Source organism: Podarcis bocagei (genome assembly GCF_964188305.1).
Source record: "Podarcis bocagei genome assembly, chromosome: 9".
Classification (NCBI taxonomy): Eukaryota; Metazoa; Chordata; class Lepidosauria; order Squamata; family Lacertidae; genus Podarcis; species Podarcis bocagei.
The window spans coordinates 55,072,500-55,144,067 of NC_138134.1; the positions used below are offsets into that span (position 1 = coordinate 55,072,500).

Sequence of the window (71,568 nt, forward strand, 5' to 3'; positions counted from 1 at the left end):
ACTAGGACCCTCTGTGCAATGAGGGTCCCCATCCATGCAGAGGATCCATCTTGTGTTCCATGTGTTTGTGACTAGGAACCTAATACAAGCCTTCCCCATGCAATAGGGAGAGAAGGTCAGGGACTGAGTTGGGTGTGAGTTGGGTCTGTAGGCAACACACACAAGGATATTGGTGATGGGGCTTCCTGGTTTTTCTGTGTGTCTCCCAGTCTGAGTCCTATTTCCTGGCTCCTGGCTCACCTCTGACAGCTGCCTATGGCTAAACCTTGACACCTAGAGAATTCATGGCAGAAATGAGATCAAATTAGAGCTTCAGCTAAGTTATTAAATAATCATGTGCCAAGTTATTAATTATTATTCAAAATGTTTTAGCTTGAACCCTACAGAGGCATTTTCTTTGTCTTTAACTCTGCTGGGCAAAGATTTCAACACACTAGCTGTTCTTGGGTCTCACAATAATCAAGCCACCTTTGATGGGAGTTTTCTGCACATAAGGACAGACATATTCAACCTGTTTTTTATTGAAGGGATTAGAGCAATTAATTAAATTAAAAAATCAAAAATATATCCCAAACAGTTTGTATTTATTGCAGTAAAATTTCAGAGTGAAGACAAATTTATCCTTTGCAAACACTGAAAGATTTCCTAGTAGTGATAAAGTAATTTCATTACAAAATATGACTGTAATCACAAGCCATGAAATCACTGTTGGCTAAAAGACTGGCTGATTAAATGTAGCAAGCAAATTAATTACGGATGTACTTGAGTTGTAGAACTTGAAAGCAGAACCTTCACTGCCTTTTGGTGCAAAACACTTGTTTCAGGGGGCATTAGCTGCAGAACTGTACTAGACGTTCCATGTTTGTCCTTCATACAGTGGTACCTTGGTTCTCAAACAGCCTAGTTCACGAACAACTTAGAACCCAAACGTCGCAAACCTGCCCAGCTGCTTTGGAGAGGGAGAGAGAGAGAGAGACAGAGAGAGAGAGACAGAGAGATCGCGCTGATTGGGGAGGTTGGGAGAAGTATTTTAGGGGTAGTTTTTCAACAGCCTGGAACGGATTAATCCATTTTGCATTACTTTCTATGGGAAAGTGCACCTTGGTTTTGGAATGTTTTGGAAAGGACTTCCGGAACAGATTAAATTCGAGAACCAAGGTACCACTGTATATCCTCTTGACACTTTAATCCCACATAAAGATCATTCATATCCATCCAAGTGTCTGATTATTAAAGTTGTGGAGGTTCCTTCAGTGAAAGAGATTATGTGAGTCCCTATATAGGTGGCCTCATATGCAAAGTCACCTGCAAGCAATCAGTTCATTCCTGTACCAAGAGCCATCAGTACCTCCACTGGTGGCCCACAGGACAGGGCAGGTGGCTAGAGAGAAAGAGAAAAGTGGGGTTAGCAAGATAAAGAGGAAAAAATGAGTGGAAAACACGGAGGGAGCATTTCATGGTTAGGAGCAAAAGTCCCATTTCAAACATTCAAAGTGAATCCATTAGCATTGTAATCCTATGCATATCTACACAATGTAAGTCCCACTGAGCTCAACAGGAATTTGTAAGCATGTATAGGATTGTATGGAGCTTAGAATGAACAAGTTCAGTTTAACAAAGTTCATTGAATTAGTTCAACAATCTCTTAACTACACCCAAAAGTAGTTCTCGTCATTTCTGGGAATAATGAATGTGAATTAAATTGTGGGGGTATAAAACTCAGCCCCACCCTGCCCCCACCATTTACATCTTAACTTTATTTTTTGTTTCTAAAAATACATATGACAAACAATTCCCATGTACTCCCACTCCCCAAGAAACAGTCCGTGCATATACAATGTAAATAATACAATTAAACATTACATTTGTAAATAGTTTAGCATTGATTATATTTGGTGGTATAACACTGACCAATTTCTAGTTCATCTTCAGCTTAATTATTTTACATGTGCTCTTTAACTCTTGAAACTCTTCAGCCCTTTAGGCTGAAAGATCATAATTGTTGGGGGAAATAAATTAAACAATTCACACTCCACTGTTTTGACATTTTATTAGTGTTTTCTTAAGTATATTTTGTGCTGCAGCTTGTAACAATCTGAATTTTGGAAAAATATGGAGCACTTGGATGAACTTGAATTGAACTGGGAACTGAACATGAACTGGTTTCGTAAAGGGATGAAGATGAACTAGAATTAGTTCATTTTTTGACATCTTAAGCTTGAACTAGTTCCATTTTTTAAATAAAAATAATAATAAGCTTCCCAAGTTCTGAAATTTCAGCTTTCATAGCTATGAGCAAGCCTATTTCTTTCAGGTGCACTTCTGTAATATGGGCATAAGAATATTGACATGCCTTACAAGGTTATCACAAGGGTAACTGTGATAAAGAATGCAAAGTGCCACATTAATATTCCGTATACAATGCACCTGACTTAGATTTTATGTGCTTACTATGAACAGCTGCTTATGCCGAACAAAAACCTGGTAACCATTCTCCTTTGAAAACAATGCTTAAGGGATTTTGATCTTGTGAGCCACAGTGCAAGCATGTAAGCCCATAGGATTTGACAACTGAGTACCAGTACTGATGCAAGGCTACAGGTGCTGGCCCTCCACTGGCTTTAAGGCCAGACTCTAAGGCCAGTACTAAAGTATTCATCCTCTAAACACCAAAAGGTATCCATCCCTACTATGGTAGTACAAACTTGTGTGACTTGGGACAAGGGAACTGGATGAGACACTTAGCATGGGAATTCCTGGGTCTCTCAGAGTAGCAATGGATGGTGGTTTCTTGAGTCTTAAGGAGGCAATGGCTGTTGCATACATTATAACAGATCTAGATTTTCCACTCTTTTAAATCAGGAGCTACAGCCAATCAATACTGGTTTTCTACTCTGTACAGTGGTACCTCGGGTTAAGTACTTAATTCATTCCGGAGATCTGTTCTTAACCTGAAATTGTTCTTAACCTGAAGCACCACTTTAGCTAATGGGGCCTCCTGCTGCTGCCGCGCCGCCAGAGCACAATTTCTGTTCTCATCCTGAAGCAAAGTTCTTAACCTGAGGTAATATTTCTGGGTTAGCGGAGTCTGTAACCTGAAGTGTATGTAACCTGAAGCGTATGTAACCTGAGGTACCACTGTACCAGGTACCAGCATAGTACATGCATTTTCATTGATCAGTTTATCACATTCATACTTTACTTTTTTGTTTTTTGTTTTACACCTAAAATATAATGTGCAAAAATGTCCTTGGGATTGGCAAAATATTTCCCAGAAGAGAATCTTTTCTTGAAAAAAATGAAAATCAATATGTTTGGGGGGGAAAGACAGAGAAGATAAAAAAATAAATAGAAAATGAAGATTAATGTTCTTCTTTTTCAGTCCTGATAATCTTATGCTAATTGTATATTGTGAGGCTGTGTGGTGTGTTTGTGTAGTAAGGATAAAAGCTTAGAAAAACATAAACCTGGCTTTTATAGCTCATTTTGTTGGTGTCTTATGGTAGCCAAAACAGGTTCCAAAGCATTTTGACCAGTATAAAAGGAGACCCCCTGCATTGTTGTTTTCTAAGCCACTATTATGCATCACGTGAAGTAGTGGTAAATGTGCTAGTAGGACATGATACTTATTCTGTGTCTATCTGTTTAACAGGGAGGGAAGGGAGAGGAATCAACATTACCTGAAAGGTATGTAAATAGAAGTTCGCTGTGGTTAACAGTTACTATGGATGATGTATTTACAGAGCAGCTATTTAGAAAGGCACAAATCACATTCCCTCCAAAGGACAAAAGATCAGTAGCTGGAGAATCTTTCACAGCATTATCCCACTACAGTTGCGGCCAAGTTCATAGATGCTGGCAAGCACCAACCCACAGCCTAGAGCAAAGAACCAATTGTTCAATAAGATAGTCATATACTTGGGTGTGACCGTGTGTTCAGCTGTTGAATGGGATACACAGTTTTATTTTTTGCTGGGCAATGTCCAGATTTATATTTGAAACAGGAGGGCTCTAAATAAGAACACACACACAAAAATACCATCAACAGATACTACACAGTTTCTCTTCTGGACCGTTAATTTTTTTCAGTCAGATCCAACTATCAGCTAATTGGATCCTGATGTTAAAACCTGAATTCCACTTTAGAAGCTTGAAACTAAAACATACTGAATAATTTGTTCTGCTGAGCCATTCATCCCAAATGTCACAGGAAAAAATTAATCTCAGGCTAAAACTGGCCTACCTTCTGTGAGAGGAGAAAGCTACTAATGCAAAAAAGCCAATGTTTTGTGTTTGCCAAGAAACAAAAGACTACTTCATATATACATCATTCATAACTTGACTTCTTATCATTTAATGACTCGCAGTTGAAGGTGAAAATTAACTCCATGCAAAGTGCTTGCCTGAGGCCGATATGAAAGTAGTGGATGTGAGGGCACATTCACACATGCAAGATAGCGTTAAGTGATGATGAAACCTGCATTTGTGAACCAGCAAAAACCATTTGCACCTCAGGGGTAATTTATGAATAGCAAGCAAACTCAGTTATCCAAATACTGTTCTGTCTGTAGCCAAAACTCCACCACCAGTACTCAAAAGGGAAGTATCAACAGGCTTGAGAGAACCCAAGGTTTGAAGAAGTACAAAAACTCTTGGGGGCAAGGGAAACACCCCCAAAACAGCCCAATGGAGGCCAAATATCCTCCATGGTCATGGAATATTGATTGATTGAGGGGTGGGAATTCCAGGGAAAGGCATCATGAGGCAACTCCACCTAAGGGGTTTTTTCATATCCGGAAGGGCATGCAGCCAGAGAGGTTACATAGTGCTGGAGAAATGTTTACTAGAAGGGGGGGAAACACACCCCTGAGCCATCTTGCAAACTCAAAAGCCCACACTGACTGAAACTCTAAAGGAATGTTTAAGTTCCTTGAGAATGAGGCAGAAAAATCGAAGCCTTGTTCACAAAGAATGGAAAACTTCCAAGAAACAGGACAGACTTCAGCATCCCACTAGTTAAAATGCTTTTGAATTATGGTGCTGGAGGAGACTCTTGAGAGTCCCATGGACTGCAAGAAGAACAAACCTATCCATTCTTAAGGAAATCAGCCCTGAGTGCTCACTGGAAGGACACATCGTGAAGCTGAGGCTCCAATACTTTGGCCACCTCATGAGAAGAGAAGACTCCCTGGAAAAGACCCTGATGCTGGGAAAGATGGAGGGCACAAGGAGAAGGGGACGACAGAGGACGAGATGGTTGGATAGTGTTCTTGAAGCTACCAGCATGAGTCTGACCAAACTGCGGGAGGCAGTGGAAGACAGAAGTGCCTGGCATGCTCTGGTTCATGGGGTCACAAAGAGTCGGACACGACTAAACAACTAAACAACAACAACAAGTTCAAATGCTGTGTGAAGACCCTGTTAATTCAGGAGATCTTTGACCTAACTAGCATCCCCACTGACATACCGAACAATCCTAAAATGGTATGGGGAAGAGATCACCTGGTGGAGTAACTGCTATTTCCTAAGCCCAACTAGCTTGTTCTGGCCATAGTGAAAAGTGGGGCCAATTTTTTCAGAAGGCTCTTTTCCATTTTGCTCAATTCCTTCCCAATGGATATCAGTCAGGCCAGCTCCAGATCTGATGTAGCTTTATGCCATTTTGTGAACATGTCTGGGGAATGGCAGGACTTTGGATCCAAGGCCTTCTACAGTCTGCCCCTGAGACATGTCCCCTTTCACATCCTGTCACCGGTGCACTTTATAAATAAAGTGGAAAGGTAAAATAACAATTAAATAAATAAATAACTTTGAGGTAAAATGTGGATATTTATCCTCTTTGAGAGGGCATGCAGCCATCTTGTAAGCAATGTAAAAAATGGGGGTGGGGGCGGCGAGAGGGGAAAAATGTTCACATCTTTATCTCTGGTGATTTAAACAAATCTCTATCCAAGCCATGGCATCCTACAAGCAAAGCATTGATATTCTAACCCACACCTCCTCCAAAAGGATTTTTCAAACAGTATGTGACGAATTAGCACAATCCTTTTCTTTTATTCCAGCAAGGATATGCAGACATGCTTTAGTCTCAAAAAAACATTTGTCAAATACTTAAAATTGATTCAACTATATAATACCTCTAATAAATACAACAGATCAATGATTTAAAACTCTAAGCTTAAGGGAAGATCTTTCTTCAAATCTGAATGCTATTTGAGTCTTATGTTACCTTAAAACTCAATGATAGACTAAAATTGAGATTTACATTGAACAGAAGCAGTATTTCCTCACATTACTGCACAAAGTGACAATGGTTTAGCCTTGATGATAGAAGCATTAAAGAGAAACAAAGGAGGATGAGACGTTTGAGATATCAATCCATCGCAAGAATGCAAAGGATGAGGTTAGAGTTACCAGAGGTCTCCAGCTGCAAAGCAGCTGACCCATTTGGTGCAGTCTACCCAGCACTGCTGTGGAGCAAACTCTGTTCTTCATAATGAGACATGTGTGGGATTTGTGCTGTGGAAGAGGGGAATAAACAGCAGTGCTGATTGGGAGATTATTCCCATTGAGTTTCACAGGAAAATAAATAATCATCACCCAAACCACCATGGCATGTTCAGACCCCACCCCACCCCCAATACCACATTTGTGTCAGTTTCTATTTTTGGTAGAGTTTGCTTACAATTCTGGGTGATTTTGGCTTGCTTGGTGTCTTATAATTGTACAGGCCTAGACTGACCATAAGAATAAGCATCTTAAACTGCAGCATCCTCACCGAATTAGAACTTTTAATATACCTAGAGCATGAAACAAAATGAAAAGGGCCAGCCCTATTGTTAAGCAGAGTGAGGCACCTGCCTCAGGCAGCAGGTGCTGAGACAGCGTGGAGGTAGCAGTGGTAGTTCCCTGGCTGTAGCTCTGTAGGCACTCAGACTTGATCTCTGCTGAAGAAGAGAGCTGTATAAGCTGCACAGCTTGGCCAGGTGCTCTAACTTGCCTGATGCTTCAGGTGTAGAGGAGAGCACTATCCTGTCATCAGTATCGAAGTAAGAGCCATCTGCCAATTCAGAGGGCTTCTCAACATGGAACTGGGAGAGGCGCCATTTTGTCTTTTGCCTCAGGTGCCAAAATATCATGGACCAGTCCTGGAAGTGACGTAAGCAAAACTTCAGAAAGACTTATTAAGAAAGGAAGCAGAGCAAATGGATTTTTTCAATGAGGCAGGCTGGAGATATTTCTCCAACAGATAGAAAGTTGAGATTTGCAATGCATATAGTGCAAAGTGATTACTAAAAGCACTGAAAATGGAACAGTTTTCTACATCTCACTCAAAATGTGAAGCCTGTTGTAACAGCAGCCAGAAGCCCAGAGCCCAGAGCTAGACTGTCACTCCTGAGAGTTGTATGGGTGAAGCAATGGAGCATTTCAGCTAACCTCAAAGTGAGAGAGAAGAGACATGTACTGACAGCCAAGAACAGGAGTTGGAAAAAACAGTGTAAGCCAAGTGTGACAAATATGAATGCAATAGATGAGTTCCCCAGCAAACATATTAGCAATGCCTGTTTTGAGAGGAGAGGTTCCAGGGGAAACAGGGAAGATATTTAAGATTTCAAAATTTACTAGTAACTAGAGATGGAACAGAAATTTGATTTGGTTGCATATTAATGGAAAACTGCCCAAATTCACACTTTTTAAACCAATACGCAAACCAAAACACAGCTATCCTTCAAAATGCACACTTCTTGAAAATTTCTGACACAGTTTTTCCAACCAAACAATATGCACAAAATGTATATATTACGGGAATGAGTTTTAAATGCACATCTTAAAGAAAATAATACAAAAATGCATTCTATTACAGTGTTTCCCCACCTTTTTTGGGCAACGGCACACCTGTTTAATCAAAAAAATCTCGCGGCACACCACCATTACTGCCCCGTGATGTCAGCGCGCAGCGTCACGCCGGGAGGGACGCACGAAAGTGAAAGTTTTCACTTTTTTTCCCCTCCCCCTTGCCGGGGAACCTCCAAGCTTTGGGGGTGGGGGTGGGGAGGCAGCAGAGCGAGGGACTGAGGGACGGCGGCAGCTGAGGCGGCAGCTGTTGTGGTGGTGGCGGCGATAGCGGGCGGAGGAGGGGGCGGCGGCGGGAGTTGCTGCTGCTGTTGTTGCTGCTGCTGCCCGGACATGCCGGCCTCCTCCTCCTCCGCTGTCTCGCGCTCCTCCATTTGCACGCGCTGCCCCGCCGCTCGGCACCACCACCGCGGAGCCGCCTCCGGCTCGACGCGGATCCTCGCCGCCGCCGCCTCTCACCGCCCAACTCGCCCGCCTCCCTCCCACGGCACACCAGCCGATGTCTCACGGCACACTAGTGTGCCGCGGAACACCGGTTGGGAAACACTGTTCTATTAGAGGAAGCCGCTTTCAAAAAGACATGCTTTTGTCAAAACTGACTACAAAAAAAGTTTTTATTATGAGACATTTGCAGGAAAATGCTTGCAATATTTTTTCCTTTATAAAAATGACAAATTGCTGCAGAAATGTAGAGATTTTAATTTAAGACTGGAAAAATGAGAAACTTTAGAGAACCAAGCTGACAGATTAGTCCAATCCTATGAAGTAGCTGTGCCAAGGCAAAAGTAACCTTATTCTTGATTTAAAGGCTTCATCCCATGACCCTCTCTGCTACAAAACAGCTTAAGACATGGTTACCTATGTAAGGGATAGTTGGTTGGTTGTTCCCACCACGATATGATAATGGACAGTCCTATCCTGGAAAAAAAAGCTTCTGTAAGACTTAGTTAAAATAACTGTAGTTGCTGCAAGTAGATGTTTGCAAAATCAAGACCTAAATCTACCTTTCCTGGGGGATTGAAAACTATTTTAGAATGAGTTTCTCTCAAGTATCTTTCAGTTGGGTGATCTTTCAATTGGATTCTATGCATTATTTCACCACAATCCATTTTCAGATATGCGCCCCAGTGGATTCCAAGCAAGCACAAAAACACACACTTTTATCAGATAACTACCATGTCATTGAGAGCTATTTTATCTATATTATCACATTAAGTCTACCATAAATACAAAGACATCACATAATAAATTTAATCAGAAAAATATTTTCTAAAAGCATTTAAGTGTATTGTTTTGACAGATGGTGCCAGAACGGATTCATATAAAAGTAAAAGATTTGAAAGCCATATTCAGCCAGCAAAGTAAATTTACTATTTTGCTGCCAAATGAAACCTAGTGCAATTTGCAAAGGAGTATTCCACGGGAGAAGCAAATGTACCATTTTGCTTCCAGATGAAACACATTTTCAAAAAAAAGAAAAAGAGAAAAGAATACTGTATAATAAAGAGCCAACTTTTTGACATGGTATATTATAGGGAGTAAAAGAACTTGGCAAAGCTCCCAGACAAAAAGCAATCTACTGCATGCCACTGAATTTGCCCTTAAAAGAGTGCTTTTCCCAATTGGCGCTTAATGTTTTATCCCTTTCAATGTACAGAGAAAGGGAGAATTACAGTTCTCTTCCACAACTGTCTCCATGGAATAGTGTCAGCTTTTAAAACAGCACATAGACTTTGGTTCACGTCCTGCTCACCTCCAACAAGTAAGTAGTTTCATTAAAGTCATCAGTTGACAAGCTGCAATCCAGAACCCACTTACCTCAGCGTAAGTCCCATGGAACCTATTGGCACCAGGTTCTTTGCACCCATTTGAACCTGCCCAGGCCTTGAGATTGACCTCAGAGATCTTGTTTGCAAGCCCACCATCAAGACACCTTTGACTGATGTGCATGAGAGACAAGGCCTTCTTGGTACTGGCCCCAGATTGTTAGAACTTCTTCCCTGAATATATATGCATGGTTCTGACTATACAGTATTTTGAACAGATCCTGAAAACATTTTTTTTTTATTTCAAACAGTTTTTTTAGGATGTATTTATTTTAACTGGTTAATGTCACAATATTGTAACTTTTAAAAATATTTACATTTTCTTTTTAAATTTGCTGTATTGCGCTTTTGATCTAAGCAAGCTGCTTTGAGAGGGTTTTGCCAGCATTTTCATTCTCCCGTTGCTAGATACTGTATGGGATTGTTACATCACATGTCTGTGTCTGTTTTCCAAGGCTTGGAAAGTGTGAGAATGGAAGTCAGTCTTATCTCTTCCGCTGTGTTGTACTTTTGTACTTTTTACTTTGTCTCTCTCTTTTGGAGAAGATGTGAGAGGACGCCATGATTGCTTTGTCCTGTATATATTGCTTCATAAATTACTTAGAATGCCACACATAAGCTCCACATCATTTCTGCTATACTCTGATGAGTGAGTGTGCACATATCTTTGGATATAATAATAATAATAAATTTTATTTATATCCCGCCCTCCCCAGCCGAAGCCAGGCTCAGGGCGGCTAACAACAATAAAATAATTTGTTGTTGTTTAGTCGTTTAGTCGTGTCCGACTCTTCGTGACCCCAAGGACCAGAGCACGCCAGGCACTCCTGTCTCCCACTGCCTCCCACAGTTTAGTCAGACTCATGTTTGTAGCTTCGAGAACACTGTCCAACTATCTCGTCCTCTGTTGTCCCCTTCTCCTTGTGCCCTCAATCTTTCCCAACATCAGGGTCTTTTCCAGGGAGTCTTCTCTTCTCATGAGGTGGCCAAAGTATTGGAGCCTCAGCTTCACGATCTGTCCTTCCAGTGAGCACTCAAGGCTAATTTCCTTAAGAATGGATGCATTTGATCATCTTGCAGTCCATGGGACTCTCAAGAGTCTCCTCCAGCACCATAATTCAAAAGCATCAATTCTTTGGCGATCAGCCTTCTTTATGGTCCAGCTCTCACTTCCATACATCACTACTGGGAAAACCATGGCTTTAACTATACGGACCTTTGTTGGCAAGGTGATGTCTCTGCTTTTTAAGATGCTGTCTACGTTTGCCATCGCCTTTCTCCCAAGGAGCAGGCGTCTTTTAATTTTAATGTCTTTGCCTGTGGACAAAGGCAACAGGCATATAAAATAAAATAATACAACATTCTAAAATCATTTCATTATAAAATTAATTCAAATCAAATTGATGGCAACCATTGGGCTAGAGTTCTGTGAAGATTGCCAAAGGAGGAAGTCAGGCTGTGCCCTGACCAAAGGCCTGGTGGAACAGCTCTGTCTTGCAGGCCCTGCGGAAAGATGTCAAGTCCCGCAGGGCCCTACCTAGTCTCTTGTGACAGAGCGTTCCACCAGATTGGAGCCACAGCCGAAAAAGCCCTGGCTCTAGTTGAGGCCAGCCTAACTTCTCTGTGGCCTGGGACCTTCAAGATGTTTTTGTCTGAAGACTGTAAGTTCCTCTGTGGGACATACCAGGAGAGGCGGTCCCGTAGGTATATGTGTCGCTGGTGCACACCAGGACCGAAGATTTATGAACGTCCCAGGCTGCGCTTCACAAGGAAGATGCCCGGAGAGGTTTGTCTCAATCCAGGGTCTGTGTGTGCCTCCCAAGCATGTTCTGACAGGTTTTACCGTGAAAGCTGCCATATAAATATTTGAAATACCGGTAAGTAAGCAAACACATTTAGAGAGACTTACCTCTAACCAAACTTGCATAGGATTCGGCTGTGTTTATGATCTCATTCATCAGAGCAGGATGTGACCCTGTATCATTATATATGGAGTTATTGCTTCTCTGGGTTAATTTTCATTTCATTTAAGCAGTCTCTTTCTCTTTACTTGCTAATACAATTCTACTAACAACTCAATCCTATGCAGATATATACATGTTTACTCAGAAGTCTGTCCCATTGTATTCCGTGCCACTTGCTCTCTTGGAAGTGTCTTTTGGATTGCAGCCCTGGTATTACCACGATTAATGTTAAATCATTTCTGCTGTGAAACAAGTAAATTTATTTGAAATGGCATAACGGCACTATGATTGCTTTTCAAAGAGTTTCCTAAACTTTAACCCACAATGGATATTAAAGCTAGCCATATTCTCTCATTAAGTTCAAGCCATTGTTACATCATTGGTCACACTAAAGCTTATCTTTTCATGCTGTTCTTCTCCTAGTGGGGAAAATCAGAGCTCACTGGCAAAGGACATGGTTTGCATGCAGAAAATCCCACGTTCAATCCATGAACTTTCTCATTAATCCCAGGTAACCTGGGCTGAGAGGCCATTCAGAGTAGACAATGCTGAGTTAGATGGATCAGTTGTCTCACTCAGTGTAACACTTAATCATATGTACAAACTGTCAAATTGCATCGTGTACACAAGACCATATATGGAACATATTGTTCAATTAATTAAACTGGAACAGTTATCCCTACCTGCTTCCACATTCAAAGCTGCTGACAGATTAGGATCTCCATTCAATCCCTATCTGCTGGAAGAATGAAAAAAAATTGACTTTTTACCACTTTTTAACTACTCTTGTAGAAGATAGAGGTGTAATTATGGCAGGTTAAGGCATAACTATTAAGAAATCCTAAGAGCCACTACTTAAGCTACTTGTTGACCATTAATCATCATCTGAGAACTAGACCCATCCAAGTTGTAAGTTTGAGCCCCGTGTTGGGCAAAAGATTCCTTTATTGCAGGAGTTTGGGCTAGAGTTCCTTGCAACTCTACAGTTCGATGGTTCTATGATTCTATGATCCAATGAACTGAAATAGTGGGAGATTCAGTATGGATAAAAACAGGGACGCGGACTTAGAAAAAATATTGGGGGGGCCCGGGAAAGCTCATGAATAATAAATAAGCTCATGAATATGCAAATAAAGTGGCTCCGGCCCTAAATAGGGCAAGCCACGCCCCCCCAGCCAGCCGATTGGCTGGCTGGGAGGTGTGGCCAGTCGGGATTCCCCTGTTCTCGCGGGATTTCCGGCCGGGGCTCTCCGATTAGGGCGCGCGGCTGGCTGGCTGGCGAAGGAGCAGGTGGGGAGGAGGCGGGGGACGGCGGCGGCGCTCTGCTGGAAGGGCGCCCGCCCGAGATTATTGGGGGGGCTGAGCCCCCCAAAAAAAATTTTTAAGGGGGCTCGAGCCCCCTCAAGCCCCATGGAGTCGGCGCCTATGGATAAAAATAAGTACTTCTGCACACCCCACATCATGAAACTGTGGTGTTTGTTACCACGAGATGTGCTTGTGACCATTGACTTGGTTGACTTTGAAAGGGGATTAGTCACATTCATGTAGGATAAGGTTATCAATGATTGCGACTCATGGTAGTTATATGCAACCTCCAGTGCTGTCTCAAAGGCAGCATGCCTCTGAGGACCAGTTGCTGAGGAACAGCAGGAGGCCATTGCCTCGTGCTGGACTCAATCAACCTTCGGTTTGATCCAGTAGGGTCTTTTTACACTATTAATACCAGTGCCAGGACTCAGCACTGGATCAAGTCACCAGCATGGAATGTTGAAACTCATGTACCACACAGATAAAAGGAGTTCTCGGGAATCACTGAAACTGGCATCCATTTCCTTGACAAAGATGTCAAGGTGGAATAAAACTAAAATTCACTGATGTAAATTTCATTATTTTTGATATCTTTTGATTGATCTCAAAATAAGAAAGGTAGACCTCATTTATAAACAAATAAAACGAAAACTTTGGCTATCATAAGGGGAAGAAAATCTGGTCAAAATGTTAATGCCTTTGTTTGTTTGTTTGTTTTGTCACTTTGTCTTGCACAGGACAACCCAAAGTGACTTGCAACCACCTTCAGGAGGTAGAAATCTGCTGTTGAGCATATGCTTCCCAATCCATTATTTGGCATTTCTTTAGCATGCTCTGCCCAAAAGAGAGAATGCCATGAGGAGATACTTCTTTTTGTTGCACCTCTCCTCCAACCAGGCATGGAAGATGCATTGACAGAGTTCAATGATGTATTCCAGCCAGGGGGGGAGGGGGGCAGCTATTCTCCTAGATCAAGTAAAACAATAGAAACACTTAACTAACTGACTAATCGCATCTGTTCTGCCCCACCTGACAAAATTCCTCCCCCCCCCATAACAAAAATCCTGGTTATGCCCATGATTCCAGCCAGGCAAAAACAGCAAAGTACAAAGCATAGCATGTGGGGGGGGGGGTCATATGGCATGAAGAGAGTCTCAGAAACTAGATAAAGAAAGCCAGATAAAGAGAGATTTGCCCCCCAAGTCTGAGTTTCTCTTCTCCTGGTTTACAGTACCCATAATCACCACTCATGCTAATGTCTAGCAGTCAAACCCAGAGCTAAGCAGTCCAGAAACCATTCAGACTGGCCAATCAGCCTAAAGTCAACTCCTTTATCTGACCAGGTGGAACCCCATTGGCCTCTTATATCACCTGACTTCTGATGAGCTAGTACCTACCATATTCTTCTGGCCACCTGAACCAAAGCAAGGTGGAGGCCAGCAGCTTCTTCATTGGCCAAGATGTGTTAATAAAGTCACCTGGGTCCTGCCATGCTAGAACATGGCTCCCGCCTAGTTTGGTCTGGCCCCAAAGTTATGCAAGTCACGTCATCAGCCAAGGGACCTAGCTGGGCTAATATAAAGGAAGGCACTGCTCTCCAAGGGAGAATAACCTGACCAAACATGTCACAAATGCAATCATTGCCATACCATGAAAACAATGGCAAGTCACCCCACTCACTCAGGCAGTCAAGTTTCTGAGAGACGTTCCTGGAAAACTCGTCAGGGCTGCCTAGCCCTTGGTAAACACCAACTCACACGCACCAACTTCCCTCTGAAATCAAAGGGAAATGTTAACAGCTTTGCTTGCTCTCCAGATAGTTCCACTGTTGAAGTACTGCGAAGAGCACCAGTGGGTTCTTTTTCAGTCTCTCATTGCTCAGTTTGGGGCTTTGTCGGAGACAGAACGCACTTCGCTGATAGCGGTGGGGCTTGTTTTCAAGTACAAATGTGAAATCCGGGCATCTAGTATTTAAATCCAAGCGCTTTGTTGAACTGGGTGTGGATTAAGAAGAGAGGGAGTGGGGAGATGCATGGATAGCCATCAACGTAAAACAATCAGAAGGATGGATGGGACTTCATGCTGGACCTTTCCCCTCGCCCTCCCAGTCTCAAATATATATTCGAGTTCAAGATACTTAACTCATATGTCATTGTGGTGGATTCGATCTTGAGTTGTGTCTGTTTGTTTCCTAGACAGATTTCCCTTCTCGTAGGGCCAGACCATTGGTCTATCGATCGCAGTATTGTCTACACTGACTGGCAGTGACTCTGCCGAGTTTCGAGCCGGAGACACTCCCAGACCTACCTGAAGATGTTGGGAGATCGAAAGCAGATGCTCGACCACTGAAACACGGACCTCAGTGACTGATGTACCCAGCTGGCTAAGGGTGTAGAGTTCATCCACATCTCCCACGAAGTTCAAACCCTTTCTGGTTCCTTTCAAGTTCGATCGGACTCCCTTTCTCGGCAGCATCTTGTCATGCATTTTCACAAAGCATCGGTTCTTTCCGTCCTCCATCCATGTTGCCTCTTTCCTTCCTCGCTTCCAAGGGAAGCTTGGGCAAAGAGGGCAAAATCCGGGCAAAATCACCCGGATTTGCATTGCGCTGGTGGTGAGTTGGGAGGAAGAGAAGAAGCGGGGAAAAACAGACACTTTCTCTTATCTGTCCAAAACTTCGAAAGAGTGGGCTGGCTTGAAAAGCGCTCCCCTGTCTTCCCTTTGTAGAAACTGGAGAGTTTCGAAGTGCATGAGAAAAAGAACAAGGGATTAAGGGAACAAACGGGGGGGGGGGGGTTGAGTAGGTAGGTACAGAAACACTGAGTCAGATGATGATCGCGAATCCATTTAGCAGGGGTATTGACTGCGTTGGCTCTCCAGGGTTGCAGTATCTCCTAGGGTTGCAGTCCTACCTGATGCCCGGGATTGAATTTGGGGTTTGGGACCTTCTGCACACAAGCCAGATGCAGAGCCACAGGCCGGAAAAGTAAACCGCAGGACACAAAGCTAACTGAACTGCAGACCTTCCGGCGTCAACAACGTCTTAGTCCAAGATATGGGCTGAGCCAGCTGCCGTCATTCAGTGGCCACAGACCTGAACACACTACATATGCCCAGAGATACATTCTCTCTGCTTTCATAGACCATGCATTTGGAACAAGCTCCGATTCTAGAGGGGGGGGGTGCGTCTATCCGTATCAATCCTTCTCGCACCTCTGTTTTCTCTCCATCCTCATCCAACTGGACTTTTCGGGAGGCCTGTTGAAAAACCTCCCTAAATTCTTTTACCTAAGGTAATGGAAAGAAAGAAAAAAGGGGGGGGTGTTTCTGAATAATTAGGAGAAGTTGCGAATAAGGCAACTCTGTTGCTATCAAGGGTCTCTCCCCCCCCCCTTCTCTCCCCGCCCTCTTCTCTCTCCCCTCTCCCAAGCAGTTGATGTGGTAATTAAGAATTTGGTGAGAGCCCCGGTCAGGTCACCTCGTTTCTCAGATCAGAAATTCTTTCAAGTGTCCTTCTGCGTCGCCAAAGATGACAACAGCAAATCAATAAGTGCTTGAAATGAAAGGGGGATGTTGCTTGGCCCCCAGGCTACAGATTTTCACACCGCCATCCTCCCCTCTCCACCCGTCCGTCTCTCTCCCTCTCTTTCCCCCTCCCCTCCCTTTCTTCTCCTGAACTTGTAGCATTCCTTTGCTCTGTCTCGCCTCCTCTAGGAAGAGCTGGCCTTTTATGCCTCTGCTCAAGAAGGAGGTAACTGCCCCCCCCCTCGTTAGCCTTTCTCTATTGCCTGTGTGGCTCTCCATCCAAGGGCTGCCTTCCCTGGGAAGAGCGGCCGAAATGTCGAGGGCAGCGGCCAAAGAGCGCCCGTTCCCCTTTCTGCAGAAACCAGAGAACTGCTAGGCGCCACGACTAAAATAAAACGCCGTACCGTCGAAAAGGCCCTCCATGCCTGCCATTGTCTTTCCTTCCTGCTTGCTTTGGGGAGGCGTCCCACCTCCCCCACCCACCCACCGCCCAAGTGGTTTAAAGCAGAGTGAAAATAAGTGGGGATTGCGTTCACACGGCTGGCTTCGCCCCTAATGAGTCCGGATTCAAACCGTATTTCTAACGCACCGTTCTCTCTCCTTCTCGCCCCAGCCTTATTTCCCCTCTCCCTCCCCAGCCCCACAAAAATCCAATCCCCGGGACGTTTTAATGAAGTAATTCATTGCTGAGTCAATGCAGACATTTATATATTCTTTTAGCTCAAGTGGTTAAGCGCCGGTTGCTTCGCGGTGATGATAAAACCACCGGAATACACGAGGTAGTGGGGCAGGTTTTAATTTATATGCAAATCAATGGGTCCGTTTGGAGGGAGGGAAACTCTCTGCTCTCCCCCTCCCCCTTCACCATTTTTTGTATTGGCACCGTTGGAATCAAGATGAGCGAAGTGGAAACAAAATCTGAGGCAGGCCAAATAAAAGGGGTTGGGGGACGAATCGAGAAGCCAGCGAATCAATAAGGTCGGAGGGGAGTTGTTCACACACTCACAATAATATAATTGGGAAGAAATTTGAAAATAATAATTCAGGACTGATTATCACTGCTCAGCAAAGCCTTCTGAAGAGGATTAATTAGGTGTTCACCTGTTTTCAGGGCCAGCGACGGAGAAACTGGAGTCTGGACACTGGGTTATTTTCCTCGTTATTGGTGACCCACACCCTTCCCACAAAGACTCACGAGTAAGACATCTCAACTAAAATGGAATAATTACCAGATGAATGGACCTCTTTCTATTATTATCCCCAGTGTCAGCTCTCTCATTAGACTAGGTGGATGGGAATCATATCTTCGTCGTCGTCATCATCATCATCATCATCGTCATCATCCAGCAAGGCTTGCCGAAAATTGTAAACGTGCTGCCTGATCTTAAGACTAATGTTTACTCAGAAGTAAGTCCCCTAGAATCCATTGGATCTGACTCCCTCTAAAGTGCACTTAGCTCTGCAAGATTTGCAGTACAGTCCTTAGCATGTTTTCTCGGTAAATAACCAAGCTTACTTCTTTCTAAGTGCGTTTAGGATTGCATTCCCAGGCTCACATAACTTTCAATTGACTTTGGGCGTTCTTATGAGGAACAGGAAACTTTCCTGCCTTCTAAGATAGAACAACAACTTTTCCCAGTTCGTTCCCAAACTAAAAACTGTTTTGTACACTCGTTTTCCTGAAAGTGATTGGCTTAACATAGAATTAATTTCTAGGTTAGAGATTTAGACTGCAATCCTAACCCCATTTACCTGGGAATAAGTCCCATTGAATACAGTAGGACTTACTTTTCGGTATACTTGTTAGGACTGTGCAATCCTAGACTCCCTCACTCAGAAGTAAGTCCTAGTAGGTTATTTACTTCTAGGTAAGAAAGTATAGGATTGCAGCCTTAGGTTGCAATGCCATAAATATGTATTTAGGGAAAGTGCCATTGAACTTAAACAAATGTACTTCTTCTGGCTAAACGTCCGTAAGATATGGCTGTTTGTTTGCAATCCCAATCATCAATGAAAGTCAGTCCAACTGAAATTAATTGGAATTACTTCCGAGGAAACACGGTTAGGATCAAAGTGTTATGCTCCCAGGATATGGGTGCATATTGATCCGGGAGAAATTTGCATTAACTCCAACAGGTTGTGTCTGTCCTCCAAGAAAATAATGTCCTGAATCAGATCAACAAATCACAATAAACTTTGCACCCGTTTATTTCCGAGAGCCAGGGGTGTAATTCTTATTTAGCCTGTTTTGATTCACAACTGTAAAACCTCTGGAGAAATGAGGAGCTCTTTTCAATAACTGCCACAACCGATCAAAGATTGAGTTAGTCTAACTATCTGAGTTGCAACCAGACTATTAAACAAAACTGCAGTCGGTTCTCTTAATACACATGCTGTTTAAAGAAACCAGCTATTTGGTTTAGCTTTGTTGTTTTTGCTAAATGAGACAGATAAACAATGAGTTGCAAATTCTGGTGAACACATTGCCTTCATCAAGAGGTGCGCCTAAGGTGGTCACAACGAAGTCTTCAGCTTCTGAAGGGAGGGGAACGCTGCCATTCAGTCAGTTCCTCGGCTAGAATCCTGCCTGTTCTCATCTCTCCATTCATGGAAATCAATGCCTAGAGGAACCTGCCTAACTGACGACCGATGGCAGGATCGCAGGCCAGACTTGGAGAAGCCGAATCATGCTCTTCTCCATTAATCGAATGCATCTATTACTCGGCTGGTGTTTTCAGAATGCTCTGAAGTGCGGGGGGACGACGACAAAATAATATTTTTTAAAAAATATTTGCATTTGGGGAGGGAAAATGTATTGTTATCCGGCAAAGCCATTGCTTCAGACAAAGATTAAAATAAAAGGTAAACTTCTAGGAACCCAAGTAGTGAAAACTAGTCAAGCCAAATATTTTGTTTACGTCTGCCCATCTGTTTAAAGTTGCTGGTGTTGCTGTCTGGGAGGAAAACTGGAATCTAAACAGGCGAAAGGGCCTTTACCTAGCTTAGGATTCTATTTCATTTATTGAGAGAGGGAGAAAGTGTGCTGTGGGGGGAGGCGGGGAGAAGGGAGAGAGAGAAATTGAAATCCGTGTATTAAAGCAGCTCCATCGTTTCCAGACACCCTAGAACCCCTGTTCCGCGGCAGCATGTCTAATGTATTCCCCCGTGGTTCTGGGCATTAATTAGTTGTTTAATAGGAGTATGACTAAAAATGTAAAAGAAGGATTAGGAGCGTGAAACGTATGTCCAGATCCTTCCACACACTCGAGGAGGGAATGAAAATCACTCTGTATCTTATGTTTCTCTACAAGCCATTTGCATTTCCCACCAGCTGCTCACTTCAGCTGCACCGGCGATGGAAGTGCCCGGCTTCGAGTCGTGATCCGGGGCTGAAGCCCCCCCAGTATTGACGGCGGGCGGGGGGGCGGAGGCGGCAGCAAGGGAGGAAGAGCGGGTCGTCGGGCAGAGGAGTGCGGAGTAGCAGCAGCAACTGCACGCTGGCTGGCCCGCACAGCTCAGACAGACAGAGAGGGAGAGGGAAAGGGGTTGGGGGAGGGAGGTCTGTGGCAGATCCTAATTTAAAGTCTCTGGAACAGGCAAGTGGTGAGGAACAGGCGAGGCTCTTTGCATGTGTCTCTCTGGACGGAGGCGCGCGGGGCGGGGGGGGACGAGCCTCCCTCGCATTCTTCAGACGGGTTCAAAGCAAAAGCAGCCACAACACAGCGGATCTGTTTACCTTTGTTATTTTACCCGGTGCTGTCCATACATTAATTAGGTACACGGAAGCATGAATTTATTTCAGGAGACGAAGGGGTGTCTGGAAGCTGCTGACGGCCAAACAAAAGGATTTCTGACCCCCTCCACACACATACACAAATAGAGTTTAAGGTTAACCCTGCTGGATTTTTTTTTCCGCCGTGGGACGGGGGTTGTCCTGGCTTTCTTTAATGAGCTAGGAAAACTCGATTAAATGTACTGTAACCTGTTTCGCTCGTCAGTAGGATGGAAAGAAAGAGCGATTGCCTTGGACCGTTTTCGCACACTTCTATGGTGTTTTGTCTTCCTGCTAGAAATGCGTGCCTGTCCGCCCCGTCCAACATTACGCACATAATCTCACACACCCAGAGATTTCCGGCGCAAAATAAGATGTGGGTAGAGCCACGATCGCCCCTTCTCCAAGTAGACCGCCTTCGCTTGACGTAGTCCCACCCTAGGACGTTTTGCGTTGACGTTTTCACTTTTTGGCAATGTTGTAAATAAGTGGCGATGGAAGAACCGTGATTCTACCAACGCGATTATTAGCGAGGTTACAACCCAATCGTGCCCGGGTGTGCTTTGAAACCTCTGATTTCAATGCGATATATTCTCAAGGAAGTGTGCCGAGGATTGTAGACAAGTTATAGGAATGTGTTCATCCTCAACAAAATTAGAGAGAGAAAATTATATTAGAGCATGATCTATACTACGGTACCAGTAGTCAAAAGTAAATCACGTGTCTCTGGGACGCTTTAACGGCAGAAGCGACCAAAATGGCGTCCACTTATTTGCATCACCAATTTGGTTAAATTTCCCACCACCTCCCAAGTAACGTAATGGCAATAACGTCTATCCTAAAACAGCTTGTTTTCTTTGTGCGTAGGTAACATTTGTTTGTTTAGTATAGATTTTAGTTTTACTAATTTCTGAAATGCAGAAAATGCAATAAAATCGTATTACGCTGTTAATGATAGGAAACTAAAACTCCTTTTTACAATGGAAAGTTTTTTTGTTTTGTTTTTTACAGTTGAACGTATTTTATTGTGAGTAATAAATACAAATAGCATTTTTAAAAACGGCAACCCAGTTTTGGCAGTCTTTGTATCTAATATGTGCAGTTTAACTTTTGTCAAAGATATCCGCCATCATCTTCCATCGAGCTTTCCTAGTGTTTCTGTTTAACACATGCAAAATATTAATGAGCAAGGTAATAAATCGACATGACAAACTTTTGGGGGGGGGGGATGAACATATGCACTCTTAGTAGGGAGGAAGGTGGAGTCATCGACCTTCCCTCGGACATAAATCCTACTGAGCTCAAAAAGGCTTACTCCTGAGTCGTGAGTAGGCCACAGACCCACTCCTGCAGACGCGACTCCAAACGCTGCTGAGCTTTGAAGCATCGCATCTTCCGCCTTCCACTCCTCTCTCTTTCTCTTTCCTCCCCACCCCACCCCCAAACGTAACCTCGTCATTTTAAAAAATGAGTTATCAGTGACCCCACGTGAACTTGATGGGTGCCCATACAGCAAAGGAAATTCTACACTTAAATGCGCATTTGGGGCTTGTACGTCGCAATCCATTCCTTTAAAAGTGGCCAGAGACTCTTCTCTTTCCCCTCTCTCAACTTTCCCAGCTGCAAACTGTAACGTGGACATGTTTTGTTTTTTCCCCTTCCCGCTCCCTCTTTTTAGCTAGAAATGACTTTGAACTCTAGCGAGCGTCCTCGGCAGAGTGACCCGGCCTCTCTTCGCGCTGGCTCGCAGCCCCACATTTCCTTCCCACTTTCCTTGCGCCGCTTCCTTTCCCTTTCGGGTCTTGATCTTTACCTTCTTCTTGGCCTCTTTTGTTCCTTTCGCTACCAACTTTCCCTCTGGGGATCCACACACACACTCTTTCCCTTTCGCCTTGCTAAGGCTCGGTCTCCTTTCGCCTCCTTGTCAAAGAAATCCTGGCCACTTGCGCGTAACAGGGCAACGTGTTTGGGCGGTGGGGGGACATAAACCTTTCAAGATGTTTACATCGCTCCCCTGAAACCTTCCTGGAAAGCACCTCTCCCACTTTCATGCACCCCCCGCGCTCCTAACGCAGCTCCTTCGCCTTTCTGCTTTCCCTTTGTGGTGGGCTGTCGGGGGTGGGGGGTTGGCTTTGTCACGTCCATATTCCTGGGACCATCGGTTTCTCCCTCGACCCAGAGATCTCATCTCCTTTTGTTTCTTAGGCCATCGACCACCTCGATTCCACCTAGCGCTATTTCAGTGTCTACCTGGATTTCGGGGAATGTAGACTAGGATCGGGGCCTTTCCTTGCACAGGGCGCTTCCACGAGGCTTACTCTCTCAAGGCAGCGCGCAGAGCATCGCCGCCTCGGTCTACTGATGGTTTGACTCTCTGCTCTCCCCCCAGCCTAGCTTCAGGTCGATCCGTCTGTCCATCTATCCATCCTCCTCCTTCTCTCTCTCTCTCTCTCTCTCTCTCTCTCTCTCTCTCTCTCTCTCTCTCTCTCTCTCTCTCTCTCTCAGGTCTTCTCCCAACTGCGCCCCCTGCACTTCGCTCCCCCCCCCCGCCCCGTCGTCTCTCTGCTCTGCAGCGGAGTTGAGTTTGGTGGAATCTCTGCTGACGTCACGCGGCTCCCTGGCCAGGCAGAGCGAGGCGAGAGGAGCCCGAGGAGAGGCGAAGAAAGGCAGAGAGACACAGGCAGCGTGTCCGCCCCAGGAAAGCACAGCGGTCCCGCAGCGAAGCCGCCAGGAGCCTGCCTGCCTGCCTGCCTGCCAGTCTGCTTGCCAGCCTGCCTGCCGTCGAGCCGCGGCCAACAGCTCCCTCCCGCCGTGGCCCCCTCGACGGAACGCCGCGCGCCTGCCGGCCAGCCTTCCTTTCTCCTTGGGGATCCTTGCCTTGCTCCGGCTTCCTCGCCGTCCCGGGCTGGCCGTAGTGGTGCTGCTGCTGCGCTTGCTGGAGGAGGCGGAGGAGGCGTCTGTGGGCGACTCGAGTCGTCCACCAACTCTCATCTCGAGCCTGGGATTTGCTAAAAGCTTCGGCCCAGAAGAAGACGACGAAGAAGGCGGCGATCAGGGAGGGCGAAGGGGGGAAAACAGAGAGAGCGACGCGCGCTTGCAAAGGGAGCCGGTAAGCAGAGCCAGGGAGGCCCGTCGCTGCCTTTGGCCCGGCGGTGTGAGATAATGTGAATCGGCCAATTGGTTCCACTTCGCCAGACTCGCCCCGAAGGGTGATTTGTGGCTTTTGGGGGGCGAGCGGAGGGGGCCGTCTGGGCTGGCCGCAGACCTTGGGGTGTGTGTGTTTGCAGTTATAAATGCGGTGTGTGGGCTGGGGGGCTTTGGCTGTGGGCTTGCCAAAAGCAGTGCCCCCCACCCCACTCCTTTTCGCGCGCTCGCAGTTTAAACCAAGGACTCCAGCTTAAACCAGACGTCTTGGGGGACCGGCCTCCTCCCTCGAGGTGGATGTTGAAAGAAAAGAGGAGTCGAGGCGAAGGACCTGCTGCAGGCCTTTCTGATCTGGGGCCGTTTGTAGACCCAATTGGCTACCTTTCCTTTCGCGAGCCGTCGGTTTGGAAGGGCTGAGCTCTCGCTAGGCTTGGAAGAGTCAGCCAACGCTGATCGCCAAGGAAAGACAATAAATTACCCTTGTCTTCTAATTGGCGTAACAACAGTAAACATAATAGTCATCTCCATCAGTACCACTATGATGAGGGGTGCTGCAGCTACTCCCACGACTATTTGCACCAGAAAGCTACTAACGCGCTACCAGTTAAGTATACCAGCTGCAGGTTATTAGTTAGAATATATTAGGATTTAACACACACCGAGCTACCTCCAAAGGTTCGTGGCCAGTTTCACTCCCTACGCCTAAAGGTTAATTCACTGCTTCTTCAAATGCAAAATGAATCATTTTTCTTTACACCCACTTACCCTCCCTATTCTCCCCCCCCTTTCTTTTTAAAAGGCATCAGAAAAAGAAGTTTAATAAATTAACAAAGGGGTTGCACTGGCAAGAAGAAAGTGCTGCTTTCCTAGGAAATTTGTCTAGTTTTGCAAAAGTTTCTCCTCAGCGCGCGCCTAAGTGAACGGTATTCCTCTGGAGGGAAACGTCATATATGTTGCAGTTTCTCTCTGTCGGTCTGTCTCGTATTTAAGGTTTGCAGATCCTTAAAGTAACGGAAATAAATACAGGCGATGCCTTATGCATATGCCGCTTGTATATTTTTGTTCTCCTTTTGGTCCGGGCCTTGTTTCAGTTACAAAATAAGGCCCGATTTAGCATTTTTTTTAAAAAAAAATAGTTTAAACTGACTTATGTGTGTACAAAATCGCTTAGGGTTCTGCTGCTGTCTGCAGTCAGCCACCAATTCAATTTCCTCACTTCCTAGAAAGACAGAAAAGAAGCCCCTCCAAATCCTGGTTACTAATCTGCCATCAATAATATTTTATTTTATTTTTCTCTCGGTAATTATCATTTAATTGTATGCCTCGCTGCATGTTCATGATAAAAATATTTTTGCCAAACCATTTTTAAAAGTGTGGGGGAGGGTATCTTTATTATTATTTAATTGTGATTCGCGTTGCTTACTTGTAAAATAGTTAACAGCGTCTTAAATGGTGCGAATTTTGCTACACGCCTAAAATAGTATTTTAAATCATAATAATACAACAAAATTAAATAAGGGACAAGCAAAAGTGGGTTAAAGATCGGATTTGCAAATGAACAAGAATCTAGTTTTAGTTCTGATCACCCTATTACCCTCCCCCAAATGATTTTGTAATAAGCCGCATTGATTTAATCAATAGGATTCCTTCCGCGTAAATCAGTTTAGCATAGGAAGCTGATATTAGTAATATGGCGGAAAGCTTGTGGAGTTACTCGTGAAAAGTTCCTACAGATCCCATGTAATCGGCCTGAATTACTCACCTCCCCCCGTTTTTGTTATGTAGATATATGGAGAAACAAATAGTTATGTAGTTATGGATATAATTAGGACCTGAGTCTTTCAGAATCGATTTAGCGTGACAATTTATTTACAGCGCAAAAATTGTGCTCCCCACCTCCACAACACACACTGCAGTCCTGACAATCGGTGGTGACTCCCCCCCCCCCAATAAATGTGTTTAGGTTTGTGCTGCAAAACTGTTTATTTCTTAAGAGCCCTGGAAACCTTGTAATAAAATAAATATTAATATACATATGAATGGCAGAAGGATTTTTTTAAAGTGTGGATAATTATAACTGTTGACATTCCAGGTGGTTATATGTCTGTCTTTGCAGGATATAATCTTGTCCAGATTTTGGAAGAAGGTTGGAGGGGGGGAGGCGACTTAAAAACAGAGAAAAATAAATTGCGCGTCTCAGGTGGTTAGATAAATTAGCCATCAAGGTAGGCGTTGAAACAGGGCGACCAAATTTGTCATGCGAGGCTTGTCTTGACAGAACCGGTTTAAGGATCATCAGAGAGGAATTAGGGGGTTTTCTTAATTGCCTTCCTTAACAATTTCACCACAGCTCACATACTAGGCCTCTTTATTGGAAAGGGCGTTTCATACACTCAGCGAGCCATCCTCTTTCGGCTCCCTGGAGCTGGGAATATAAATGGCTCGGCCCTATTAGAATTCTGAGAGTTGTCTCAAGAAATAAACATTCACTGACCTTTCGGATGCCCCGATCCTCTGCATATTTACCTGGAATGATGTCTCATTTATTTCAGTGGGACCCACTTGGGTATTAAGCTTAGGATCTGGCCGTTAGTTGAAAGGAAGGCCCATCGGCTTCGAAATAAGGCTGCGATCCTAAATCCACGAGCAGCCTGATCCTGAGCGCCTGGTCAGAAGTAAGTCCCAGGGAACTGAGTGAGACTTCTCCCTTAAGTAAGAACCTACGGATTGCACCCTTCAATGGGGGGGAAAATAAGTTGCATTGCAACAGGAAGCGTTTGCAAATAAACGCGCTCAGGATATGGGTGATGCTATTAGGATATTCGATTATGGATCGTATTCGGAATCTTCAAAAAAAAATATGCTGTCGATGGCGGTTCCCCCCTCTAAAATCTTAACCCGCTTCTTAGTCATATTTATTTATCCGATCTAGATTTCTAAAGGAGGATAAGCACCGGCTAATAGAGGAGCGCCATTGAAATGGGGGAGGGGGGGTTCAAAGGGGGAAATTACCCAAACGATGATGACATGCAAATTTTTCACCCAAATTATCATAAGTAAACATCTGAAGCCTGGACTAATAAAATCCCATCTGTGTTACTTCATATCGAGTTAGTAGAGAGCGCTGATAATGATTTTTGTAATATCTCCCGAACAGACATCTCAATCAGGCACTAATCCTGAGATTTTCCCCACCTTTAAAGAAAGGGGGGAGACACTCAGAATTACTAAAACCCGCAGCTTCCAAATGTGGCACCCCAGAGCTCTTCCGAAGGAGGCCTCCTGAGGGTGCCCTCCGTGTAAACCAAGCTCGGTGGGAGCCCTGGCTAGGCGGTGGTCTGCGTTGGGAGACCCTCTTTTCCTCTCGCTCCGCGGGTCATCAGCCAATTCCCCTGAAGGTGTTTAGAACGGTTCTCGAAATCCATTCTACAAGAATAGGACCGGGAGGTTCTGTATACCTACCTGGTTGAAGGAGTCAGGAGCTTATCCTGGTCAATTTCTCCGTGGCTACAGAGAGCCAAAACTCACGACGGATTGCACATGCTCCGTCTCTGATCGGGATGAACTCAGCCCTCATTTTAAGGGAATCTCCTTAAATTCGGGGGCACCAAAATTTCCGCAGAATGAGAGTCCCTGAACTGCCCGGCACAGTCATTCACGAGAATGTCTTCTTTCTTTTTGATTTTGTGTATTTTTTTCTCTCACTGGGGGGCGGGAGGTAAATATGCACTCACTCTCTCACACACACACCCCAATGTCCCTGAAAATAAACCCGGCCACTTTGCATCCCGGCTGTTTTTCTAGATTAGTTCTATAGTGAGAGCTACGAATCTCCCAATCACTTCTCCTCCTTTACTTAAACGGTGGCAACTTTTTAAAAGTCTGACAAAAGAGGAAAGACCGCGCAGGCTTTAATTTTCAATTCAGGGAAGCAGCTGGTTTCTTTATTTGAATGGGTTTAGGGACGCCTAGCTCGGCATAGGATCGGGCTGAGCCTCATTAATTAGCTGCCAGCCCGATCCTAACCCTGCATTTACTGGGAATTAAGTCGCGGGAAGTTTAGTACGACTTGCTCCCAGGCAAGTGCTCAACCTTATGCGCCCGATCCTCCTGTTTTCTCGATGTGCAGGAAGTGTCTGGGATCGGAGCACCGGAAGTGCATCCTATTGAGTTTCACTCGGGCCTGCTTTTACAACAAAGAATTAAAGGGTCAGGATTCTACATCACCAGGATAGGCCAGTCCCATTGACAGCAGCGCGTCGCTTCAAATTTGGCTAGTGAAAGTCCCCCTGGTAGGTTAGTGAAACTGAACGAAGCTTTTTATAGAGGAAGAAGGGTAAATTCCATTCAAAGACATTTTCATTAGACAAGCTGAGCAAAGTTATTGCCTCTCTCTGTCTTCCCAGCAAGGCACAGAGTGGGTAGCGCCTGACTACAGCCACAGGTTTTTTTTACACACCTAAGGGAAGTCCAATCCCAACACCCCTCCCCACAATAATAATTCTTTCAAGTGTTTCTGAATTGAGGCGGTTATGTCAAGTGAGAAATATCCCTAGAGGCGATGGGCATTACTCAGATTCCACGCGTCAAATGATGCACATTAATTTACATTAGTTTTGCATTGGTGAGGATGAGGATAATTGTGTATTATTACTATTACTACTACTATTTTCTGCCTTGTATCTTCCATGGTGGGTCTTTACAACACCAAAACTGAGACACAAGGAAGGGGGAAGTTGAATGGCCAGGTACCACATTAATTTTCTCCAAAACCAAAAAGCCCGAACCGCACTACCCAGTCAAGCCGACTGTCTTTGAGTTCCCAGGAGATGTGGTTCAATCGATTTTAAACAAACAAACAAACAAACCTCGATTTTCCTGGACTGGGAGTCGGGGCTAAAAAAAATCGCGTAGAGATCTCCGCCCTCCCCTTCCTCTTGCCTTTAAATGTCCAAAGAGGAAAGAAACCAACAACACAAGCCTAACCATATTCCCCTCTCCGCCCACGAAGTTAAGTCCCACCGAATGTGTTTAGGATTGCAGGCACCTCCCTCCAACCAAACATCTGCCGCCCCCCACTTTTCACCTCCTTTCTTCTCCAGTCCGGAAAAAAAACACCCCGATGGTAAACTAGGCAACTGGTACGTGTTTTGTTTTGTATTACTTTCCTTCGCTTAAGACTTCTTTTTAAGAGGCGCTCGGCGTCCTCCGTTTGCCCAGCCGAGCTGTCAGGTTGGTGGCTTCATTCTGTGTGTCTTCTTAACGCCCATATGCATCTAATGTTTTGCAGATAACGGGTTATGGAGTCCAACTGTCGTAAACTTGTATCGGCTTGCGTTCAGTTAGGTAAGAGAGATATTTCCCATCGATTTACACTTCGCAAGAATGATGTCGACGTGCGGTGTGCATTTGTTTTGATTTGTGGGTGGGTTGTGTTTTTTTAAGTCTGTTAAAGCACCTGGGTGATGGGCGCGCGGGTGTATGCACAATATCTACCCAAGGATGCCCTGGCAAAGAGGACCACCCCCAGTGGCCACTTCCATCCCCATCCCATTTGCAGCCCGATCCCTAATCCAGTTGAGGGGGTGTCCTATGGCCTTCTGGCTGTTTGCTGGAGCCCAGCTCCCATCAGCCAAAGGCCAGGGAAGATAACCGATTTCCGAAGAGCCAAAGGTTGATCACTCTTATATGCTAGCCTTGCGTAATTTATTTATTTATTTTTATCACAGTACTTCAACGCAGATTTGATGCTTCTGTGTTGAGAGTAGGAATGGAGGGGTGAAGATTCCCTGAAGGGATCGGGACTAGCCTGGCTTTCAGTCTTCGAACTCCGGCTTAGCTGGACTGTGGTTCCAGCGGCCTTGAATTTCCTATACTGGCACCTCGATTCGAGGCGTCCTGCTAGATCCAGTGTTTTGATCTCTGACGCAGAGCTCTGTGTAAAGTCCAGGGTGCCCACTGGCCTGGCTAAGGCAGGCTGCTGGGGTGGCTGCTCCGGGTCCAAGGCAGAGAAAGCGGAGGAGCGGAGAGTCCCAGGGTTGGGTTGGGTTGGGGGGTATGAGACGGGACTGCCCTTTCCACAAACGTGTCCTAAGTGTGCTTGCTTTCCAAACGCACTTTCCCTAACTCGCTGTCTCTCTTTCTTTGTCCCCCTTCCGTCGCTCTCTCTGCCTGCTTTGCCTGGCCTTTCCTTCTCTCGATCCACGACCCTCTTTTTCTTTCTCTTTCTCCCTCTCCCTCTCTCTCAGGGGTACAACCTTCTGCTGTTGAATGTCTTTTCTCCAAAGACTCTGATATTAAAAAAGGAGAATTCAATGATTCTCCAGAGAGCAGGAAGGAGGCTTCTAGCAGCAAACTGTTCGGAAGGCAACACCCCAGCGCCAATGGTGAGTCTGCCCACCCCTTTCTGGTCAGCCTCGCACTTGAATCTAGTCTCCCCTATCCCCCCCCCCCATATTCCCATCGGTGTCTCCTAGGAAAGGTTGATAGGTGCGATCTTGTATCACTGCGCCCAGTCGAACGAGATTCAAGTTGCAACCACAATGTATAGCGTATTGTGTGTGGGCCAGGAAAGCGGTGCGCGGGTGGGGCGGGGCACTTCTATTGCGTCTGCCTTTTAAAGCTTTCTTTAGCAGCTGCTGGATTCTACGCGGCCGCCCTGGTGATGTTTGTGCGCCTCCCTGGCCCAATCTCCCCTCTTTCTGTTTTAATCGCCAGCGCTGCGCCTCGACCTAAAGGAAGTGCAACAGCGCCCTCTGCTGCTCAGGTCCATGGGAACTGCGGGCAGCGCGGTCTGTGTGCGGGGTGTGTGTGGGGGGGAGCGGGTAAATTCTGGACGAAAAGGCTTGTTTGCCAAAGTTAATTTGGTTCGGGATTTTCCGCGTGAAGGGTGTAACAATTGTACTGAGCTTGTCTCTGTGGTCCCGAGGTGTTCTCGGTAAGCAGCAATCCTCTCCCGAAGCAGGGGGCGATTCCCCCCACCCCAAACAGCAGCCGCCTCAACCAAACTCCCATACAAACTTTCACTAAATTCAAGGCAGGGGCGTCTTCGCCTTAGACGTGTGGTGTTTGCAAAAGAGCAACATGGCAACGTCAGAGAGCTGGGAAGGGCCGGAGGCATTCGCGAAGGCGCAGTCAGGTACCCTTCGCTTGCTGCCTGACATCATTAGAAAAGCTGGCATGTTCCTTTCGAGGCAGCTGAATCCTTCTGAATGTTTACTTGGAATATATATATATATATGGAACAAATCCCGCCCCACTTAAAAGAATGAGCACCCACCCACCCAAAAAAGACCACAAGCATAACTAGTAGCCTCTCAGTTAAGAACCAAAGACCTGGCGTGGATGGGTTAAATAAAATGTTTTTTATCATTAAAAAGCCATCAAAAGCTCCAGGCTTACAAATGAGGTGCCACCACTGGAGAGGCCCCATACAAAATGCTTACAAAATAATAGACCTTAGCTCACCACAACTCTCTGACACAAAGTGAGCTCTGCTTGATTTTACTTGGGGCAGCTTAGAGCGAACGAGTTACACAGTATCTCCCAGGATAGACAACAAAGACATTGCGGTGCCATGATTTCTGCCTTATATGATGCCAACCTAATTTTGCTGGCATAAGATATAGTAATCTAAATTAATATTAAAGGAGAAGAGACTGTGTTAAGAATGTAACTTCTGTGATAAACAGTGGCATGAAGTAACATAGACTCTCTCTCTAACGCACACCCACCCAATGGTCAATTGTTTTCAGTCGACATCCACTGATTTGCTAGACTCCGATTGGATACCAGTTCTTTTTACATAGAAAACTGAAAGCCTTGTATAATTTTAAAAGCTGGGGGGGGGCGGGAGGTTAGTTTTAAACTTTCCTCTTGATGACCGGTAGGTATATCCTGTAAGAAACACGCATTTTCCCACAATTTAAAATAAAATACAAAACACAATCCTTTATATGACTACTCAGAAGTAAATCCTATTGACTTTATTGGGGCTTATTCCGAGGTAAGTGGCATAGAGTGGCCGCATTGATTTAAGCTCTGTGTAATAGATCAAGATACGCTGAACTACCACGCTTACTATACCATACATACCACACCCAGTTCTTATACCAGCATTACAAAACCATCGCATTTTCTGCAGTGAGGGGTGGGGTGGTAGAGAGCTACTTTAGAGTAAGGATTCGATGCTTTACATCCTACTATTGAAATCAAGGTGTTAAAATCCCGGTTTTGATCGTGATTGAAAGATAAGACAAAGGCCTTCCTAGTGCACTTTTACTTGGAAGCAGGTCGGTTTTATCTGGTGGTGAAAGACCCATCAATGAGTGAAAAGTCATTTCTTCAATTCAAGTAACAGGTGATTACAGTGGTACCTCAGGTTAAGTACTTAATTCGTTCCGGAGGTCCGTTCTTAACCTGAAACTGTTCTTAACCTGAAGCACCACTTTAGCTAATGGGGCCTCCTGCTGCTGCCGCGCCGCCGGAACAAGATTTCTGTTCTCATCCTGAAGCAAGGTTCTTAACCTGAAGCACTATTTCTGAGTTAGTGGAGTCTGCAACCTGAAGCGTATGTAACCCGAGGTACCACTGTATTATAGCGTCCGTCTATCAAGGGAAATGAGAGTCTTAATGTTGGAGGTCACTTTTTAGGCTGCACTTGCACTTTGTTGTTGTTTAGTCGTGTCCGACTCTTCGTGACCCCATGGGACCAGAGCACGCCAAGCACTTCTGTCTTCCACTGCCTCCCGCAGTCTGCTCAAACTCATGCTGGTAGCCTCGAGAACACTATCCAACCATCTCGTCCTCTGTCGTCCCCTTCTCCTTGTGCACTCCAGTTTCCCAACATCAGGGTCTTTTCCAGTGCTCTTGCACTTACCTGAGAGTAACCCCCATTGAGCCCAATTTGGCTTACTTACGAGGAGACATGCGTAGGATCGTGGTGTTGAGCGTGATGTGATTTGAGCTACACACTTGCTTGGGAGCGAACCCTATTGAATTCTGTGGGACGTTCTTCTGAGGCATTCTTCTGAGACATCAGACTTAGAGGGTTGTGTCATATATGGTGTCGTAGATCGATCGGAGCCCCACTGAAAAGGAGGACTCTGTTCTGATTAATATATTCAGATGCCCAGATGTGCTCCTCAGCGCCTGTATTCGTGCCACCTTCAGAACAGAATCTTTGATTGCTGACTAATTAATATGGACTCTGCTAATTGGCCGCATTTACGAACTGAGATGAGGACTTTCTAATTCCACGTGGAAACACCCGCTGAAAGAGATCTTCCTGCGTTATTCAGCCAATCTGAAGGAGGAGCATGTAGCCCGCCTTAAGTAATTCCGGGATGCTCCATCAAACGCCAGTTGCACTGACATCAAGCAATCCGACTTCTGAGCGAGAGCTTAGATTTGGAACCATTTCCAATTGCTTGGTGACCTTTTCACTCTTCTCGCTGAGAAACAAGTGGCTATTTTTCTAACCGTTCATTAAGAGCCTGGGGTTTTGTATCTACATGTTACATTTCCTGCCCTGCACAATGATCCGTGAGTCTGTTTTTCACCCTCTGAAATCAGAAGGGAAATTGCTGTGTAAACATATGAAGACCATTGGTGGGGCGGTGTTGTTAAAACACACCGACACGCAAGTTTAGCCTACGAATTCGATTCAGCGGCTGCCATCCGATACACGCTTACCTGGAAATAAGTCCCAACTCAATGGCATTTTCGAGTAGACATTCACAAGACTGCACTGTAGGTTGATTTGTTGCGGTGGAAAGAGTGGCACGAAACCAGCTTCAGACCGAATATTTCGGCTGAAGTAAGTTTTGGGCTGTTCTGTCCTACCTAAGGAATCCATTGGCCTTCACGGTATAATAGTAATGCTATCTATTGGCCTTTGGTACAATGGATTCTCAGTGGTGACCACCTTCATAGCGGAAGGGACCGGCCAATGTGTGGAGATGACAGAACTAAACGGAGCAGCCAGATCCTTTAAGGCATGGCTAGGCAAAAGGTAGATCCGGATCGACGGTCTCTGGGCGACTTGCAGTAGATCGCCAAGGATTTCTGAATTAAGGATAACAACAGATTCTGCTGGTGGCGGTTATTGTTTTCAAAATTAGGCTGGTGGGGGTAAGGAAGTTTGGGAAGAAAACCTGGAATGGATTTGTGTGTCTATGGATGGGGACCTCAGTTCTGACACTGAAAACAAAGTCCTTGGCTGAGATGCACCCGGGGTGCCCTGTTCCTTAATGAACATAGCACCTCTCCTTCTGGGTTGCGAAGAGAGAAAGGAGCTCCCACAAACCTGAAGTGAGAAAGTTTGACGCAAATGTTTAGCTTTGATTGCCTTTTAAATAAGTGAGATTAAAGTGTGTCCTTTTCACCTGCCACACCCCCCCCCCACACACCAGCCATGCTTAAGAGCAGACACCATCCCCAAACGCTCTTTCCCAGAGAAAAGTCCCATTGATTGAGGACTGGAAAGGCTTGGCCAGCTTATTAAATCCTTACTCCCAAGTAAACGATTTTCAGAAGGGTAGCTGTGTCACTCTGTTAAAGGGAAAACTACGCCTAGTCTTGTGGCACGTCGAAGATATCCTCAAATGTATTCATAGATTTTCTAACTCTAGACGCGTTGGGCTTCAACTACAAAAGCGCGGGATCTGCCAGGAAGGTCTCCTGCGCAAGCCCCATTGAAATGAACGGGGGCTCCACCAGAGCAGGATGGCCTGGCCTAACAACTTCTTTTTCTTCTTTGGCATCACTCATGGCCGAGTAAGATTGTCTTCCATGAACATGGAAGTGAGTCCGTAAGTGACTGTGGAAGCCAATTCTGGATCCACACGTCCTTCTACAGTGGGGAAATAGGGGTTTGGGTTTTTTTTTTGGGGGGGGGGAGTTGATAACGGTGAGGGTTTGCCAAACGTGCCTTTCTCTTGGCACGTTTCTCCCTTTCGTTCTGAGTTCCAGCATCTTCAAAGTCCATGACACCTTTGGTAAAAAGCCTGTTCTCCAATCGGAGCGCTCACAAGGCCAGCATTTCCCAGTTGTCGGCATTTATGCTAAAAAAATTTAGGTTTGCCTTGAGAGAGTCTTTAAACCTCTTTTGTTGGCCGCCAGCTTTATGCTTTCCATTTTTAGGTTCGGAATAGAGTAGTTGCTTTGGCAAACGATAATCAGGCATCCGAACAACATGACCAGTCCAACGAAGTTGATGTTGAAGAATCATTGCTTCGACACTTGTGATCGTTGCTTCTTCCAGTACACTGGCATTAGTTTGCCTGTCTTCCCAAGTTGCCTAGTTGCCTCGTTGTCTAGTGCAACGGGACTTGGATATGACTGGTGTTTTTGCCAGGTGGGCTGGTCTCCGTTCATTTCAACCCTGCTTCCCGGCTGATTTTGGAAAGAAGGAATGAGTGGAGATTATCTGGATCGGGTTTTGAGTCCCTCAGTAAAGAGGAGTGAATTGTCAGTCGCCTGGATGTCTCTTTTCAGTTCGCTTCTTGAAACTTCCTCTGCAAGGTAGTTTTGTTAAAGCCAACACAACCCTAGGCACTGCAGATTAGGGCGTTGAAAATGCGAGTATTTATTTATATTTTAACCCACAAGTCCTGGATGGTTGATGGAAACCAAGAGGCATTTGGGGGGTAGGTGCTTTTAAAAAAACAACGAAAATGCTTGCATAAACTTCCAGTTAAATGTTTGTAGCATTTCCCAGGTAACAGTAACATACCAAGTTCATCTATTGACTTTCCGAAATGAGGGCAACATGGTAGGGTTTTTTGTTTGCTTGTTTTAAAAAGGATGTAGTCATTGTTTAAAACCTATACATATCTACTCAGAAGTAAGTTCCCCTGAGTTCAATAGGATTTACTTCCAGGTAAGTGGGTACAGTACGCCAGCCTGTTCCTGGTTAATTCATGCGTGATAGGCTAATTTAATTCAATTATTTGTTTACTGAAGTGGGGGGTGTTGAATTAGATACATACGCGAAATCCAATTAAACTGAAGTAGATCCGGGTTTCATTTAGTTTAACCCCAACACCTCGGCTGCGATCCTGAAAGTCGGTTCTTGCATAATAATAGATCAGTATGTCAGATAAATAATAGCCTCTTTCAGGCGTGTAAGATGCACTTCTGTGTGAACATTCGTGGTAGGGGAAAGCAAGTTCGGCTGGCTACAGTGGGTCTATTTTCCGATTAAAGGTGTAGAGGATCTGGGGCCCCTGTGTAGTTTTTCGATCCCATAGGAACAGCCCTGTCTGTCTACATCTCGCTGCAGGAAGACTATGTGGCATTTCCGTCACCCGCTTCCTAGGAAGCAAGCAGCACTTTGCTTAAATATGAGCCCGGCAGAAGCTTCATCAAACCTTTCAGGGCCAAGTCGAGGAAGGGCCGTAGTTCAGTGGTACCGGTAATACTTTTGCCTTGCATGCAGAAGGTCCCAGGTTCAGTCCCCGGCACCTCCAGGTTAGGGCTGGGGATGACCCTTGTCTGAAAGCTTGGAACCTCCCTGTCAGTGAATGTGGACAATGCCGAGCTAAACGGACCGGTGGTCTAAGGTAGCTCTATCCCTAGGGCTAGACAGATCAGCTGGAGGAGGGAGTATAGCAGGGCTGATCCCTGAAAAGCGGCATATAAGTCTCAGAAAAAAACAAATGCATACCTTCAAAGTTTAGCTAAGGCCAAACACTTAGTTAACAGCAGCAGCAGCAGCAGCAACAACAACAACAACATTAAATGGGGCCGCAGTGTTATTATTTAGGCAAGGATCTGACAGATTAATTGAGTTTTAGACACAGTGATCCACTAAAAATATGCCCTTCTTAATCAATAGACCTCCATTTTTAAACTTTATAATTATTTTAAATACAAGTATCAGCACCGTCTTAAGGGAGGCATTGTGTTCCTTGTGAGAGGGACTCTATTCTTCATATGGGTCCATCATTTAAAAAAGCCAAAATCGTTGCTTTTTTAATGTAAAGCCATTGCTTTTTTCCCGTATGAAGATTCAATGGTTGCATTAGTCGATTAGTTGACTGAAAACATGCGACCAATCGATTAGGATTTGCTTGATAAGTGATACCCGTTGTTCACTAATTTTTAAAGCCAAGCACAGCCAACGTTGTACTCCTTTCCAACGCTGTAGTCCTAATGTACAAATACCTCGGAGTCATTGTCCTGCATGTTCCATTGATTTCAGTGGGGAAAACTTATTCTGTGTTCATTCAGCTCAATGCTGTCTACACTGAAGGGAGCCTGTGGCACAATGGGTCAGGTTGGGTCTGACTTGTAAACAGAAGGTTGGTGGTTCGAGCCCACCCAGGGACAGGGCAGGATTCCTGTGTTACAGGGGGTTGGACTCGATGACCCTCCCCCCCCAATCCCTTCCAATTCTACAGTTTTATAGTTCTATGAGTCTCCGGGGCTTCAGACAGGGGGCATCTCCAGTCCTACCTGTAGATGTCGGGCATTGTATCTGGGACCTTCTGCAAGACTGAAGGCTCTTCCTTCCACATTCGTGCTGGCACATGCTGAATATTTCTTCCACTGAAATCTGTGTGGGGTCTGCCACCTAACCATGCCTACTAGGAAGTTAGTCCCACTGAGATCAATGGCGCTGGTTCCAGTTCTTCTAAGGAGGACTTAGAAGGGCTAAATTCTGTCTCAAGGGTACCCATTCAAGGGCGGGGGAGGGGGACGACGGGACACTTAGATCAAGAAGACTATCAAATCAATATTGCTATGAAGCTCGGGGCAGGTTTACAATCCAAATACGCCTGACCTGTGGAACCTTTTTCGGATCTAGTGAACAGAAAATAACTGGAGTCGCGTGTCGAGCCCTTTTCCAGGTAGCAAGTTCCATTCAACTCAGTGGGACCTACTCTTGGAAAAAAAAGCGTGTTGAGGATTGCTCTGTCAGCCAAGTCGTTTTCTTGAGGACTCGGAACCCATCGAGTCAACATTTCGTTTATTTCTTAAAATAAATTCGATGTCGCTATTCATTCCCGGAAGAGTTTAAAAGTGGTTCACATTCCACAACGCAACAAACTCCAGCGTCGTGGGAAAGCACGTCCTCGTTATATGTGAACCCTGCTTCCCACGCAAAGTTGGTTTACAAAGCGGCTTCCAATTAAAAATCCAAAGTGACAGTATAAGTGTGTGAGTGTGTGTGTGTGTGTGTGTGTGTGTGTGAGAGAGAGAGAGAGAGAGAGAGAGAGAGAGAGAGAGAGAGAGAGAGAGAGAGAGATCAAAAATAAATCTCGTTGAGTCCAGTGGGACTTGATCCCAGGTAAGTGTACACAGGATTGTGGCTGCTCTCTAATACGTGCGTGCCTAGGAGAGGAGGAGTTGGGGGGGGGGAATCCTTGCAGCTCCTTGTCCTAGCTCTGTTTTGTTGTTTGTCTACCGGGATGGTCTGGCTGCACTTCTGAATCCCCTCGCTTTGACATCCATCCCACTGAACCCAGGGGGACTCGCTTCCAAGGCGGCGGATGAGGCTATGTATCTTGTAGTGCAGTTTCAAAAGGACTGGGGAGGTACAGGCAACCATAGCACAACTACGAGCGTCTTCAGGTTGCTCTGAACTGTATACACCGTTTATTCGAATAAAAGACCTCTAAGAAGTTTGCCATAGTTTGCTAGAAGATACTCTCTCATTCATTTCAATGTTACGCCTTTCCTCCAGCAAGTTCTCTAGGTGGCCGACATGGTACTTCCCTTGCCCGTTTTATCCTCACAACAACCCTGTGATGTAGGCCAGGCCAACTGGCTTCTTCACAAGGAATGGGAGAGGAGCAAAATGTATTGGGCTGACCCCACAAAAGTACATAGATTAATGTGATTCATCAAACTGGAGTTTTAAGCCTGAATAGCGGCCAAACTGCTAAGTCTGAACAGGGAATCCGAGTTTAATTATCTGCTACGTTAATACTTCCCTAGTTATGGCACGCTTTGGTATATTAGGTAAATAGGGAAGCGATGCCTATCCAAACTACATCTCCCAGCATCCCTGATTATTGGCCAACCTGGGTGAAGCTGATGGGAATTGGAGTCTAATATCTTGAGGTTCACATGTTCCCGTGTTTGGCAGTACCCAATCAGATGCCTCTCAAAAGCTCAAAATAAAGTTGAGGAGCCATCTCTTGTTGGGTTTTCTCCCACACACCTGTTAATCAGTGATATACTGCACCTGACCATGGAGTTTCCACCTCACACCGACTTACAAGGCTGTTGTGAGGGGGCGGTGAAATCAGATGACAGAACGAAGCGTTTTTGTACGCATGAAAATTGCTTCGGATAATAACTGCTGATAAGATGACGGTGGTGATGAAAAAGCCCAATTTCATCTTCTTTCTTTGGAATTTATTTAAGGAACCGTTGTGCAGGGAGGAAAAGCCGTACACCTGACGCTAAGAAGAGTGGAGCGTAAGAGACTAGATTTATTTTACTTTAGTTTCGGCTTGAGGGGGATCTTCCGAGAGCAAAGCTCCTGGAGGATTTGCAGACGAGGCAGGGAGGGGAAGTCAGGAAGAGAATGGGGGGGGGGAAGGGGCGGGTGCTCCTATTTCTAACTCGAAACCTGTCCGCTGTGCTAAATAACACGCAGACTTGCCCACATATCCGTCCCCAGCCGGGAGAGCCTGATCCCATCTCCCCAGGCCAGCTGTTCGAAAATCGAGTCCAATGTCGCCTTCCATACTACTCCAAATGGAGATAACAAGTTACCTTTGCGCGCTCTCTCTCTCTCTCTCTCTCTCTCTCTCTCTCTCTCTCACTCACACACACACACACACACACACACACACGTCGCCTAATATATGCAGCAGTTGCCAGATCGACTGCGGGTGGAGGGAAGGAGCAATGTATAACGAAAGCTTTAGCCGTGCGCAGGAATATACTAATGGCACAATCTGATGCCTCGTTAATCCTATGTAAAAAGCTTTGTCGCCTTCCCAATATTGACTGAATGGGTAATTAATGGCTCTTCATCTAGGCGAATAGTCGGTAATCCGAGGCAGGCGAAAGACAACAAGCCAATGGGTTTTAAAAAGAGAAAGAAAGACAACGACAACAGGTCTATCCAGAGGCTCTGCCCGAGCGCCAACCGAGTGCAGACCCGGGCGCTTTACGTAGTGAGATGGAAATTGGTGGGAAGCTCACCTGCTCCAGCAAAAAAGATATTTTTTTTCTTTCTCCCAACCTCAGGATAAAATGGCTGGAATTTGTTTTTTAAATTTTATTTTCTCCCTACAGCGGTTTCAAGAGAAAGCTGGTTTTTCCCGGGTGTAGAATTGGAGGGGGGGCTGTAAACACAGAGAAACGGAGTCCCTATTTATTCCAGATTGATTAGTGGCCGCGGGAGGGAGTTTAAGGAACATCCACCTATGGGATGCTAAAAAGCCTGTTGATCTAGAAGGTGCAGCTTTTGTTATTGCAGAATTCTAGATCTTGACAAATTTAAATTTGACTGAATGAATTTGACTGAATCTGAGTAGTAGCAGGCCCCATTTGCTCTCCCTTGGGTCCGTTGCCGGATCAAGGATGGAACCTTGACCAGGGACCATAGTAAATGTATCCGGCCAGAGCAGAAGCTACCAGATTTTAACCAAGGTGAGATTAAGAAAGAAAGAAAGTGGGGGACCTCGTTCAAGTTGTAAGAAACCTGAATACTATTACATATTTTGGATGCTGGATGCAATGGCCTGAGGATGAGGTGTGCTCCTGATTTCTACATCTCCATTTCAAAACATCTGAGATGAACTCAGTTGTTGGGGCGGGGTTCATCTTGATTTGTTTGCGGGAAGGTTAGACAACGTTGCCTATTTAGCGAGCATCCACAGTGATTTGTATGAGAGAAGATTAGACAACGTTGCATCAATTTACTATCATTATTTATTTCGCATTTATAGTCCACCTTTCCTCCAAAGGGTTCGAGGTGGCTTCCCTTTCCCTATGTGATCTTCACAAGAACCCTGTGAAGTGGGTCAGACTGAGAGGCAGTGGTTGAGCCAAGGTTGCCCTAGTGAGTTTCATGGTTGTTGCGGGTTTGAACATTGGCCTCCCAGCTCCTAGTTCGAGACTCTAACCACTACATCACGCTGCCTGTCCCACACTCTCCAGTGCATTTCTCCGTCGCTTCCTTTGGAAGTCTCGTCTTTTTGGGGGGTGGGGAGTTTGGGTCCAACTCTAATTGCGCAGCCAGAATTTGCCGGTATGTGATTGAACTCCATTCGAAAATACCGACAGCGCCCTCCGTGTGTTAAGGTTGGACACTATGCTGGACAGTTGATGTGAGCCATCTCTGGCAGACTGAAGAGGAAGTCCGCAAGTCCCACCAGGTTGGTGCACACAAGTTCCAGAGGGAAGTCAATAGACTCCGTTTAGGGTTCAGATGCTCAGGGCTAGATCCACCAATCTGTGAATAACTTTTCTGAGCGCAAAGAGCAGGATATTTGGCATGCTGAGAGTGGCAGAGAGGAACATGGCTGCGCCCACGTAAGGCTTCTTAAACAGACTGTGGAGCGAGAGAAGCAGGAAACCAGGCGGGGAGGAACTCCAATAACCAATGCCTCCGAGACCCACTGTGTGCGGCTAATGTTGCAGCCACAGAGTGGAGATGCAGGTTATCGGGCAACTCTGAGCCAATCGGTCCGATCTACCTCACAAGGCTGTTGTGAGATAAAAAGGCCGTTTGGAAACGCGTGGGTGGGATGACCACTAAATATCAAGGTAATGATAACCTTTTATTGATCCAAGATATTTCAACTTATAGTAATAATAATAATAATGATGATGATGATGATAATAATAATAATAATAATAATAATAATAATAATAATAATAAACAACTAACACCAAGTGGTTGTCGTCGTCGTCGTAACAGTAGCAACGGTAGTAGCGGCATTTATTCTATTTAATAACTCTTCTCATTGGTGGCAGTGGCCTCCCTTGGTCAGAAGGGCGAGATATAAATGTAACAAACAAACAAATCGCATTCCATTTCAGCATTATCGTTAAGAATATTTATTCCATTTGTTTGTTTATGATGTTGTTCCAGTTGTAGCAGCAGCAATTCCAGTAGCAGTGATAGTATGAATGGACCAAGGAAATGAGGGGTGAGAGAAAGAAAGGAGAACGAAGTACCGTCTTGCGCCTCCTTCGCTACAGTCTTTTCAGATTTCAAGTGGGCTCTACGGAGGCAGAGCGGGGTGGGTGGGTGGGGCAATTGTAGACAATTCTGAATCGCTCTGGAACCGTTTAGGCCCCATGGCGTCAAAGATTCTGGCAGATCCTTCCTGGTATTCTGGTTTTCTCTTCCCTCTTGTTTCTTCAAAGGCGCGTGCAAACGTTGTGTTCGTCTCCAACCTGTTGAAGTGATGCCTGCTGCTATAGTCGCGATGACTAAATGATATCTCACCTCCAGGAAAAGACGGCTGGGAAGAACAGCGGTTAATGGAGGGCTCTGGCGCTCAGGTCCTGCTTAGGCGCTCCCTATAAACACCCAGCTGGCCGCTGAGGGATAGAGAATGGTGGTCTGAGCAGGCCTTTGTTCTGATCCAACTGGGCTCCTCTTGTATCTTCTTATATCTTGATTCCATAACTCTATTCCTAATTGGTTAATCAATTAAGAACTACAACAACTCAGAATCCTGATACTGGAACCTTTGCTTACTGATTTCTGGCGATCTTCGTTCGTAAAGTATAGGGAAACCCATAGGAATTATTTCAGGACAATTCTATTGTCTATTAGAGAACTCAACCCACAAACCGGTTAAGACGTAGTATTAGACTTTAAGACGAATCAATGGAACTAATCCGGTTTAAATCCTAACACTTCAGTTTAGCTATGCATCCCTTTATGGCCAAATGCTTGCCTTACTGGAGCGTAGCTTCTGCTTCAAAATGATCGGCTGATTCTGGGGGCTAAGTCTCTCGTATACCTGAATTTACTCTGGATTTTTAAATTGGCTTTTTGCTCCTTTAAAACATAGGGGACGTTGTCTCTTGTGCGGTTTATTAACCACAGTCGCTTAAGAATATCGTTGGTTATCACTTAGCTATGGTTATAAGTATCCTAGAAAATCGAAGTGTCATTGAAATATCACTGAAAGTATGAGATTTGTTTCCAAGAAACAACGTGCTTCCCAAAATGTAGCGCTTGGAAGAGGGTGCGAGACAGACCCCTTGATTATCAACCGGTGGTGAGGGAATATTTAATTTAATAAGGCAAAGATTGTCACCAGATGAAGAGGTAAGATCTAAACAGACTCCCGTTTCGAGTTCAGCGTTTGAATGGTCATTTGGATGGATGGATGGATGGATGGATGGATGTGAGTCTTCGCTGGCCACAAAGCAAGGAACGCACCCTGGTTTCCCCAAATTTATTTAAAACTGTCAGCGTTGTACTTGGCAAGCAGTAGTCATTTCCTTCTTGCTGTTAAAGAGTCAAATAATTCAGTCGGGTATGGCAGTCGATGCTAAAGGCGGGTTGGAACAGAAACGAGGGTAAACTTATAGAACTGGATGGATCATTTGCTAAGCGCAACGTGCAACTGCTGGACATTGTTGCATCCAAGGCCACAAGATGTTCCTACTTTAAAGAAACTCACCCTATATTTGTTGACTCAAAAGGGTAAGAATGTATAGGATTGCAGCCGACGCAACGGCCATCGGGAAATTATCCTGAACTCTGCTCATTGCCAGGAATCGGACTTGAGCAATGTCTGATGGGTCTTGTGCAAGAAAGTCCTAGTTTATGGAGGGGGGGGGTGGTAGCGCAAGAAAACGCCGCCTTGTTCCTGCCTTAGGTTGCAATCTTACGCACATTCACCAGGAAATACGTTCTAGCGAATATTGGACTGCCTCCCCCGCCCCCGCCTTCACGTCCTGCTCAGGAATAGAGCGATAAACAACTCAGAGTGCAAGGAATGGTGTGGGACTCGGGAGAGGGCAGATTTTGTTGGGTTGGTCGGATGAACAAACAGTTTAAGAAATCAGAACAGTTTCGCTCTTTCTAGCGTAAGAGTAGTCTCCTTTCTCTTTCCAAAACCAAAGGTTGGCTTTGGCCAGTCTGAACTACAAAACAAAACTCTGCCGACCGACAGGCCCTGAGCTAGCATTGGATAAAAGGAAAGTGGCGCCACACACCTCTCGCGAAAAACACACTTTTCTGTCCCAGAAGCCTCCCCTACGGAAGCACCATGTCCCCTAAGAGCATCTTGTCCTGATTCCTTATCTAGAGAGAGCAGCCCACAAGTTGTAGTGATGGCCACCAGCTTGGATGGCTTTAAACGGCTATTAATTCACGGAGGATAAAGTTGCCAGTGGCTATGAGCCACAATGGTCATCTTCTGTCTCCTCTGCCGGAGGCAGGATGGTTATGAATATCAGCTGCTGGGAAGGTCCTGTTGCGCTCAGGTCCTGCTTGCAGACTTCCAGCAGACATCTGGTTGGCCTGAACGAGCTACCCTACTAGATGGCCCAGTGGTCTGATCCACCAGGAATTTTCTCATGTTCCTTTTGGAGGTACCACTTTAGATCTTGCCCACAGCTGGGGATGGACCATGCCTCAATGGCAGAGTACTGCTTACGTGAAGAAAGTCCCAGGTTTCATGTAGCATGTGGTGTGAAAGCCTGAAACCCTAGAAAGTAAACAGTCCTGGACTGGATGGAGCAATGATCTGACTCAGCATAAGACATCTTTGTTTGCGTCTATGACAGGTACATTCTCGGAGAGGGTAATTCACCTTGGTCGGTGGGTTGTTTGTGAGTCATGCAAACGCTATGACACATATTTTTTTACAGTCTTTATGTTTAATTTTGTTTCTGTTTAATATTGTTACTTATGAATTCCCTATCGATTCACACACCCCATTTATTTTCTCGGTCTTTTCCAGAACAGCCCCCCCCCCCAAGACTTTTGCGTAGAGCTAGCATCTAAGGCCTAGCATGGAAGAATCTCCCAGATAAGTCCCGGAGAAGGTGCATCCCTAACTATCCCAGCAAGACGAAACCTGGGCAGTTTTCATTTAGGGAAACGCCCAGATAGTCACACAACAGCCCACATGTTCCTTGCAATCTGCCTAGGTCTCATTCTGTAGTTTACTTATCAGGACAGTTAATCCCGCTTTGACCCATTTTAAACACATTGACTTGGAAGTTCCCATTGATTGCACTTGAAGGTTCTTGGAAGGCAGTTCCATCGAAATCAATGGGATTTGCTTCCTAACAATTCTGTTTAGGGTTGGGTTGTTGTTTTTATGCGGCTAATCATTGTCTTCTACATTACCCAAAAATACACGCACTTCTCTTTGCTTTAGCTCAGAGCACACAAATTCTCCTCTGACCTCCCTTGCCAAGCAAAGGTGTTTAGGGTGGTATACGAAATGGGGACGGATAGAAAAGATACCTCAAACACCTGAGCATATCCTAATCGCCTTCCTATGGACATATAAGGTCCATTAGCCAAACTCTTCGTTTGTGTTTTTATATCTTTATGATTTCTGGACTCCAGGAGCAAGGTGCATATTTTTTGCCTGCTTAAAACGCGGGTGAATGGTTCCTTAACGCATTTTTTAACTGCGCATCTGCACACGGAAGCTATTTTCGGGTTAAGAGGCTGCAGTCCTATAGCAACTCTTCCTGAGAGTAAGCCCCACTTACTGACAGGTAGACATGGATAGCATGCTGCACTTGAAATGGATCTTGTCGGGAGGGCAAGGAGGGGCTGTAATCCGCTTTAGGGGGGTAGCATTCCGAATTTCTTGAAACGGGATCAAAGTGCTGATCTTGTCTATATGGGAACAGACATTCCAGGCTATCGTCCATTTCCTTCCTCTCTCTCCCCAATCCCGTCCAGCTTGCTTTGCAGCGAAGGTGGAGGAAGCTTCCGCCCTGTCTCCCAGGGTGGGTCTCGCGTTCCCATCCTCGCTCGCCGCGCCTGGAGTGGCTGGTTGCCTCCTGCAACGGCTTCCATTGATTCAGAAGGGCCTCAGGGGATTTGCGTGGAGTGTGAACCCCCCAGTCGCCCCCGGGAGGTTAAGCAGAAACCGGGATATGATTAGTAAACAAATTGTGCAGAAAGGCGCTGGATTCTTATTGACTTACTTATAGGTCATCTGCTGCCGGTGCTGTGGGAAAAACTATTTACTTTACACATATACTTTATGATCTTGGGGGAATTAGAGGAAATTCAATAAGAAAACGGCTAGAATCGTTTAAAAACCCCTATTTAAAAGACTTAAGGAAATTAGAGTCTTATCAGATTAAAATCCACTACAAATGTAAGAATATTGTCTCCATCGAAACGCAGTGGGGTCTAAGGAAAGCGGTGGAGGGGAGAGACAGAGAGGGAGCGCCTTTGTCAAATCGCAGGGATAAACCACGTCATTTAAACACCGGGATAATGAGCAGAATGTAAATTAATTTGACCTTCTTTACCAACAGACTGCTAAAACAATACGCAGACTAGTTTAGCGGTCTCGAAGCGAAATGAGGAGGGATGAGATGGAGGCAGAGAATCCAGAGGACCACCATTAGTCTGGAGGAGGGTGGTGGTGATATTGGGGATGGTTTGCAGAGTCCCCCTCTCAGCCAAGCTGGGTGCTTTTTATCTCCACAATTTGGAGAACTGCGCCTTAGCGTGTCCAAAAGCCTTCTGAGATGAGCTAAGGCGGGTTTTAGCGATACCATATGGAAGCTTCAACCTCGCCGTGGCCCTCAGGAAAATTAAACCATGGCAAAGGAGTACTTCTACTCGGGAGTAATCAGAGTTGATAACTGCGAATATGGAGTCAAGAGAGGTAGTTATTTCGTATTAACCAATGTGGGAGCGCAAGATTGTGATCTGTTGTATGTATGCGGTGCTTAGATGATTCTTGGGGCTAGGGAGAAATTTGGCAAAGTGCGTAACACTGAGGAATCCACTAGATCGGATGTGTTTTCTATCATCTTCTAACTATTTAGACTTTGGGATTAATTCTCTCTTCCTGTGTCGGTATAACAGCCTCCGTCCTCTCTCGGGAATCTCTAATCTAAATGGGCATTCTGACCAAGCAAAGGATCCCTCAGCATGGTTAACAAAATTTCTGTTTCCAACGATTCTGTTTTCGTTCCAGCAAAGATTGTACTATATTGTCACACTTTAAAAAACCAAACCCGAAGAATATTGGCAAATCCCGCATGCAGAGCGCGATAGGAAGCTCATACAAGGGCATTGTTTGTACTGAATTGTCTTAATTAACCTAACTTTCTCTCTCGCTCTAATACAGATAGATGGATGGACATATATTCTTGTGCGTAAGAATATATCAAAGTCCTTTTATCGTCATGGCAAAAATGTGACATTGTGCGTGTGGGGAAAATAATCCCGGGAGAGAGAAGGAACTGAAGTTTTCCTTATTGGGGATGCGATAGTAAAGAACGAATTCTGAAGACATTTATTGGGAAGGGGCTCCAATGGTTTTAAATAACGCTTACCTGGGGTTGCGTTCCAAAGGAATCCACCGTGAGACTTGTGGTGGGGTTGTGTTAGTGCCTCAAACCAGAGTTTAAACAAGGATCAAATTTAACCTAGCATATCGATCGTATAGTCTATTTATATGGTTTTCACTTAATATAATTTACATTGTTTAAATTATATATATAAAGGGTCCTCTTCTCCAGTCCGTCCCCCCCCCCCCAATAGCGTTTGAATAAATGTATGGATGACATTATATTGGCATATTAAAATAAACGGAGGATAATTTAATTTGGGGGGTTATTTTAACTGAAAATAAAGAAAATGATGGGACTGACCGCGCGATGTTATTGCACGTTTATTTCAAAGCAAGCCTTTTGGACTTCCCACGGAACTTTCCCCCAATAATTGGTTTGCAAATTAATATGCTTAGGACTGAGTTACAAAATAAGAAATAGAAATATAGTTTAATGGGTTCTTTGATATTTTTTTTAAAAAAAGTAATGAATTTGAATGAAAATTTGCATTCATGTATATATTTTTATTACGTTTATATATCGCCCTTTCAAATTCTGTGGGTGGTATGTATAAACAATTGAAAAACTGGCCGTCTCTCTCCATAGATCTTACTTTGGACTAGTAGTAATTCATGTTTTCCAAAATGGAAATTTTAAACGGTCGTGTTTTGTGTCGGTGTACATGGCATATTTCCCGAGTACTTTTTCATTCGTGACTGCGAGCCGTTCAGACACTTGCCGCCTTAAGAGATGTGCTTTCCTCACGCTTCCAGCCGGCAAGTCTGCTTTTAAGGCTTGCCACGGGCTTGGTGGCGCATTTATTTTTAAAGATTTTCTCCTTAAAGTGCGATTTATTTTCTGAGTCATTAAGACGAAGCTTCCGAGGCAGGAGAAAGAGTCTTCTCAATGCAGCAAAAACTGTCTCTCCCGGAGAGTTAGGTGTCGGTTTTCTAGTCATTTTATCAAAGTTATTTGTGGGGCACATCTAGCTGTCTCCTGATGTTTTAAAAAAGTAAGAGTTGGAAAGCGTTCTGCAAATTACAGACGCCTTCAGAATAAGATTGTGTTTGTGAATAATCATAATAATATTGCTTCCATAGGAGACGACTTTCCTCGTTCTTATTTTATACCTCCCCACTTTGCTCCCTTGCAATGCAAGGCTTTGAGAGAAGACCTGACTGGAAGAGCCGTAGGGGAGGGGGGGGGGGAGACAAGAGAGCAAGACTTTTAATTTAGCCCTGCCCTAAGTTTCTGATAGGGTGGTCTTATTATAGCCTTCGCCGGGGCGTAGCGCCTCCTGATTGGCTGCGGCGCGCGTCACTCCGAGTCTCAGCGGCGAGTCTAGGACGCGGGGGAGGCAGGAGGGAGGGCAGAGAAGGAGGCCGGGTGATATCATCGCCCCGGGAAGGCCGCCTCTGGGTTTAAGTTGTTAGGCAAACAGGGAAGCTGCTGAGCTGCTCGGGGTCCGTCGCTTGCCTGGGCTGGGTAGACCGGAGCGAGGGGAGACGTGCAGCGACCGAGAGGGGCTTGCGCAGCTAGGCAAAGCTGACCGTCGAGGCTCCTGCTCTTGCAGCAGCCGCCCACGCCTTGGATCTAATACAGTCGACCTGCGCCTGTCACTCTTGCCCGGCCCGCGAGTCCGTCGGCAGCCTGGTGATTTATTCATGGTCGGCGCGGTCCGCCGCGGGAGTCTACGGCGGAGGGTGCCTTCGCTCTTCTTCGGGCTTTCGCCTGCTTTCGCCCGCAGAGGCTCATGCGACGGGGCGGCCGCCCGTCGGGAGGAGGTGGAGGAGGAGGGCAGCGACGGCGGGGGGCAGCAGCGTCGCCTTGAGAGCCGAGCAGGGCTGCCTGCTGCGGGAGAAGTGAAACTGACACAGTGAAACTGACAAGGAGGCGGCGGAGGAGCTTCTCCGGTCGCGTCTCCCGCGCCGAGGGCTGCGCCTCTGTCCACACACGTAGCGCGCACATCCACACCCAGTGTGCAGCCCCCGGCAGCTCGGGCTGGCTCCCGCAGCCCGATGAACTGCCTGAAAGAGCCGCTGAGACTGGAGCGGCTGGTAGCCGGGAATAAACTGTGCTGCTCCACCTCCCCTTCCTCCGCTTCCTCCACCTCCTCCTCCGCCTCTTCCTCCTCCTCCTGCCACCACCACCACCACCACCAGCCGGCCCTGGTCATGGCTTCAGCCCTGACCCCCGGCCAGCCGCGCTCGGCCTTGGATTCTGCCAAGCACCGGCTGGAGGTGCACACCATCTCCGACACCTCTAGCCCCGAGGCCGCAGGTAAGGGTTCTCCGCCGGCTCCACGCTGCTTCTCTTTCCCTCGCCACACCATCTCATTATTCTGATTATCAATACAGAGTCTTGGGGGATTAAACTGGGTGTCCCAGTCCTGTGCTGAGGACGCATAGTGAGGGATTAGAAGGAGAAGGGAATGGAGCTATAATTGCAGATGGCACTGCCTTTGTAGCTAGATTCTGGGAAACATTTGGTTTCTCCTTTTCTGTCGGGAAACAGCGGGTGCGCGGGGAGGCAGAAGAGTTGCACAGACGCCCGGCAAATCCAGGCATTTGTCACTGAGAGATAGAAACCTAGCAGGAAAGACAGCAGGACCCGGGCTTGTAACTGGAATGCAGTCTCCGTCGTGATTTAGCCAGACCATCTCAGTAAAAGAGCGGTGATTGACCCTGTCACTCTGAAATGTATTTAAAAACAAACAAGCGGGCTCTCTATATAACAGCACTTACTGCATCTAGTACAAATGTAGTCGAAGCTCTAGGTGAAATTTAATTCCAATAAAGGTACTGTATAGGAACCTTGTAGGATCCTGGGGGAAAAGAGAGTTCAGATTTGCCCATGGATTTCCATCTATCCATGGTGGTTTCCTTCCAGTGAGTCTTATTGAATATAGTAGGATTGGATTCCGATGAAATATGCATAGGATCGTGGTGTCAAAGGATCCTTTGCACGCTTGCTTGGGAGTAAGTTCGACTCGAATCAATGGGAGTTACTTCTGAGTAAACGTGCGTGGGCTGTTAAGCTGCTACTTCAGGGGCGCACTTCAACCAGCCAGTCCTAGTTGAATACACTGGGACTTGCTTCTGAGTAAGCGTGTTTAGGACTGGGCTGTTTGATTGCAATCCGAAGTACACCTACCTATGACTGTTCCGTTAAACTGAGTGGAGCCTGGAGGATTGGCTACTTCAATTTAAGTGCTTCTGCTTGACCGAGGATGCAATGACATATATCTTCATCCAACCCGATCCTACCCATGGTTACTCGGAAGTAAACATGTCCGATTAAAATAAATGATATTTGCCTTAATGAAAACATGCCCAGGAATTGCAGTCGTATGTGCTACAGAGACTGCAACTATCACCATGAGCGAGAATGTAGGGGTCTTCACTGGGCTTAATGGGGCAATCCCAACAACTTTGAGATAAACACATTTAGTTCTGAAAATATATCCCATCTTTAAAGACACTTCACACTCTCATTCACTTCAATGGGTGGCATTAAACTAAGTTTTACTGTGAGCAGACCCACTTTAATGAATGAACATGCCTTTGTTTGGGCCATTGATTTCAATAGATCTACTCAGAGTAAAACTTGGCCGAATACCATGCAATGTGAGTGGAAGTTAGACCGACTCACCGATTTAGGACACATTATTGTAACATAATTTCTGGATGCTCGATCCGTGAATCAGCACCAGAGTGGCCTTGTCTAGATACAGGAGAACGATGTAGCATAGTACGCCAGTATTGCTGCAATCTTTGTAGGTATTTCGGAGGAGAGCCTCAGTAAATGCAGATCCGTGTTCGATTTTAAAGATGTGCATGTGCACACAGCTGTATTGATACAGATGCAATATACACGAAGTCTGCAGCTGCACAGCGTGTACTGTCAGTGCAAGAGGTATTTTATACCTGTTACATATAACGAATGCATCTAGGTGTAACGCTCAATTGGAATTAATTTAGGGCAATTCTGAATCACAGTCCCATACTTCTTGTAGTGTGAGGGGGGAAAGCTTTCCGTGACATCACTGAAGGACTTCCGTGTGCGTAAGAAGGTGGCCTTCAGATTTGCTGTATTAATCTCGTATTGGTGCACACTTTTAAAAGGAAGCACTTGGATTGAAGTCGATATACATTCTAAAACTTAACTCCTGGGATATAAGTGGCAACGTTTTTAATAGCGCTGAAGGACACAGCCTGACTTTTCAGTCCGAAGCACGGTTACTTTTCAATTTATGACCTTGGGTTTCCTATTTATCTGGTGTGTGTGTGTGTGTGTGTTTCATTCGGATCCTAAGCGCTTTTATTTCAGCGCAAACCTCATTGCTTCCAAAGAAACTACTTCCGTAGCCTTTATTTGTATTACAGTTTTAGGAGAGCAGCTTTTGGATTGGGCTTGTTCACCCCTCCATCTTTAAATAAAATCTATGGAAGTAGATACCCTGCGTTCCGATTAGGCCGACTGGCTTCAAAACAAGTGCGCTTAGAACCGCATGTTTCTCCGCCGGTTCGCAACGACCCGTCCCCCCCCCCCCCGCTACTTCGGCTCAACCGCCTTGGGAAGAGCGCCGACTGCGGGCCGCGGGCCGGTTCAGCGGGGCCGCGGAACGCTTGGGCTGATCCCCTTCTCCCTCCGCCCGCCCTTTTTCTCCCCGCCCCCCGAATCCCAATCCGCGCCAGCCTGTTGACCCGCGACTGCCTTTTCCTTTGCAGAAAAAGACAAAAGCCAGCCCAGCAAGAATGAGGACGCGGGCGCTGAGGATCCGTCCAAGAAGAAGCGGCAGCGGCGGCAGCGGACGCACTTCACCAGCCAGCAGCTCCAGGAGCTCGAGGCCACTTTCCAAAGGAACCGCTACCCGGACATGTCGACTCGGGAGGAGATCGCCGTCTGGACCAACCTCACCGAGGCCAGAGTCAGGGTAAGGGGAGCCCCGAGCGATCTGCTTTGTTCTGTATGTGTGAATGTTGGGGCCCTTTGGAAGAGGCAGCAGCGAGGCGAACGAACATGAGTAGCTTGGCTGGCGCAGGGAAGGCGCCGCTTTCGATTTGGCCTCCTTTTCGAGGCGGGCTTTGGCCCCGGTGCAGCGCCTCTCTGCTTCCCTCTCAGGCCGAGGCAGGCTGCCATCTTCTCCGAATATGATGGATGGCTGCGCGGCGTGTTCTGAACTGGATGTGTACTTTATGGGAAGCGCCGCCAAGAAAGCTTCCCGGGGCAGGCTCCGACGTGTGCGCAGCAGCCCGAGATGCGCAACACACGAGGCCTCTGACTCCATCGAAGGCACCCAAAACTTGCCCTTCCTTGCATTCTTCCTTCCCTCTCCCCACCCCTCGCTCGCCCCAAGCACCCTCAGGTTTCACAACAACGGTGGCTTTCTCCCCACCCACGCCACCCCTTTCTTGCCAAGATTGATGGATCGATCAGAGTGCTAAAACGCAGCAGAATCGTGCAGTCCCGTCTCCGGGAAATCAAAGTGGGGGGAAACCCAGATCACAGCCCCAAGTCTGTATATATGGAAGAAAGTCCCGTGAAAAGAGAGGCAGTGCGGGTGTCCTCATACAAGCTTCCCTCTGTAGGGATAGTAAGTTGCAACTCTGTGGGCCTTTAAAACCTTTCGAGTTTGGTATATCCCCCTCCTAGCCGGCTTGCAAAGAGCTTTAGAACTGCAATTGGTGGCTAAATTACTTTAGAGTAATTCCGTTAGGATTGCTATGAGGTCAGGAGATTTGAGGAGATTAAAGAAAGTCCCAGCGCAATCCATGAAACTAGGAGCGGGGATGTTCAGCGTGTTGCTTACTCTCTTTAAAAAAACAACAAATAAATACATAAAACAGAAAATAAGGCCTCCTCCTTCTCAAATGTAAACCATGTTTGTTTTGGTTAGAAGCGTGAAAGCCTTTCCAAACAAATGTTACCTGGAATAACGACATTTGTAGTCAACAAGACTTACTCCCAAGAAAGTGTGTAGGGAATCAGAGCGTTTTTTAAAAATAAAAACCGCCTGGTACCTAAGTTAATGTAGGACCCGTTCATATCTCTGTTTCTTATTCCCAAGTAAATGCGATTAGGACTTGGGTGTAAACAGTGCAAAAATAATAATGCTTTAATTATATATATATAAACTACAATTTAAATTGGGGTTTTGGATTAGACCAATGCGAAATGCGAAATGTTGCATTCATTGGAGGAATCAGTTTTTGCTACAGTGCTTTGGAAATAAACAAATCCCAGAGATTTTAATTAAAAAATATGGGAGTCTGTAGAGTTTGGGCTCAGCTGCTTAGTGGAAATAAACAAGGAGTAATTAAAAAAAAAATCTAAAGGGACACAGAGGAATCTGGTTGTGTTGGCTGTTGACTCAATTCAGGCTGGGTGTCTATTCAATAGCCGCGCATTTAAACGAAAATGTCCAGATTTAAGCCGATGGAGCCTCCTGCCCTATCTTTAGAGTCCTCCCCTCTCGAAAGCAAAAGGAGCTTAATTTTACTGAAATCTGCCGCACTTACTTCTAAGCAAGCAAGTAAGCGCACTCACGACTTTGTGACATTTTGGTTAGGCCTAATTAAGGTTTTTACCATACCGTGGTTTTGAGATTTATTGATTTTTTTGTAATAAATCAACAAAGCTACCTACATGGTGTGTGTGGGTGTTCTAAGTAACTGAGCGGGCAAAGCAGTTGGGTTTAGTGGGGTTTGCAATTATCTACAAACCGTGGTTTTACTGGGGAAGAACTCGCAGTGGCCTGCTGGGGTGGCCTGCTCCCCAGTAAGGATGCATAGGAGAGCAGTCTCTAAGGGGGAAGAGATGCAACTAGGTCAGTTTATGTGGAAATGCGATTGTAGAAAAACTGGCTCTTTTTCTATAAGAAGCTTGCGCTTTTGTATTTGGGGGGGGGAGTGTCAGCTTGCCCCCAAGTCCCTCCTGCAAATGTGCTGGCCTGTAACGTTTTAAAAATATGACTTTGAAAACGCTGGCAGTGGAGAGGTGAACAGCTCCCCTCCCCCATTTACAGGTTTATTTTCCCCACTTCTTTGAAACCTGGAGACGGCCGTGCATGTGCTTTGGGGAATGTAGCGTGTTATGTTTGGGGGAAAGTGGTGGTATTCGCGGGCGCTGGGTATTGGGTTTTATTAGGCGTCTGCGAGCGAACGGTGCAGCCGAAAGGGAGATTTGCAACGTAAAACACGGGCTGTGTAAACAGAACGGGAAGAGCCCCGCGACGGTTCGAATCCACATAATAACTTTGCAGGCGGCCGACTGGCAAATCAGGCGGAGGGATGTGGATTGGAGCGAGACACACGCCTTCGCCATTGTCTGCGCGGCGGAGGCTGTTGCCCTTTAGCACGTAGTGAAAAGGGCAACTTTGCCAAACGAGCAGAGGACAAGATGGGGCGGACGTGGCTTGGCTTTACTGGCGATTAGCACATGAAAGGGACTGGTCCCTTTAACAAGCTGTTGAGGTAAAGATTTATGACGGCTTGCCCAGTTATTTTTATTTCAAAAATATTATTATTGTTCCTACGTCTTGTTTCTAGAGAGGAGATATCGATGGGATTAAAATGCATTCTGTTCCTCGGTTTGGGAAAGAGGGCTGGGGTTTTAAAAGTTGGATTCTCGGTGCAAACTCAGTGTTTTCTTTCTTTGTCGGAAATCGAGGGAGGGGGAAACTGAAAGGTGGAGGAGGGGGAAGGAGCCCATCCCCTTTGTTCGCGATCTCCCTGAAAAACAAAATGAATGGAGTGTGAACCGAATGAAGGATTCCACCTACAAGCGAGCAGAAACCAAAGCGGCAGATAGATAATATATAGGACGTTTCCTTGGCCGGGCGTCAAAGCCTGTGATGAATGACACGAGCATTTGCACTACAAGAGATATTTTGTCATATATAGGTGGAGATATTCAAAAGCAGCTTCAGCCAGGGCCCAGTTAGGCGGTTTTCGTCCCTCTGAAAGGAATGAGGCCGGCGCTCTAAAGAGAAACAACAGGGATCTATTGCGTAGATCCAGTGCATGCGGGATCAAATATTCTCCCACAGCCACTGTAAATTGCTTTATCAGGCTGTAAAACGTGCTAAGAAAGAAGGGGGGTGGGGGGAAATGCTCTTAAGACCGGCTTATGCTTCGGTTTCTGGTGCCCCAGCCTTAACAGATTTACTCGGGAGTTAGTCTCGCCGATTTAAGAGGGACCCAAGCAAGAATGTAGACCTGAGGATCCTGCGCACGTTTTCTGGGCGCAAGTCCCTCTGAGGGGCTCTGGGTTCCAGCCGTAGACCCCGATGCGATGCACGTTGACCGGAAAGTAAGTGGCACCGAGGGTCAACAGAGATTATTCCCAAGCCAATAAACTTGGACTGGCAGCCACAAGGTCGGCCCCTATACGTGTTTTCTGGGAACTGGGAAGCAATTCCCAATGACTTCCAACTAATCTCTGTAAGAGTGCAGAAGAAGCCATAGGATCGTAAACGAGGCTCCAATGATTTGCAGTGGAAGGGGGAAAAACATGGGGCGGGGCAGGTTGAGACATAAGTGCATTTTGTGGGGAGCTACCTCCCCCATGTTAGATTTCTGGAAGATAAACATAGGCATCTTCTGCAGGCTCCCATCCTCAACGTAGTTTCTCTGCCCGAATTGTGTCTGATGGCGTTATTACTTTTCAAGGCAGCAGGCTTAGCGGCTTGTTTCAAAACCGTCCCGTTTATGGCTCACTGCGAGTTTGTACGTGGAAAGTGCTTCACGACTCCCCAGCAGTAGTGTGTGTTTGGGGGGGTGTGTTAAGAGCCAACTGTGCGTGGTGGAAGGCCGCTGTGAGAACAGGACGTTAGGCTAGGTTTCATCCAGCAGGTTCTTCTCGGGTTCTAGACTTCCCTCTACCCTTCATGCTGTACCCCAAAGTTGCTGGAGCCCCAGGGCTCCAGGAGGAGAACACTACTGGTGTCCTCCTCAAAGTTCTGGAGATGCTTGCGCGGCGCGCGGGTCTGCTTTGCCTTCCCTACAGTGACCGGCTTTCTCCCCCCACCCCACCCCTCCCCATCCTTCTCCTTGTTTTGTTGCCCCCCCTCTTCCCGTTCACCCGTCGCTCCCCTCCATTGCAGGTTTGGTTCAAGAACCGCCGGGCCAAGTGGCGGAAACGCGAGCGGAATCAGCAGGCGGAGCTGTGCAAGAACGGCTTCGGGCCGCAGTTCAACGGGCTGATGCAGCCTTACGACGACATGTACCCGGGCTATTCCTACAACAACTGGGCCGCCAAGGGCCTGACGTCGGCGTCGCTTTCCACCAAGAGCTTCCCCTTCTTCAACTCCATGAACGTCAACCCGCTCTCCTCGCAGAGCATGTTCTCGCCGCCCAACTCCATCTCGTCCATGAGCATGTCTTCCAGCATGGTGCCCTCGGCGGTCACCGGCGTGCCCGGCTCCGGCCTCAACAGCCTGAACAACTTGAACAACCTGAGCAACCCCTCCCTCAACTCGGCCGTGCCCACACCCGCCTGCCCTTACGCCCCGCCGACCCCTCCTTACGTTTACCGGGACACGTGTAACTCTAGCCTGGCGAGCCTGAGACTCAAAGCTAAGCAGCACTCCAGCTTCGGCTACGCCAGCGTCCAGAACCCGGCCTCCAATCTGAGCGCCTGCCAGTACGCCGTGGACAGGCCCGTGTGAGAGAGAGACAGGAGGGCCTGCCGCCTTTCGTCCCTTGTTTTGTTGTTGTTGTGGTTGCGTTCAGAAAACAAACAACTCCCCCCCACCCATTAAAAAACAAAAACAAACCCAGAGACACAGGAACAAGCAGGCGCACAATTCTGAATGGACGAGGGAGGAGGCCTCGCTTCCGCAATCAAAGGACTTGAACGTTCGAATCCAAAGTAAATGGGCACTAATGGAACGGGAGATGGAAACAGCGGAGTGAGACAAAATGTAAACCAGAAGGAGAAGGGTTAGGGAGAGGCACAAGAGATACCACTGAAACTAGCGAGTCCCTTTGTTTTCAAAGGATATTCTCCTGCTACCTTTCACTGAAGAAGAAAAAAGTATTTCCAACATCTACAAGGACATATATTATAAATATATATAAAATACGGACAAACGTTTGAATCGCTATACTATGACATTTTAATGTTCCTATAAGCTTGTTATTTTTTATGTTTAGCATTGTTAACATTAAAATAAAAAAAATGACGGGAAAGGATGTATATATATATCGAAATGTCAAATTAATTTTATAAAAGCAGTTCTTAGTAAATATCCACAGTGTTTTTAAAAGTTAGGCTTTAAAATAAAGCATGTTACACAAGACATTAGGGATTTCTTTTCTTTTTCTTTTTTTCCGCTTGCGAGCAAGGGAATGTATATACTAAATGCGAGACTGTATGTTTCTAACATATTATTAATTATTATTATTAAAAGAAGAAGAAGAAGTCCCATTGTGTGAATATCGGTTTTAGAATAGTACCTCTGGTGGATGCAATGGCGACGCTGAAACTGCAATGTAAACATACCCTGTGTATAACATTTCGTATAATAGTGTTTTCCTTTTCTGACAACATTGGAAAAAAATGTGTTTTCTTTCATGGGAGTAAAATATACTGCATACAGTTTGGTCTGGATTTTTTTTTTAATCCGTTCAAGCGCATAGAGGGATATCCCCAGATATTGTCCGGCTGCTGATCTCCAGACTCCCTTCTGGTGAGCGCGGAGGAAACCTTCCTGCTCACCTCGCTCGTATACAACCACAAAAGTCCATTGTTACTAGCAAATACGTCTTCTACGCCTTTCATTTTTAGTCTTGTTGGTGCAGTCCTATGTATGTCTACTCAGACGGAAGCCCAGCTGAGTTAAATGGAGCTGTGCACAGGATTGCAGCCCAAATATGTCGATGGCGGTGTAAAGGAAGGTAGGAAGGGGGTGAGGAGTTCAATCTCTACAAGGGTCGTCCCCATAAGGTGATCGTTCTCCTCCCAAGGAGCTGGGTTCTGCTGTTACTGCCCTAACCTAACTGATCACGAACGCGATCCACCTCTGTTCAGAGTCCTGTTGACTTAAGGACCTACATAGGTGGCTGCCGAATACTGAGACAGACCAGCGTCAGTACTGGCCGGCAACTGCTCTTCAGAGCTTCTCCTGGAGAGTTCTGAACGACGCTCTTAAATCCAAGTGAAATCACTGGGACTTAAACTTTGTTTAACTTTGCCTTATTTGTGCCGAATAATAACAACTGAATCAATAAAACGGCCAGGTTATCTTCTTATCTGTCTCTCCATTGTCTGCTCCTACCGCTCTCTCTCTCATCTGTTCCTTTCTGAGGGTTAAAAAAAACCAAACCAACAGAAATTCTTTCCTTAAACCTGTACGGGTCACCCCCGCCCCTCCTGCAGAAACCGAGAAACCAGAGCCTGCTGTGTCTAAAAGCGCCGCCGCGCCTCGCGTCCAACTCCGCCAGAGGAATCCGGGAGAGGGTCGCTGGTTCTGGAGCAGCTCCTTTCAGAAGGCTTGTCCTGCAATCTGTAGCCGAGGGGGAAAGGTCGCGCTCTTTGTGTTGGGCGCGTAGAGATATTGACCCATTCATTCTCAAACTGCTTGTTCGCCAAACGATACGGGATTATAGTTTTGCAAGTCTGCGGGTGGGGGGTAAGCAAATCAAGATGAATTACGGCGCGCGCCCGGAGCGGGCAGCAGCAGTAGAGAGGGAGAGGAGAGATGGTTTAAAAAGAGTGGGAAAGGGTTCCTTAGGTGCGCATCTCAGGAGTTAAGCTACTGGCCACCCTCTTCCCCCTCCCACTCGTTCCCCAAGTCTCTGTCTCTCTTCCTCTCCCGCCCCCCCCTCCGCCCTGCTGTAACCTTACCAATAGGTAGAACACACAAATGCGCCTTTGTTTTCCCGGTTTCAAAACGTAGATACCAGATAATGCGTTTAATTTATGGTTGCCAGGAGCTGCAGATTAACTTTTTCCCCCTTTCCGTCCCTCCCCCTTTTCTCCTTTTGGGGGGCAGAGGGCGTTACACTAGATCCCTCAAGTCTACAAAAGGCCCCCACCCCATGGAGACTGCAGAGAAGAGAAAGGTAAAGGAAGGACTCGGAAGAGCCTGTGCACCTGAATTCACTTACAGAATCATAGAATCGTAGAGCTGGAAGGGACTCCAAGGATCATCTAGTCTAACCCTCTGCAATGCAGGAATCTCAACTAAAGCATCCAAGGCGACTCCAAACATTTTACCTTATTCATTCAAACAGCACCTTCTTTCCAAGCAGCTCAGGGTAGAGTTCCTGGTTCTCCCTCTCCTCCATTTTATCCTCACAAAGACCCTATAAGGTAGGATAGGGTGAGAGGGAGTGCCTGGCCCGAGGTCATGGCATCGTGAGCTTCATGGCATCGTGGGGACAAGATTCAAGCACTCTTTCCACTGCACCGCCAGGCTGGTTGACTTGGAAGTTCAGTTCCACTGAAACCCAGCAGAAGTAGAGGGTGGTAGCCAACTAAGTTTTTCTCAGAGTAGACCCATGACTAAATTAGGCGTATTCATTTCGATGGGTTTAATCCGAGTAAGATTTAGCTAGAGACCACCCAAATTATCTGCTGTCCTCTAAACCACACTGGGATCTTAGCAATCTGTTTTCATGTCCCCCCCGCCAAAAAGGGGGGGGGGGCGGGGAAGGGAATGGATTCGTCTCAGTCTCCTTACTTCTCTCTCTAGAGAGAGAAGCCCAAGGAGTCCCTCAAAATAAGGACTTTCCTGCAAGGCCCAAGGAACCCCCGTTCCCTCCTTTGCGAGGGCCGAAGGGCCTTTCGAACATGCCAAGGTCCTTGACCCAAGGCCAGGTTTTTCAATCGATCGTCCTTCTCCTCGGGTCAACACTTCCGACCGGAGCGTGAGAGGAGCCTGGCGGCATTTCTCCGTGTGTGTCTGTGCGTGCTTGTGCGCCTTTGTGTTTAAACGAATGGTAATTATTAAGCCAATTGTTCTCAACGACTACCCGCTTGCATTTGATAACCGACGGAGATCTCGCCCTTTCTTTAGCCAATTCATGCATTCAAAAATATTTTCGTGACCACAGACTTCGTATCTCATTTCCGGGCGGGCCGACTGACAATGAAAATCGGGTCATCTCTGGAGCTACGCACGGAACTACTCGGAAGTAAGTTACTTTTAATTGCTTCTGCTTTGGGAGTGTGGGGGGGGGAGGAGAGAAGGGGACTCTGCATACGTTTACTTCGAAGTAAGCCCCATTGAATCCCCAGGTAAGCTTGGCGAGAACCGCACCAGACTTATTTTCTGCCCCCCTCACTTTCTCGGCCCCCCCCCACTGTTAGGCAGAAAGGGAAAATGCCCTCGTTCTCCACAACACCCTTTACTGTGGTTATTTCCCACAAAAAAAAACAAAAAAAACACACATCACGCATCAAGCGACATCTCCCCTCTCAGGAGCCTCTGGCGCTCCTCAGCTCAGCCAGAAATCGGGGGAGAAAGTACCCCTTGCCTATCCCAGAAAACCCCTGAATTAAATCCCTTCCCGAGAGGGAGTGGAATTTCTTCTCTTCCTTCTGCCCCGTCTAATAAGATAAAAGCCCGAGGGAAAGCGGGGAGGGGGCTCGTTTTTTCCTGAGAAAGGAAAATAATAATAATGAGATTATATTTGGAGTAGGCAGTAAATCACAGGGGGGCCTTGGACGTCCGGGGGTGGTGTTTCTGACGTTTCAAAGCAAAAAACAAAACAAAACAAAACAAAAAAACACCACCACAAAAAAACCCCACAGAATCGCGGCCCTCCTTGGAAGGTAAGACCGCGAAACGACGTGGTGTGTGTGTGTGTGTGTGTGTGTGTGTGTGTGTGTGAGAGAGAGAGAGAGAGAGAGAGAGAGAGAGAGAGAGAGAGAGAGAATATGCAAGGCCAGAGAAGAAAGCTGGCTCAAAAGAAGAAAACATCGCTTTCCCAAGTTGCAGGTCTTAAAGCCCCAAAGCCATAAATTAACCGGCTGGACTTGTGGCATCTCTCTCTCTCTCTCTCTCTCTCTCTCTCTCTCTCTCTCTCTCTCTCTCTCTCTCTCTTGAGGACTCTATTAGAAATGCCGGCGAGAGATTCGAGCGGCTGACCCCAAAGGCGGGTGCGAGCAAACAGGGCTGTCTGGCTAGGAATCCACATCGCAATCCACAAAAAAGAAGCCCGACTCCTTTCCCCGCCCTTCCCATCGAGGGGCGTCACTTTCCGCGCTGCTCCCCGCTCCGCCCCCCCGCCTGGTTTCCCTGTAAAGTAGGCAGGCAGCGTTTGAAGGGAGATCTTGGCACGCCCCCCCCCCCCCGCGTGCGTGTGTGGATGGACAGAAGTGGGCCTGTAAGAAGAGCGGATGTTTTGAAAGTTTTATGAATATAGACGGGCTATTGATTGCCTTCATGAGCTCGGCTCGGCTGAACCCAGCACGTTTCGTCGGGGAAGGAATTAAAAGCTGGAAGGAGAAAAAAAGCCAAGAGACTTGGGTGGCTTCTTGATGTTTCTGCAGCGGCAAACGGCGAGCGGCTGCCTATTCCTCCATCTTCCCGGGCATTCGCCTGCTCCTGACGACGGAAAGAAAGAAAGATCGCCTCCTCTCCTTCTTGGATTACTGGATCAATAAACTAAGATCATATTTTAAAGCTTGTATGTACACACACTTGGGAGGGGGTGTTAGCTTCGTTGAACACAGGGGGCTTATCTCCGAGGAAACGTGCCTTAGGATCGGGGCACACTTCAGGCATCCAAAAGCACGAAGAGAAACCAGTTTTGGGTCTCTCTTTGTCCCTCGCCCGTAAAACTGTTAGGATTACGTTCCTGGAAACACACTTCACAATTTAGCGGTGTTATTGTTTGCTGTTGTTTTACAGCTTCGGTTCTTCGGCATTTTAACAGTCTGCACTTAACGGAAGGTAAAACGTCAAAGTGAGCTTGAAGAGCTAACAGATAATAAAGGGAAGAAAAACCAGAGGAACAGAGTCCGCGAATGCCAGGGAATTTATTTTACGAAGGACAAAACGTACTTGCAAGGATTAGAGGAGGGACGAGGAGAACTTTTCATTGGGTTGTTAAATGGATTAAAAATGTAAATTGTGCATTGCATTCCCACGATATACACACCCACCTGCTGGAGGTTTCACCAGGCAACAACTTTAACTATATTTTATCCAGCTCTATCTACAATAATTCCAAATTTTGGACACGGGAAATGAAGTACTTATATAATCTCTGAATTGTTCCCAAATTGTGTTATCTCATTGACGGTCAGTGAATATCGCTGAAGAAGAATGTGCGGTTTTTGTGAGTGTTTTATTACCTTTTCACGCCAGCTTTAACAGTGCATGGCACACACAATGTCTACACACAGACATACAGGATGCATACCTGAATATCTCTCGAAATACAATTCTTATTAGCAGAATCCTCCCACCCCAATTTGAAATATATGTCCGGAGAAATATGTGCCCAATCTTTAATCTAATTTCTATTCACAGCTGTGCAAACTGACTTTAAAGGTGCATTTAATGCAGTGATAGTTAAATATTTTAAGGGCATATGATTTGGCTTGCTAAATGCCTGGTTTGATACGCAGACTAGACAGATGTAACTCTCAGTAGTCGCCCCCGGTAGGCCGGGACAGTTAATCTTCCACGAACCAGGAAAGATTTACTCTTTTCCAGATCCGTACGAAGACTCGGCTAATTAGATTGCTGAACCTCCTCACCCTCCCACAGGGTGAGCAAGAACACTTACCGAACACACACGCACCATTCCTGTCCCAATCAGTGAGTCTCAAAACTCACACACACACAGAGAGGGGGGGGGGGAGAGAGAGATTTAAAGCGAACCGAGACTCCTTAAAGTGAAAAGACACAAATCAGCTTAGATAAGGGTTACCTATTCTCACATCGGAGCCTTCTGTCCCAAGCCAGTGTACTAAGTCGCGTTGAACTCGGCTGGTCTTGTTACTAAGTAAACAGGCGCACGGTCGGATTGTCCTACGCTTTTGTCTACAATGCATTTCACACGCCGGCCACTGTGTGGGATCCACCGAACAACCCCACTTCAGCCGATGGAGGTGGACTGGTGGTTTAGCTCTGAGAGACTTCAAGCGGATGACTTGAATCGATCGATTATGAATCGGCAATGCCCAGTCATTGCAAACACTCACCTCCCCAGTCCGCAAATTAAGTGCAGCAGATTTTAAATCGTAGGTTGACAATCACTGCCCAATGGCATTGGCAATAAGTATGTCCTTTTCCTACAAAAATTGCAAACATCTAGCCTCACCCCTCTCCCAATTTAATCCAAGTAGAGCTGTACCCCACCCACCACATCTTCTTTCAATGAAATTTATTTCCAGGTTTACTGGAGATAAATCCCGCTGACCACTCACGTCAAGGCGTAGCCGGTAGGTAATAAAGGAGATACCAGAGAGGAAGCTACTTAGGCTAGCTGCCTTGCAGCCCAATCCTATGCTCGTTTACCTGCAGGTAAATACCACTGATAAGCCAATTTAGTATCAAATAAGCGAACAAAGGGGGGTCAGCCGCCCAGCCCTCCAAGCATGAGTGCTTACTCAGAAGTAATAATGATTTCTGTCAACTTCCTCCCAGATTCATGGGACTGCAACTTTTAACAGTCTGATGTAAGCCCCCTTAGAACTCATGGCACTTTCTTTCAAGTTAAAGAAAGGTTAAGAATGAGCTACCACCCATGGGATCTAGGGCGGCCCCTCGCTATCAGTGCTTTTCCATGTGAGTCTATTCTGAAACATACCATTAATTCAGGAATAGTATAGTAATGGAGGAACTTGACTAGATTGTCCACGCTCCATCCCATTGATGTCTTTGTTCTGCTATGCTTTCCCTATGTTACCGGATTATTGCCCTCTTGCGCTACAATACAGCAAAAGTGGAACAAAACCAAGGAACATATGTGGTATGAAAAATTACAGGATTTCATTTAGAAGTTGTGGATATGCAACAACTGGAAACTCACCATCATGAGCACAAATTATCATGACTGGGCAATAAAAAGGACATCTGGAGTGAAATCAAATTGAGTTAAATCCAAATATTTGACTGCCACTGTGAATGGAACTGTAAGGCTGTGGGACTGAGGTAGCCAGGTGCAAAAATGGACAGGGCTCCTGCACCTGATGTAGTGATAGAGAAGAGAAACTACCAGCTCGCAAGAAAACACAGAAAGAGGTAGGAGCCCTTTCCTCTTTTGCATATGCCCTACCTCTGTGACATTTTGGTCCCATGGAAATAAAGGAGCTTTATGTACATGTATCTAAAAGGCCCTAGGCAGAAGGTAGATTGGAATCTACTGGTAGTCTGTGATTTGAAGTAGAACAGCAAGGAGCAGCAGCAACAAATCACCTCTCTCCACCAAATCAGGTGGCTGAGATGAAAAAGGTTGGAGTGAGGAGAACCAGGAGTGGATTTTTGAGTGACAGACTGGGAGCTCTCAGTTTTGGAAACTGATTCTGAGCACTGAGTTCCTTATTCTAAGATTATGTTGGCCACTTTCCTAAGCTACTGTTTTGTACCAGTGTGTATGGCTTAAGAGTTAGTGGATCTCTGGTGGGTGTGTGGGTGTTTAAAGTAGTTTCCACAAGCCTGAAGTCTGCCTGGCCCTGATCCCCATCAGAAAATCTACTGTGACAACTGAAACAGAAAAATTTGATGCCTACTCCTTCCCCTCTTTCTTCTTGCTATTGTTCTTCCCAGTTGCTTTGCCTTGCCAGGAGGAGACCTTTGCCCTACATGGTGTAAAGAACATTGTCCTGTGGCCCCTTGATCGCTTAGGCCCTCTGATGTGGTGTACAAACAAGAAGATGTTTCTTCCTGGGTTCAATTGTACAAATGATGAGCATATCTCTGAGTAACCAGTAGATAGAGTCTCCTTTGGCTAACCTGAAGCCAAAGGGCAGAACAATGGCCCTGTAAACAAATCAGTGATCTTGTTTATTGGAATAGGGTTTTGTAGAGTAGGTAGGGAGCTGAAGGGTGAAATGTTGAGTTTGGAGGAAGTAGGGATATTCAGGACAATTCTGGATGGAATAGGAAACACCTAAGCTATTTCTTGGGACATGGGTGACGCTGTGGGTTAAACCATAGAGCCTCGGGCTTGCCAATCAGAAGGTTGGCAGTTCGAATCCCCGCGATGGGTTGAGCTCCCGTTGCTCGGTCCCAGCTCCTGCCAACCTAGCAGTTCAAAACCAGAAAGTGCAAGTAGATAAATAGGTACCGCTCCGGGGAGGTAAACGGCGTTTCCGTGCGCTGCTCTGGTTCACCAGAAGCAGCTTAGTCATGCTGGCCACATGACCCGGAAGCTGTACGCTGGCTCCCTCGGTCAGTAAAGTGAGATGAGCGCCGCAACCTTAGAGTCGCCTGCGACTAGACCTAACGGTCAGGGGTCCCTTTACCTTTACCTTTAAGCCATTTCTCAGGACCAATTTTCTCTTCCCACTTGACTTCACAACAGGAGTAAGACTGCTGCAAATCCAATGGCTAATGCTGAGTCTGAGTCTTACTCTGGGTAAGCAAGTATAGACTACAGCTTTAAACATGCTTAGAAGCATAGCATTTGGGTAGCCAACACAGTGTCTTTGAGATGCTGTTAGAATCCAACTCCTATCAACCCCAGTCAGCATAGCCAGTGGTCAAAGATGATGGGAAGTGGAGTCCAATAACATATGGAGGGCACCATGTTGACTATCCTGCTATAACTAATAGCAAGCACTCTACCTCTCCTTTACCTTTACCTTTTTACCTGAGGTCTTCTTGCAACCTCCCTCCATAAATTTCTTCCAAATCCCTCCCGCTGCCATGCTTCCTTGCCGTCTTTTCACCCATGGGTGTCTGTCCCTGAGACTTCAGTCATAAGAACAGAAGAAAAACCCTGCTAGATCAGGCCAAAGGCTCGTCTAGTCCAGCATCCTGTCCTCACAGTGGCCAACCAGATGCCTATGGGAAACCATCAAGCAGAACCATGAGCACAACAGTGCTCCCCTCTTGTGATTCCCAGCTCCTTAACTCATATGTCAAGAGTATCCTCTTCTTTTCCACTAATACATCTGTGTCTGTTTTCTGCTCTAAGTTCTCAGGAGCAATCCCTTGAAGAAAGACTTTCCTAAACAACTTCTGTATCACATCTCTCTGCAGACCACAAACTTATACATACTAGGTTTATGCCACATTGAGGAAGAACCTTGAATACTATGGTTTGATGAAAGTTTGGAGACTTCTCTGTTTCTTTACCATCTCCCCTTATAGAACTATAGTTTCCATTATTGCTTCTGGGCAGTGTTATGTCTATAGGCCCTAATTTCCTCTGCCCCACACTCCATTCACCTACTCCTGAGCACTCTTCAGTCTCTTATCTTAAACCTCAGACCTCTACAGCAACCACCTAGCACCCAGATGGTGCAGTCCTACTACCCCTTGCCTGGGAGTAAGTTCTACTGAATTCAATGGGATTTCCTTCTGCATAGAAATGTAAAAGATTGCATTGTTGCTGATGAGTTTGGGGCAGGGGCATGGAATCCACTGGCTGCATTGCCTCATTCTTGGGAGGAGGTACCTGCCAGCAGTAGATGGGGCCAGAGGCAAAGTGGGTGGGGCAACAGATGTGCCTTTGTACAACAGACTGCATTCCAGCCATGCAAAAGTCTCTCTCTCTCTCTCTCTCTCTCTCTCTCTCTCTGTGTGTGTGTGTGTTTTACAAACACCTCTCTCCATCCAAGTAAACAAGAGGCTTTATCACAGTTCAAGGACACATTCCAGCCAGGCCAAAACACTCAAGGAGCCTTGGAGCAGGGCTGTCTCTGCTGCTGGTGAGGTGCAGCAGGGAAAAACAAGTGTGAATCGAACAGCGGGTGTGGCCTGAGAAATCTCCAGAGGGCTGGCTAGAGAGGCTTGGAGGCTTATATTTAGCCAGAAGCCTGAGGTTGTCTGGCGGGGCTGCACTGGATTTGGGTCCCTGTCCAGACTCTGATAGTCCTGAGACTGGAGGGCTTTTACCAAGAAATCCCGTTGCTATATGGTGTGCTTTCCTATGCATTGCATTACATATCTACTCTGAAGCAGGCCCTACTGCGCGTGCATAGGAATACAGCTCAAGTCCCCCCAAATGTGAGGTCTACACTTGGTTCTCTTGCCCAGTAGAATTTAGGGGAAAGCCTTTGAAGAGAGAAAGAGACCCCGAGCGAGAGCTTGTTGCCTAAGCTGAAAGGAAGGGGGTGCCTAACATTTGAAGCCTGTCTTGTGCAGAATTACCCTAGTCTTGACGGCAGTCAGGTCGTCTTTCTTCCGCCAGAATCAAAACACCGAGTCCCATAGCAGAAATGACTTTTTGCCTCGATCTCTTGACCGCCCAAGAGGCGCCTCTGCTTTCCCGCCCTCCTCCTCTTCCAAACTGACAGAGTGATGTGGTGGTATTTTTTTTTGGGGGGGGGGGTTTAAAAAGTTTCCAGAGGAGCAAGACAGCTTATCAGACGAATTTCCAATGCATGAGTCACAGCCAGCAATCCTAAATGTACTTACCAAAGAGTAAAGCTACTGTCCTATCCACAGGCAGTCTCATCGTACTTAGCAGGACTTAATACTGAGTAGCTATGCATAGGATTGCGACGTAAGTCTCCAGGGAGTTACTGGAATTTACTACGCAGTTAAGTTGCAATCCTACGGTGTTTTGTTGAACTTGCAAGTTGATGTTTCCATTGAGATCAACTTCCCCTGGATCTCACAAGTTCGGGATGTGATTCTGGAAGAATTGAACTCGATTGCAATACATTGGCTTAAACGCGCCCCACCCCACCCCTTTTTCTGCGGGGTTTGGTATATGTTTACGGACCAGCTGCGCCTTTTCATGGGGAAGGGAATCCATTAGAGCCGCGGAGATTTAAATGTTTGTATCGGGAGGCAAATGGGACTTCAGGTTTCCAACGCTCTGTCTGGAATAAATTAAAACTTTCCACATTATTTCTGTCTCTGCAGCCAGGTAAGCGGTGGACGCCACGTGCTGTCTAGCTGGCCACTCCGCGAAGAGGATGCTTGACTAGACGGGCCATTGGCCCGATCCAGCAGGCTCTTCGTACGTGTGAACTTCTTGGGCAGTTCACGTGGACTTCAACGGGCCTTGCGCAGGAGACCTTCCCCGCGGATTATGCGCCATGTCTGTAGTTGCTCCATAGCCATAGCAGCGGAATATTATGTTACTTCAGAGTTGTCTGACTTTGCCTAGGCTACGATTTAATTCCAGAAAATTCATGCCTTATGTGCTCCAATAGTAGTAGCCGGAGTCTAAGGTTACTTTCTTCTGAACATTGTTTCCTGAGTGGACCTGGAGTGAAACGTTTGGCCAGATTTCTGTCATTTTTCTCGGGGAATGTAAATCTTTCCAGCCCATTCCCATCGCCTGAGACAGGAAAGGTACGCAGTCCTATCGAAGCCCTAACAACCAAATGGATCTAACGCACCGATTTTGCTTGGTTAACCTAAGGCAGCGATTGTACGGACATTTGCCTATAAGTAAGTCTCGTCGAACACAACGGGGTTTCTTCCTGAGTACTCATGCATAGGATTGCGCAGGCTGCAAACCTACCCAAGGTGTCTTAGAAAGCAGTCCCGGAGTATTTATTGAAACTTACTTCCGAGTAAACATAGGATCGGGTTGAGTTGGGCAAGTAACTCCTAATGAAAATAACGAGGCTGGTTTCTGATTAGATAAATGTTTGGGCTTACCTGGAAGTAAGCCTCACTGAACGCAGCTGGACTTACTTCCAAGTAAACGTGCACCTGGAATCATATGATACAACCGCGTGGTTTAATAATCTGGCGTCCGGCGCCCCTAACTGGGATTTTAATGGATGCTGATTCTATGGCAAATCCAGAGTATTTAATGGGACAGTCTCAATAATGCACGCCAAGGATTGCTTTCCCCAATTAAGCTCGATCATAATCTGTTTACCCCCGACATTGGTTTCAAAGAGGAGTCGCTTAAAGTGGTTGGCAGCCGTCAGACCAATCCAGCCTTCAGAAGTTAAGCCCCAGAGAATTCAGTGGGACTGACGCCCTAGCACCTACGGAACTGGGTGGAGAGACTGACTTCTCATTTTGTACCCTGGCCGTGTTCCTGGAACTTTAATTTCACTGGAACTTACTTTCGAAGTCAGTTGATGTTACTAAGCGCCCTAACTTCGAAGTGCCCCCGCCTCCAATTGGACTTGAACCCGCGCAGAAGGACACTCCTAATTATAGCCGCTCCTTTGAGTGTCTACTCGGAAGTAAGCCCACTTGCGCTCACTACGGCTTACAACAGGCCTTGAAAACCTATGCATGTCTACTCAGAAGTAAGTCCTATTGAATGCATTGAGTAAGCACGCAACGGCTGAAGCTGCAAAAAATGCGTGTCCCGTTAATTTCACATTGCCGCGCAATGAGATCCTAGGCTTCTATATTTAGTAGGAAGGAAATCTTCAGAGCCCAGTGGAACCCCCCCTCCCTCTCTTGTGCGCAGGGACCGCAGCCTTAGGATCAGCCTTCAGGCTTACAGGTGGAAACTATTTTCTTTTTCATAATTCCTCTTTGAGGGGACCCGCCAGCCATGTAAACACAGGGGGAGGAAAAGAAAAACACAGTCTTGCTAACCCCTTAACCCTTTCCTGGAGTCCGATAGTTGAAATGGTTTCCAAGGCGAAATAAAAGCCGACCTGTAAAAAAAGAAAAGAAAAAGTGTGTGTGTGTGTGCGCGCGCGCGCGCGCGCGTGTGTGCGTCGGAGCTCCTCTCCTGCCCCCAAACTCTGTTGAACATTAACAGCCTGGGAGCTGCATTGCGGTGTAAAATGTTACATATAAAAATGAATCATCTCTAAGTTTCTCGTAAAAGGTCCCATAAAAGTAGCTCTATAAATCTTGGTATGCACTTAATCCTTTCGACTTGACTTCTTACGTTTCCACTAAATATTTGCACCCGAAAAACAAGAAAGCTGCTGTTGCTGCTCGCTATTAAACGACTGTCTGAGGTTGTTTTGTCCCACTAAGGCCACAATAGCTGAATGACACCATCAGTATTACCACTAGTAACACTACCACAGCTCCGTTTAGACGCACAAAAGTCTTACGGAGGCTTCTCAACAGTCAATAAGCTGGAAATGAAATTTAAAACCCCAGAGGACCATAGCGATGCTGACGGAGAATTGCATTGAAGTGGATTATGGGCTAGAGAGGATCCTGGGACTACTCTAGAGTAGGCAGACAGGGCAGTCCACATCTGACTACTCACCACCACCACTTTAGAAGGAGTGTGTCCTTCCTTTCCTCCAATTCGTTCCTCTGGAGTAATAGTAGTGGCTTCAGTTCTAGACAACTGCACCATAAGGCGTCAAATATTTCAATGTCTGCCCCCTATTCCTTCTGGAAAGTTCTCTCTGCTAACCCCCATCCCTTTTGTTTCGGGGTACTTCCATAAGATCCCGTACTCGCAATCCGGATGAACTGTGAACGCTTGTAACTGTTTGCTCAGAAGCAAACCCCACTCCGTTGATTGTGGCTTGCACTCCCGCAAGTGTGCATAACTCTGCCCGGTTTATTGCTCTGAATTCGGGGGAACTTTAATTCGGAATAAACCCGCACAGAATTGCCTTTTGCCTAACTCAGAAGAATTACTGCTGATTCGTCTGCAGGGACCTGGGCGGGGGGAGCGAATCATTCCTTCATCTTCTGTGAATGAACGGAAAAATCTTGGATTCAAATTATTGGTTCTCCTAGAGTAGCTAAACTGACTTTTGTTAAGACTGCTCACCTCAGAATATAGAGTTGAAGAACTGTATACTCCAGATGACTCCTGCATGGAGCCAAAGGTGGACTTTCTGATCTCCCAGAGGCTCTTCCATCTCTGAAAACTTGTGCTTCTAAACAGGCAGTTAGGGAATGGGGTCTCGCTGCAACCCACTCGCATCCTATGAATGCTTGCTCTGCATTTGGGATTACTCCCAAATCAGTGTGCATAGGATTGCAAACGGACACCAAGGGTGCGCTCCTGTGCAGATGTAAGTACCTGGTAGTAAGTTCCATTCAAAACCATGAGGATTATTTTTGAGTTGCATAGGATTGCGTTGCGCGGAGGAATTCGGTTTTACTGCCAGGGCTCAGAAATCTACTATGCTCGCATCCTTTCCCTAAAAATGACCCACTCACGCCGAGGACCGCAATCCTATCCACAATTTATTTGGACAAAACGAGATTTACTGCATAACACTCAGCGGTAAAATTCCTCCCAGCTGTTTTCTCCCATCGCATCTGAGAAAAACAAGCCTCTAACAAGCCCAAGGTTAGTTAAGGATGTAATCGGCGCTGACACGTTTGAAAAAGACGTTCATGAATTACAGGATGGTAACGGCGCCATCCGATCCGAAACACGCCTACTCGAAAGTAAGTCCTGCGGATTTCCGACAGAGCTTATTCCCGAGTAAGTGGATATGGGGCTGTAGCCTAAGCAGGCAAAGGACAAAGCTGATTTCTCCAGCGATCCTGTCTGGCTGGACCGCCGATCAACTGAACTTGGAAGGGCAGTTCCATTTCCTTAAGAGACCGGGAAAGTTTCCTCTGCTCGCGCTGACTGCCGGGCGGCGCGTTCTTTTCATCATCCTTATTAATTATCCCCAGCGTTCTATCATGAACTTGCCCACCCAT

The 71,568-nt window shown here is 46.2% G+C and overlaps 1 protein-coding gene across 4 annotated transcripts; it reads left to right on the plus strand.

Annotated features, from left to right (window-relative positions):
* Positions 1 to 22,866: 22,866 nt before the first annotated feature.
* On the plus strand, positions 22,867 to 57,473 carry PITX2 (paired like homeodomain 2). 4 transcript variants are annotated; one of them, XM_081209309.1, is made up of 6 exons: positions 22,867 to 23,358; positions 28,684 to 28,739; positions 29,642 to 29,779; positions 48,867 to 49,151; positions 51,602 to 51,807; positions 55,978 to 57,473. In XM_081209309.1, the coding sequence occupies exons 2-6, from the start codon at positions 28,694 to 28,696 to the stop codon at positions 56,539 to 56,541; spliced, it is 1,239 nt and encodes a 412-aa protein (XP_081065435.1). In that variant the 5' UTR covers positions 22,867 to 23,358; positions 28,684 to 28,693; the 3' UTR covers positions 56,542 to 57,473. The 4 variants fall into 4 exon arrangements, with proteins under 4 accessions (XP_081065435.1, XP_081065432.1, XP_081065433.1 ...); XM_081209306.1 differs by lacking the exon at positions 48,867 to 49,151 and having other exon boundaries at positions 22,869 to 23,358; XM_081209307.1 differs by lacking the exon at positions 48,867 to 49,151 and having other exon boundaries at positions 22,870 to 23,358; positions 29,681 to 29,779.
* The last annotated feature ends 14,095 nt before the right edge of the window (positions 57,474 to 71,568 follow it).

Coding starts and splice junctions, on each gene's coding strand:
- PITX2 (XM_081209309.1), top strand. CDS start 28,694: ATGGAGTCCAACTGTCGTAAACTTGTATCGGCTTGCGTTCAGTTAG. Junction 28,740..29,641: donor ATCGGCTTGCGTTCAGTTAG/GTAAGAGAGATA, acceptor CCTCTCTCTCAG/GGGTACAACCTTCTGCTGTT. Junction 51,808..55,977: donor TCACCGAGGCCAGAGTCAGG/GTAAGGGGAGCC, acceptor CCTCCATTGCAG/GTTTGGTTCAAGAACCGCCG.